This window comes from Zingiber officinale, chromosome 7A (genome assembly GCF_018446385.1).
Source record: "Zingiber officinale cultivar Zhangliang chromosome 7A, Zo_v1.1, whole genome shotgun sequence".
NCBI lineage: Eukaryota > Viridiplantae > Streptophyta > Magnoliopsida > Zingiberales > Zingiberaceae > Zingiber > Zingiber officinale.
In genome coordinates, this window is record NC_055998.1 from 90,431,443 (window position 1) to 90,503,531 (window position 72,089).

Below are 72,089 nucleotides of genomic sequence, written 5' to 3' on the forward strand. Positions count from 1 at the left end.
GCATTTGTTTTTGGTTATTATACTTACTTGTATTGGTGCCAAATAAACTAAGTATAATAGCGTCCTTGAGTAGAAGGTTCTTACCTATATCAATTGGTTAGTTGAACCAATAGTGAGATGATATAGGGAACACTACTCTTAATCATTCCTAGTCGAGTATTAACATTCAGGGACAATGTTAATGCAATAAGACTAGCATGTAGGTCAACTCGATGACTTGATCTCACAAGTCATGGATATAGAGATATCAAGTTGACACATGGGTATGCATTGGAGAATATATACTGAATGACCCACCATGAGAAAGTATCATGGATCGTTATATGAGTGTCATATACTTTCTCATGTGACTATTAGTATGACTACTAGTCCTTAGACCTGAAGTCACCATGGTTCACTACATAAGGAATTATGTACTTTGGTTTCGTCAAACGTCACCTGTAATTGGGTGGACTATAAAGGCGATTACTGAGTATGTAACGAATTATGCAGAGGGATGTGAGTGATGTAAATGGGATCTATCCCTCCAATATGACGGGAGAGACATCGATATTCTTGATAGAGTGAGACCACGAAGTGCATGGTCATGCCCAAATGAGTCAATATGAGATATTGAGCTCATTTGATTTAGTGAGTCTACTTGGAGATCAAGATTTAGATTGGTCAGAGGATGACACGGTCTATGCCTCACATTGATCAATCTAGATGTTTAGGATAGAAAGACACTTGTCATATATTGTGAGGAGTCACAATTAGTAGTCACAAGGTGATGTCGGATCTCAACATTCTTGTAACATTGGGTAGTAATTATGTGTTGCTAGATACCGCTCATTACTTATGCTCCTAAATGAGTTAGGGGCATTGTCAACGTTACAAGAACCTATAGGGTCATACACTAAGGACAATTAGATGGAGATTAGGTTCATATGATGAACCAAGAGGATTAGATTCATGTGATGAATCAAATTAGATTAAGAGTAATCCTAATTGGGCTAATTGAGTTGGACTCAAGTTGATTCATGTGTTCAATTAGTCTAATTTAGATTATGACTCATTGAATCAATTTAATTAAATGAATTAGATTCATTATATTAAATTGGCTTGAATTAAATGGTTGGATTAGATCAACCATGAGAGAGATTAAGTCAAGTTTGACTTGACTTGAGAGGAAAAGGAAGAGTCAAGTTTGACTTGACTTTATGTCACATCATTTGTGACTTGGCATTAAGTGGCCAATGATGATGTGCCACATCATCATGTTTAGCACATATGTGTGCCACATCATGGAGGTTACAAACCCCATTTCCATTTAATGTGGCCGGCCACATTAATTGTAAAGGAGTTACAATTATGGTCGACCACTCAAAATGAAAGGGAATGAATTTTTCATTCAATGGTATTCATTCTATCTTCTTCCTCCTAGAGCTCTCTCTTCTTGCTCTCCCTCTCCTCCTCTTTCCGTGACTGATCAAGGGTGCTAGCACACCTTTGTTTAATTTTTCTCCACCCATTTGTTCGTGTGGATACTTCTAGAGGATCGTACGCTTGACGATCTCGAGATCCGACACTTCCTTGGACGAGCGGGATTCGTAAATGGCACGCATCAAGGGTAATTCCTTATCCTAGTTTAGAACTAGCATAAAACTCGTACTCGTAATGTTTTTCGAAAGTTTTTACTTCGCACGGATCTAGTGGCTGGGGGTTTCGGGGTTTCCACGACGCGAAAAAGAGATTTTCACAGCCCGAAAAACCCAACAGTGGTATCAGAGCCAGGTTCGAAGTCTTGTACGAGTTTATTTTGTATTTTTATGAAAAATAGCAGATCTATAATATTCTGTAAATTTTCTAATTTTATAGTTTTTGTGGATAATTTTCTTGTAGAAGCGAAGCACAAGTGTTTCGACACTTGTAGGCTTCGACTACCGAGAAGATTTTTTCGAAATGGCAAGGTTTCAACCCAAATCTTTTGGGACAGTGAGCTAAGGCACTGTAGGATCGCTAAGGAACACTCACGATGGTTAGATCGCTGGTAGGGGCGCTGCCCTTGGCCCCGTAAGGGGATTCGTTCCGCGATTGCACCCGAAAACCGCTAAACAGGACCGCCGGGAATTTTTACTCGTAAAAATTATAAAAAATAGTATTAAAATTACAGAAAATTATGGAAATTATATAATTTAGAATTATGTATAATTTGTGATGGTCATGGCCCAAAAAGACCCAATCTGATTGGATTTGTGTTGTAATTCATATTACGGCCTGCGCGTCGTCATTTGTGTTGTGTGTGCTGTATATTTGATATGCGACCTGCGCGTCATGCCTTTCTCCATTTATTCTTGTTGTAAATTAGTTTAGACTCGAATGTAACTCGAGTTTCAAAATTATAATATACAAAATTGGAGCCGTGGAAGGTCCACTCGAGACGGAGTTACGAGGAGGGCGCGAGCAACACAAGGTGGTCAGAGGGAGGAGCTTGAGAAGCTGTTGACCCTAGGTTGACCATCCGATCTTCTCATTGGCTTGAGAAGATTGTAGTAGGGCCATGACTAATCACAAATAATTTAATTAATTACTTGTGTGTATGTGATGCATGATTAGTAATTAATTAGTGCCTAACGATTAGATTAGATCTAAATCGTGTACAAGATGCACCCTCTCGATTAGATTAGATCTCAATCGCATCAACTCTAATGCCTACCGTGCCGTGATACCTATCACTACCTCGATCACATGTGTTGTTGAATCTGCCAAAGCAGAGCAACACATATTATCTTGGTAGGGTACGGAGGGACAATCTTGGTCTCGCTTATCAACGCATGGGCGAGTACAAACTCAAATAGATTGAGTATTCCTAGTTAACTCGGTTGGATCGAGTACAACTATAGGCATTCTTCCAATGGTTGGAAAGATAGGACATAAATCACATTTATATTAATTCTTGGGCGTATTAGCCAAAGCTAACTCAAGTTTTAATATAACTGCGGATAATGATCCTATGAACAAGAGTTGCATAGAGATGTAATTGGTAAATCGTTACCTACCGATCATACTAAATCTTGGGTGTATTAGCCAAAGCTAACTCAAGGGTTAGTATGATGTGGATCTTGTCCCACGTGAATTATAGAATTCAGCGGGAGCATTATTTAGTTAAAGGCCTAATGATTTAAAAGAATATGATATTTATTTTCTGCATTTTTCTATTGTAGATAACCATGACGTCGAATACAAACTCTTTCTCCTTGCATTCTGTTCTTGAGAAGGACAAGCTCAACGGAGCAAATTTCCTGGACTGGTACAGGAACTTGAGAATAGTTCTCACCCAAGAATGTAAACTGTACATTCTAGAGCAACCCATTCCGGAGGCTCCTCCTGCCAATGCCACGCGAGCAGACAAAGATGCTTACAAGAAGCATCAAGATGACGCATTAGATGTGTCATGTCTAATGCTTGCGACCATGAACTCTGAGCTTCAGAAGTAACATGAGTTGATGGGCACTTACGATATGGTTGATCATCTTCGTCAACTGTATCAAGGACAAGCGAGGCATGAGAGATTTGAGATCTCAAGGGCACTATTTCAGTGCAAGATGTCATATGGGGCTCCCGTAGGCCCATATGTACTCAAAATGATTGGGTACATAGAAAACCTACAGAGGTTGGGATTCCCGCTTGGCCAAGAGCTGACCACTGACCTGATCTTGCAATCCTTGCTAGATAGCTATAGTCAATTCGTTCTAAACTACAATATGAACGAAATTGACAAGCCACTTCCCGAGCTGCTTAGCATGTTAAGAACTGCTGAGCTAAACCTTAAGAAGGCTAAGCCCCACTCTGTTCTGATGGTTTAGAAACACAAGGGCAAGGGCAAGCCCAAAGGCAAAGGAAAGTCCCAAGCCAAGGGAAAAGGCAAGGCATTGAAGCCTAAAGGAGTGGTCGCCAAGGATGCTACCTGCTTCCACTGCGGTCAGACCGGGCACTGGAAGAGGAACTGCAAGATGTACCTGGAAGATCTTAAGAAGAAGCGAAGTGAGACTTCCACTTCAGGTATATATGTTATAGAAGTCAATCTATCTATTTCGTCATCATGGGTATTAGATACCGGATGTGCTTCTGACATTTGTGTAGGCGCTGAGAAATAGCAGGGCATTGGCGAAGGGTGAGGTGGACCTACGAGTAGGCAATGGAGCACGGGTTGCTGATGTTGCTGTAGGAACTTATCATCTATCTATGCCCTCTGGGCTTGTATTAGAATTAGATGAATGTTGTTATGTGCCTGCTTTAACTAAGAACATAATTTTAGTTTCTTGTTTGGACAAGAAAGGTTTCTCTTTTATAATTAAGGACAAATGTTGTTCTGTTTATTTAAAAGATATGTTCAATTGTAGTGCACCTCTGATGAACGGACTCTACATTCTAGACCTTGAAAGCCCTATCTATAACATAAATACCAAGAGGTTCAAGTCAAATGACATGAACCAAACCTATCTCTGGCACTGTCGCTTAGGTCATATAAATGACAAGCGTTTATCCCAGCTCCATAAGGATGGTTTGCTAGACTCATTTGATTTTGAATCTTATGAGACGTGGGAGTCATGCCTTCTAGGCAAGATGACCAAGACTCCTTTTAGTGGACATAGCGAAAGAGCGACTGATTTGTTAGGACTTATACATAGTGATGTATGTGGCCCTTTCAATGTCGCTGCTAGAGGCAGTTATAGGTACTTCATCACATTTACTGATGACTTCAGTAGATATGGTTATGTGTACTTGATGACACATAAGTCAGAATCCTTTGAAAAGTTCAAAGAATTCAAGAATGAAGTACAAAACCAGCTTGACAAGAGTATTAAGATACTTTGATCAGATCGAGGTGGAGAATACCTTAGCCATGAATTTCGTGACTATCTAGCTGAGTGTGGGATTCTATCCCAACTCACTCCTCCTGGAACACCACAGTGGAATGGTGTATCCGAAAGGAGGAATCATACCCTATTAGATATGGTACGGTCTATGATGAGTCACATAGATCTTCCTATATTTCTTTGGGGCTATGCTCTAGACACGACAGCTTTTATACTCAACCGAGTTCCATCCAAGGCCGTAATAAAGACACCATATAGGATATGGACTGGGAGAGATGCCCAGGTGTCTTTTATGAGGATTTGGGGTTGTGAGGCTTACGTTAGACGTCAAGTCTCAAACAAATTAGGACTCAAATCCGACAAGTGCTACTTTATTGGATATCCCAAGGAAACTAAGGGATATTACTTCTATATTCCCAATCAGCACAAGGTAGTTGTGGCAAAGACTGGGGTCTTTCTAGAAATGGACTTTGTTTCTAGAAAGACTAGTAGGAGTACATTCGATCTTGAAGAAGTTCAAGATGCGGACCATAGCACTGAAGCCTCGATGGAAGTTGAACTGGAACCACAAAGTGTTGTGGATGATGTTGTTCCACAAAGAGTTGAGGAACAACAACCAGTTCAAGTAGACATACCTCTTCGCAGGTCTGATAGGGTACATCGTCAGCCTGAGAGATACTCATTTCTCTTGTCTGACCATGATGACGTTGTGCTCATAGAGGATGAGCCTACCACCTATCAGGAAGCTATGACGAGACCAAATTCCGAGAAATGGCTAGAGGCCATGAGATCCGAGATGGAATCCATGTACACCAACCAAGTTTGGACTTTGGTTGATCCACCTGAAGGGGTAAAACCCCTTGGGTGTAAGTGGGTCTTTAAGAGAAAGACTGACATGGATGAACTTATCTATAAGGGTCGCTTGGTAGTTAAAGGATTCAAGCAGATTCATGGTATTAACTATGATGAAACCTTTTCTCCAGTAGCGATGTTTAAGTTCATTCAGATCATGCTTGCTATTGCAGCATACCATGACTATGAGATATGGCAGATGGATGTCAAAACCGCGTTTCTGAATGAAAACCTGCTTGAGGATGTGTACATGACACAACCTGAGGATTTTGTAGATCCACAGCATACTAGTAGAGTATGCAAGCTGCATAGGTCCATTTATGGACTAAAGCAAGCTTCTCGGAGCTAGAATCTTCGATTCGATGATGTAATCAAACAGTTTGGTTTCATCAAGAACGAAGATGAGCCTTTTGTCTACAAGAAGGTTGTAGGGGATATAGTTGTCTTCCTCATATTGTATGTGGATGACATACTACTCATTGGGAAAGACATCCCTTTGCTTCAGTCTGTCAGGACCTGGCTAGGGAGTTGATTCTCAATGAAGGACTTAGGTGAAGCATCTCACATTATTGGCATACAGATCTATAGAGATAGATCTAAGAGATTGCTTAGCCTAAGTCAGAGTACATATATTGACAAGGTACTCCTTCGGTTTGTTATGCAGAACTCTAAGAAGGGATTTCAGTCGATGTCACATGGCGTGAGTCTTTCGAAGACTCAAGGTCCCTCTTCTAGAGAGGAGAGAGACCGCATGGATCAGATCCCTTATGCCTCAGCCATAGGATCTATCATGTACGCCATGCTATGTACTCGACCTGATGTCTCGTATGCTTTGAGCATGACGAGCAGATACCAGTCAGATCCAGGTGAAAGTCATTGGATAGCGGTCAAGAATATTATTAAGTACTTAAGAAGGACTAAAGAATATTTCTTGATATATGGAGGCAATGATGAGCTAGCTGTAAAGGGTTACAGTGATGCCAGCTTCCAGACCGATCAGGATGATTATCGATCGCAGTCAGGGTTCATGTTTTGCATTAATGGTGGTGCTGTGAGCTGGAAGATTTCGAAGCAGGACACAGTCGCTGATTCTACGACAGAAGTCGAGTACATTGCTGCATTAGAGGCAGCAAAGGAGGCAGTTTGGATCTGTAAATTCATCACTGAACTTGGGGTGGTTCCTAGTATCGCTGACCCTATTGAGCTCTATTGTGACAACAAAGGAGCTATAGCACAGGCTAAGGAACCTCGCTCACACCAGCGGACCAAACACATACTACGGCGCTTCCATCTCATTCGAGAGATTATCGAGAGAGGAGATGTGAAGATTTGCAGAGTACCTACAGAGGCTAACATCGCAGATCCCTTGACCAAGGCTTTGGCACAGAGGAAGCATGATGGTCACACTAGGTCATTGGGGCTTAGAGCCTACACTGATTGGCACTAGTGCTAGTGGGAGATTGTTAGTTAGAGCCCTAGAGCCAATCATTTGATGATTGTATTATGGACTTGTTGTATCATATTCTTATATAAATAAAGGTATTTGTTTTTGGTTATTATACTTACTTGTATTGGTGCCAAATAAACTGAGTATAATAGCGTTCTTAAGTAGAAGGTTCTTACCTATATCAATCGGTTAGTTGAACCGATAGTGAGATGATATAGGAATACTACTCTTAATCATTCCTAGTCGAGTATTAGCATTCAGGGACTATGTTAATGCAATAAGACTAGCATGTAGGTCAACTCGATGACTTGATCTCACAAGTCATGGATATAGAGATATCAAGTTGACACATGGGTATGCATTGGAGAATGTATACTGAATGACCCGCCATGAGAAAGTATCATGGATCGTTATATGAGTGTCATATACTTTCTCATGTGACTATTAGTATGACTACTAGTCCTTAGACCTGAAGTCATCATGGTTCCCTACATAAGGAGTTATGTAATTTGGTTTCGTCAAACGTCACCCGTAACTGGGTGGACTATAAAGGCGATTACTGAGTATGTAACGAATTATGCAGAGGGATGTGAGTGATGTAAATGGGATCTATCCCTCCTATATGACGGGAGAGACATCGATATTCTTGATAGAGTGAGACTACGAAGTGCATGGCCATGCCCAAATGAGTCAATATGAGATATTGAGCTCATTTGATTTAGTGAGTCTATTTGTAGATCAAGATTTAGATTGGTTAGAGGATGACACGGTCTATGCCTCACATTGATCAATCTAGATGTCTAGGATAGAAGGACACTTGTCATATATTGTGAGGAGTCACAATTAGTAGTCACAAGGTGATGTTGTATCTCAACATTCTTGTAACATTGGGTAGTAATGATGTGTTGCTAGATACCACTCATTACTTATGCTCCTAAATGAGTTAGGGGCATTGCCAATGTTACAAGAACCTATAGGGTCACACACTAAGGACAATTAGATGGAGATTATGTTCATATGATGAACCAAGAGGATTAGATTCATGTGATGAATCAAATTGAATTAAGAGTAATCCTAATTGGGTTAATTGAGTTGGACTCAAGTTGATTCATGTGTTCAATGAATCTAATTTAGATTATGACTCATTGAATCAATTTAATTAAATGAATTAGATTCATTATATTAAATTGGCTTGAATTAAATGGTTGGATTAGATCAACCATGAGAGAGATTAAGTCAAGTTTGACTTGACTTGAGAGGAAGAGGAAGAGTCAAGTTTGACTTGACTTTATGCCACATCATTTGTGACTTGGCATTAAGTGGCCAATGATGATGTGCCACATCATCATGTTTAGCACATGTGTGTGCCACATCATGGAGGTTACAAACCCCATTTCCATTTAATGTGGCCGGCCACATTAATTGTAAAGGAGTTACAATTGTGGCCGACCACTCAAAATGAAAGGGAATGAATTTTTCATTCAATGGTATTCATTCTATCTTCTTCCTCCTAGAGCTCTCTCTTCTTGCTCTCCCTCTCCTCCTCTTGCCATGACTGATCAAGGGTGCTAACACACCTTTGTTTAGTTTTACTCCACCCATTTGTTCGTGTGGATACTTCTAGAGGATCGTACGCTTGACAATCTCGAGATCCGGCATTTCCTTGGACGAGCGGGATTCGTAAAGGGCACGCATCAAGGGTAATTCCTTCTCCTAGTTTAGAACTAGCATAAAATTCGTACTCGTAATGTTTTTTGAAAGTTTTTACTTCGCACAGATCCGGTGGCTGGGGGTTTCGGGGTTTCCGCGACGCGAAAAAGCGGTTTTCGCGGCCCGAAAAACCCAACAAAATTTCCTTTCAAACTTAATGTGGCCAGCCACCTCTCAATCATCCAAGCAAGGAAAGTTTTAAACACAAAATTAAAACTTCCTTATTTGTTTCCGAAAATTTTTAAAATAAAAATTTCTCTATTAATTTTCCCTTCATGGTGGGTTATAAAAAAAATTTTATAAATTAAAATCTCTCTATTAAAACATGTCGATGATTTCCAAAAAGGAAAGTTATCTTTAAAATTAAAAATCATCCTCTTAATCTTCAAATAAGGAAAGATATCAAGTCTTTTCTTAATCATTTGTAGAAACTATAATAGGAAAGATTTAATTTTAAAACTCTCTTTTATATCATCAAGATGGTTACAAAAAAAGAAAGCTTTATAAAAAATTAAAATATTCCTTTTAACTACAAATAAGGAAAGATATCAAACCTTTCACTTAATCTTTTGTAGAAAGCTATAAAAGAAAAGATTTAAAATTTAAACTCTCTTTTTAAACCATGGTATCCACATAAGAAAATATTTTAAATAAAATCCCTTTTATTCTTTACATGGCCGGCGACACCAAGCTTGGGCTCCAAGCTAGGGTCGGCCACCTATACTTGGCTCAACCTATGGCTTGGCCGACCCAAGCTTGGACTCCAAGCTTGCTTGGCCGGCCACCTAATGGTTGGGTAAGAAGGTGGGTATAACACTTTATAAATAAGAGGCTACGATAGGGACCGAGAGGAGGAATTGATTTTGGTCTCTTGATGAAATTAAGCTTCCCGTGTTCGCCCCGAACACCCAACTTAATTTCATCAATAATAATTCATACCACTAAAGAATTATTATTGAACTACCGCACCAATCCCAAATTACATTTTGGGCTTGTTCTTATTATGAGTGTGTTAATCTCCCTGTGTTTAAGATGTCAGATGTCCACTAATTAATTGAGTTACTGATAACTCACTTTAATTAATATCTTAGTCCAAGAGTAGTACCACTCAACCTTATTGTCGTGTCGGACTAAGTTCACCTGCAGGGTTTAGCATGACAATCCTTATGAGTTTTTCTTGGGGACATTATCAACCTAGATTTCTAGGACACAGTTTCCTTTTATAATCAACAACACACACTATAAGTAATATCATTTCCCAACTTATCGGACCTATTGATTTATCGAGCTAAATCTCACCCTTTGATAAGTCAAAGAAATAAATACTAAATATATGTGCTTGTTATTATATTAGGATTAAGAGCACACACTTCCATAATAACTAAGGTCTTGTTCTTTTATTAAATCAGTATAAAAAGAACTTACCTAAATGATCCTACTCAATACACTCAGAGTGTACTAGTGTAATTTTAAAATTAAGATAAACTAATACCAAATTACACTACGACTATTTCAATGGTTTGTTCCTATCCATCTTAGTCGTGAGCTACTGTTTATAATTTATAAAGAACCGATAACATGATCTTCTATGTGTGACACCACACACCATACTATCTACAATATAAATTAATTGAACAACTACACTTAGCATATAAATGTAGACATTTGACAAATGTAATTCTTTATTTCAAAATAAAATGTTTACAAAAGGCTAAACTTTTAGTATACACTCTAACAAAAGGTAGGTCTGGCTTCCCAAGCCCGCAGGAGTGGTTGAGCAGGAGGCTGGGGTACTCTTCTCTCTGGCTTATTTATGGGAGGAGGTTTATCTGTCTTTCTTCACGCTGCCTGCGCTTCCTCCATGTTGATGTAAATGGCCGCCTTCTCCAGCATCTCATCAAAATTCTTTACAGGATTTCTGATGAGATCCCTAAAGAAGTCTCCTTCTGTCAACCCATGACAGAAGGCGCTCATGAGTATCTCTGATGTGGCCAAGGGAACGCCCTGAGCCACTTGATTGAAGTGCTTGATATAGCTCCTTAACGGCTCGGAGGGCCCTTGCTTGAGAGCAAACAAGCAGTGGTCCATCTTTTGATACTTCCTGCTGTTGGCGAAGTGGCGCAGGAATGCGATATTAAAATCGGAGAAGCAGGTGATGGATCCATGTGGCAGTCCATCGAACCACTTCTGGGTAGAGCCCTATAAGGTATTCAGGAATACCCGACATTTGACGGTGTTGCTATATTGATGTAGCAGAGCCGCGTTCTTGAACTTGTGGAGGTGGTCTTCAGGATCTTTACTGCCATCATATTCCCCGATAGTAGAGGGTTGGTACCCTTTGGGTAACCTTTCCTCCAATATTTTGGAAGAGAAGGGCACTTTCTCCTCCGGCTCTACACGACGTTCTTCTCGAGGGACGATAGACTTCCCTCTCTTCGAATCTTTAGGCAAAAAACTTTTAGCCACAGAAACTTGGGGCTGCTCCTTGCGGCTATAGCATCCAGGGTATGGCTGATAGTAACCCTGGCCCAGCACTCTATAGAAGGCTGGAGGAAATTCCATGGGTTGTTTTCTTTTAGAACCTCGATCCGAGGCGTGAGCCGATTCTTTAGAAACCTCAGGTAACTTTCACGGTCTGGAAGCGGTAGTTTGTTGCTTTTCAGAGGTCGCCCGCTTGTTGGCCTCTTTGAAGAGTTCGTACTCTCCCACTGTCATGGTTACGTTGATTTGTCCAGAATCCTCCATCTTTACGTTCCGGAGCAGGTAGTTGTGTTCCCACAGACGGCGCCAAATTTGATCTCGTCTGGAAGCTGAGTCGGATAGAGGTTGGTCGCGCTGTCACTGGTGTTGATGGAAAGTCGTGGAAGCGCCTGTTTGATCTGGCATCTACCGGAAAGGTTCTCATGAGCGGGTGACGGGCGGTGATGACGAGGATGACGACGTGAGGGTTCTGCGCACACTCAGACAAGATGCCTCTACGTTAGAGACCAAGGACTAGGGAAAAAGTCCCCGGGTCAGGTCCTCCGACGCTTAAGTCAGGTACTTTTTCCCAGAAGAACAGTGAAAGGACGAAAAGTAAAAGACGAGTGCGAAATAACGAGTGAGCGTACCTACGTAGAGACAAAGCCTCCCTTTTTATATGGCAGTGGATGCTTCTGGAGTCTGACGAGTGTCAGGGAATGTCGGGTGTCAGGATTTGTCTGCCAGTGAATGTCATGTGGCATCTTTCTATAGGTCTGAGGAAGGATCAAGAGGCAACGAGCCACAGACCGTTAGCATATTCCCTAACAGGTGGTGATTATTCTCTGACGGGTTGTTACGATTCTCTGGCTTGATTGTCGTGTAGTGCCTGTCCGCTCTGGTCTGTTAACCTTAGACTGAGTCTCGTACTTGTAAATCCTGACCTGTAGGCCCAGACCTGCATTCACTGGCGTAATTCCCAGCTTGTGTTTGTTGTCCTGGAAATCCAGATCTATACGTCCCACCTTGCATTTGCTATTCGATCTATCTCAGTAGATCCAGACCTGCGCCTACCGCCCTGCTGGATTTGTACGTCCCGCCCTACATTTGTTATTTGGTCTATCTCCATAGATCCAGACCTGCACCTACCGCCTACCAATCGAGGTCTTTGCTTATTGTTCCTTAAATCTCATTCGTATGCACGACCCTGTTCCATATCTTACCCCGATATGTAAGCCTTTATCCATATATCCTGACCCGTACTTCTCTAGTCCGTGTATCCTGTTATGCATATCTTGTCCTGTAGATCGCGGCCTGCAAGCCCTATTCCACATCTCAATCGGTATGTCTTTGGTTTGTGTATCCTGCGCCGCAAGTCTATAAATCCTGCCCTATAATCCTTGGTTTGCATATCCCAACCTGTACGCTTTGGTTTGTGTATCCTGCGCCGCAAGTCTGTAAATCTTGCCCTGTAATCCTTGGTTTGCATATCCCGACCTGTATGCTTTGGTTTGTGTATCCTGCGCCGCAAGTTTATAAATCCTGCCCTGTAATCCTTGGTTTGCATATCCTGACCTGTACGCTTTGGTCCGGCTATCCTGTTCCGCAAGTCTATAAATCTTGCCCTGTAATCCTTGGTTTTTATATCCCGACCTGTACGCTTTAGTCAGACCTGACCACGGTTTGGAACCGACGGTTCTACGGTTCAGAATCGCAGGTTCGACGGTTCCAAACAGGTCGACCCTTAACCTTAACCGCTCAAGACGGTTACGGTTCACGGTTCGAAATCGCCAGTTCACGGTTCAGAACCACCGGTTCACGGTTCATCACGGTTCGCCACAGTTCAAGATTATTATGTTAAAAAATTAAAAATTAAATATTAAATATTACAAATTACAAATTACAAATTATAAATTAGAAATTAAAATTTATTGGAAAAAAGGGCTTGCACTTATTTAAGTTGCCTACGTATCCCTTTAAGGGAATCAAAGCCCACGTAGTTCTTTTACATTTTTATCCTTTTACATTTTCACTCACTTCCATTTCCTGTTCCTATTGTATTTGTTCCTTCAGTATCAAAATCTTCAACTTTGTCATCTGAAAGTTGCATCCCTTGGATTCTTTTCTCCGCTCTAGTCCAATCGTCTAGTAATGCTTGGGCTTCTAATGAGTCGGGAGATAAAGTTGATCGTCGTTCATCTAATATGTTGCCGCCGACACTGAACATCTACTCCACAACAATAGTTGACACTGGATAAGCTAATATTTCTTTAGCGATCACGGAAAGGACAGGAAAGCTTTGAGCCTTCTGTAACCACCACTTTAAGATATCGAAATTTTCGCTATCTGCTTCATTAAAATCAAAAGAAGTCGTAAAATAATTCTCAAGTTCCTGTGTGGAACTTATGGATCCTCGTGGACGTTTTATCCGTTCTTTTAATAAGAGTTGTGCTTTTGTAAGTTTTAAATTACTACTGGTAGTTTGTTGTATTTCGGAAATATTAGTTTGTGTTCCATATTTTGCATAATATTGATTATAAATATCATATAAATAAATTCTAACATTATATATAATATTAACTGGATCACGGGAAGAAGAATCTTTAATTGTAATTAAAGCGTCACAATATAAAGTTAACATTTCTTGTAAAACTTCTAATTTAAATCTAGGATCTAAAGCGAATGCAATTAAATAAATTTCAGGAATTAAATAAAAATATTTTTCCCATTTAGTTTTTATAGCTAAGATGCAAGGAGATAAAGATTCATTATTAATATGTTCATTTAAAACTAATACTATATTAGAAAAATTTTCTAAAATTAATTGAGCAGTGAGATAATAAACACAGAAAGTTGTTCGATTGCATCATTAAATACTTTTAAAATTTCAGAAATACTACTACAAATATTTCATTGGTGTGAAAATAAATATATATTAGTATTAGTATTTTGTGCAAAAAATGAACATAATAATTCTTTATGTTGAAATGAATCTTGTAATAATTGGTATGTTGAATTCCAACATCTTGGTACATTACGTGGAAATTTTTTAGGTTTCATTCCATTAATTTTACAAAACCTATCCCATTATTTCATTATAGATGGATGAGACCATAAATAAGAAATTACAATTCTAATTGGTTTAATATAACTTAATAAAATTTTTAAACCATCTTGAACACATAAATTTAAAACATGGCATACACAACGAATATGAAAAAATAAACCGTCAATAATAGGTTGACAAACAAATTTTAGATCATCTATACAAGAGGTATTGGAACTAGCATTATCTAATGATATTAAAAATATTTTATGAGTTAAACCATATTCTTCTAAAATTAAACATAATAATTGTGTGATATTATGAGCAATGTGATTCATCAAAAACTCTATAAGTTAATAATCTTTTTTGGAGGTTCCAAGAGTTATCGATCTAATGGCAAGTCACACCCATATACGAATGTGTTTGCCAATGATCACTCCAAATATCAGAACATAAAGAAACTTTATTATCTAATTTACTAAATTCATCAATTAAATTCTTTTTTCCTTGTTTTACTAATTTTTTTAATTATACGAGTAAGTGTAGTCCTAGGAACACGTTTAGCACATGGATTAAGAGATTCTTTACAAAAATCTTCAAATGTGCATTTAGATCCAAAACTAAAAGAAAGATGTTCTACGGAAACAAATTTAGCTAATGATTATCTTAATTTATTATCCGAATATAAAAATAAACCGGAATCGGTACTATTGCTAGTTGAATAAAATCTTGATAATTGTGTTTGAGAACGGTTGAGTCCATATTCCGTCGGGTGCTTCGTTTCTACATGTCGTTTCAATGGCCCATAGCCGCCGCCGTCTTGGAATTTGTAGGAAGCATTGCAGTGCTTACATTTTGCATGCATTTCTCCCGACGGAAGAGTGACTTTCTCAAAATGTTTAGTGAAAATAGAAGACTTTAGAGGAGAAAGTTCCCGAACCTTAGAAGTAATTGCATCGGTACTTTCTTGTGTTTCGGGTGTCGGATTCGGAAGATGCTCGATCTCATCATCGGTGGATTGAATATTGGGGTCTTCCTCCCGCGGATTTATTATTTGCTTTCCCTTCCGAGCTCGAGATGATGCACCTCCGCGACCTCCTTCCATTGTAATTGAAAATTGGAAACGAAAGCGTGTAGAGATTAGAGAATACGAAAATGAGATTAAGAGTAGAGAAGATGTGTGTAAAAAATGATGAAATGAGATCTCTATTTATAGAGTTTTGATAGTAACAGACACTAAATCATAGTCATTGATCAAAAAACGGTCAAATGATCCTAACTGTTAAAAAAAATACCCAAAAAAACTCTCCCAACAGCTACGAACCACCGGTTAACCGGCGGTTCCAATGGCTATGAACCGCCGGTTAACCGACGGTTCAAGCCTTTTAAGGGAAAAAAAAATTTACGGCTAAATCGCCGGTTCAACCCGCCGGTTAAGCGGCAGTTCACCGATTTTACAGCGAATGAACCGAAACTGGCCCAGCAACTTGCCGGGCCGATTCCGGTTCGAACCGGCGAACCGGGTTAACGGGCAACCGACCCGTTGACCCGGTTACGGGTTCGGGCTAGACCCGGGCCGGGTCCGGGCCATACCTGGCTCAGGGTCGAGTCTAGCTTTGGTCCGGCTCTCCTGTTCCGCAAGTCTATAATTCCTGACCTGTAACCCTTGGCTTCTGAGTTCCTACTCGACACGTAGGCCTAACTCTGGAATGCCACTTGTGCCCGACCAGGACCATCCTATAACCTGGCCCTTTGAACTCTACGTAGGCGGGATTTTTGACCACCACGTAGACTTGACTTCTGACAGCTAGCCACATGATCTTGACTTTTGCATGTATCGTGGGCTTGACTTCTGACCGTCCCATGGGCTTGACTTCTAACCGTCTCGTTGGTTTGATTTCCGACCACGTCCATTATCTGACCTCATTATCATGCATCGTATCGGGAGTGAAAATAAATTTTCTTTAAAATAAAAACTGCATACAAAGTTTAAATTAAATTGAAAACTTCATGCAAAATTTCCCGTGCACTAATGTCTAATGCAAAATTTTTATAAGACATCACTTCTAGAAATTGGATATTTGATTATAAAAAGAAAAGATAATCAGGGCACTCCTTTTTTAAAAAAAAAAACTTGAAAAACGACACTCTATCCTAATATTTTTATTAAAGATACTTTGCTTTTAATTTAATATTTAAAATTAATTTAATTAAAAAAATTATATATATATATATATATATATATATATATATATATATATATATATATATATATATATATATAACACTTTTATATTTAAAAAATTCTTTAAAGAAATCATTAATTAGTTGACATTTGGATTAATACTTTATTTTTAAAAATAATTTTGGAATATTAAAATAAAAGTATTTTCTAAATAACAAGTTAGATGGTGCGCTTTTAATATTTTTTTAAAAAAAATATTAATGATGGTGAAAGTCCTACTAAAATAATATAATTATCCTAAGTATAATATTCATATTATTATCTCCTACCTACCATATGTATTAAATCCTAAATTGGTCAGATAATTTAATATATTTAACAATATTTATGTTGATATTAGTAGTATAAAATTATAACTGTTACCATTTAAATGGTAAGAACTATAATTTTATAGTTACTATAATACAAATTTAATAATATTGATGTTACAATTGCTACAATATTGCAGCAGTCAATGATTTTATAATTGCCACATGATTTTATAATTGTTACCACGTAGATTTATGTTGTTCAATAATATTTATATTATAAAAGATAATATTCATATTATAGTAATTACGGATTTTAACTATAATAATTACTACAATTCACATTTATCATATTAATACAACTAGTGATAGGATTGATTCAAGATTAATATATATATATCTGTAAGAGATAAGAATACCGAATAATGTATTAAAGAAGAGTTATGTTATTTTAAAGGGACAAATGGAGGTGGATTAAAAATTTAAAAAAAAAATGCATGATTCCTATAAAATAAGAGACCTTTGATTTTTTTACCCTTTTTACTTTTTTATCCAATAGATTACTATAATTTTCATTGAAGGCGGATTTAAAGAAAATTGCATAAATATATAAAAAAAGGGTAACTAGTAGGTGACACTGAAGGCTATAATATTTGAGAACTTTCAAGCATGTGATACCCAAAGAACCGGTATTAGTGCACTCAATGCAAACAAATTTAGATCCCCTTTGTCCATTTGCTCTACAACTTTTTAGTAAAAAGAGCGAATATATATTCATATTTATCAAAACAAATATCTAGGCCGGTTCAACCGGTCGATTAATCGATTTATCAATTTATCGGTTCCGGTTAATTCCGATTTATCATGATTTATGTAAAATCAGTTAACCGACCGGTATTCTTACCGATTCTACCGATTCCGGTTGAATCGGTTCCGGTTGGTTAACCGGTTCCAACCGAAAACCGGTAAAGATTATTGGGCTTGGGTAAGTGGGCTTAGTCGGCTTGTGCGGCTTTAACTAAAGCCCAATTAAAACTTCTTAGAAAAAAATCCCACGTTGAGCGACCGCAGAAGCTAGACTTACTGGCGTTAATCGATCAGGTTGAATGCCACTCTGCTGCATCTCATTGAATAGATTAAGACATTAAGTGCAGAGTTAGCATCACCAGTTTGCTCATAGCAAGAAATGATAGAATTCCAGGTCACCAAATCTCTATCTACCATTCCCTTAAATACCTTCTGTGCTTCTTCCAAATGACCCAACTTCGCATACATGTCAATTAACGCATTAGACACAAACAAATCTGAATCCATACCGTGTTTGATGTAGTAAACGTGAATGCAAAGACCCAATAAAGGATTCTGCAGGGGTGTGCAAATTGGCAGAATGCTCATCACAGTGACCTTATCCATGGGCAACCCGAGCATCATCATCCGCTCAAACAATTCGGTGATCGCTGCCATCCTACCATTCTGACAAAGGCCGGAGAGCATCACATTCTAGCAACCCAAGTCTTTTATCTTCATTTCGTCGAACACCTTCCCGGCGTTGTCCGTGAACCCGAGCCTGGAGTACATATGGACGAAGGACACGGAGACGAAAACGTTACACACAAAGCCAAGCTTGCAGGCCAGGGAATGAATCTGCTTCCCCCACTCCAAGTCCCAGCAGGCTTTGATGGTGACAGGGTAGGTGAAGGAATCGCCGAATCGGGGTGGGAGGAAGGGGAAGGAGAGAGGATGAGACAGCGGAATCACACGAGGGCATCTTTGAGGAAGCCATGGTGGGAGTAGCATGCGATCATGGAGTTCCAGGTGATGGAGGTCTTGACGGGGGCGTGGCGGAAGGTGAGGACGGCGGAGGGGAGGTCGCCGAGGCGGGAGTAAAGGTTGAGAAGCTTGGTGACGAGGAAGGCGTCGCGGGCACGTCCGGAGACGAGGAGGAGGGTGTGGAGACTGGAGAGGTCGAGCGAGGCGAAGTGTGGCGCAGGAGACGAGGTGGCCGCTAAAGTCCACCATCTCGCCGGGGTCGCGTCATCCATGGACCGAACGGGGAAGAGGGTAGTGGGAGCGATTCAAAACCGTCGATGATGAATGAATGGAGTTCACCGAAGTCTTGCATTATGAGTCGCGCGATAGCTTGTTAGTCGGTTTCGGTTTACCGGTTAAATCGATAAAAAAATTCCAAACCAAAAATTGACCAGTAAACCGGTTAAAACCGGTTAACCGGAACAGGTTAAAACCGGTTAACCGGAACAGGTTAAAACCGGTTAACCGGTAAACTGGAACCGGTAAGCTACCGGTTTCGGTCTAATTTTCGGTTTCCCGATTTTTTTGCACAGCCCTACAAGTATCCTAGTTTCTAAATTATCAAAAAGAGCATAAAAAATAGTGATATTTCCTTCCTATCCCTCCCGCCAACCTCCTAAATTTCCTTCCCCTCCAACGTCATTTTCCAATGCATGCAAACCATAATTTAAGATTTATAAATCAAAAGCCGCTCATTTTGGTTCGGATGCATGTCACCTCATCATAGGTCTCACTTTAACTCTCTCTTTCGTCTTCATGTTCTTATATTGACAACTTTAACACGAATCTCTTCCTACTTTCCTATATCTCCCCCTGCATTTATGCGGTAGATTGCAATATAGTAAGCAGAGAGCTTGTGTTTTGTTGTAAGGCATTAAAGAGACATTAAAGAGTGTTATTTCGAAGGATTACTGCATTGAAGAAAATCGGCGTGGAAGGTCAAATTTCAAGCAAGACTACATTTGGTAGAAAAAGAGAGATACAGTTTAGTTATGTACGTATATTATTTCCTGAAAATTGTTCTGTAATATCAAGAAAGACTAGCATGTTATTCTTTAATCAAATCCATAAAGGTTTGACACCATAAATACCTTCACCTCGCTCAACCATTCCTATTATTATAAATTGTAATTTTGTTGATATCCAAAAACCTTAGTAGGTCCATCAGTGGTTTTCGGACAAAATCTATTGATGGACATAGAAAGGTCAGATTGCACCCAAATTAATTCCTGTGATTTTTTCATGCACTAAGAACTCCAACAGCGCCGTCTATTGTTGATTTAGATCTCTTCGAAGCTAATATAATGTTACGATAAATTTCATCCATAACATGGGCTTGATATTTTCCATATCAGACCCAACGTGGGCTTGATATTTTCTGTATCAGACCCACAGTGGGTCTGATATGGGAAAATATATTAGACCCTTTTTAATCGGCTCGCTCAACCCTTCTTAATGATTTCTATTTTCCTAAAATCCAAATACCAATGATTCTTACATTGTAACTTTGCTAACTTAGTTTGGAATTGATTTTTCAGAGATGATCATATTGCTGAAGAAATTCTCTCTGAAATATGGAATATGCTTGATGCAAATTTTGTTGTGGAACAACTAGCTAATACTCAATCTACTTCTGAGTATACTGGTGTAGGTAACACAAATATAAATACAAGCAATTTGACCTTTGATTTAAATGAAGAAGGAAGTCACCTAGAAGATGAGGTTCCAAATCCTGGTACGACACTTGTCAAATACTTTGATTCTACTTGGTGTGAGGTGGAAGAGCATCATATTCATATTTCAAAGGAATTACAATGCAATATAGATAGACAAGAGTTTTTAGCTAATGATATGTAGATTAAATAATATGAATTTCCCTCAGAGCAATATAGTGACTTAGAGGAGGAGTTCCTAATTGTTGATGATCCATATATTTTAAATTCTCGATTGCTGCAAAAGCCTATTGGAGAGGCAAGAGATGTGGATGAATTTTATGTTGGACATATTTTCCCTTCTCGACAAGAGTTCAAGAATGCACTTGTGAAGCATGTCATGAATAAGAATATGAGATATAACCTAGTTGAAATCTGGATAAATAAAGTGAAAGCAGTCTTCTTTAACCAACCATGTACATGGAGAGTGGTTGGGCGGGGTGATTTTTAGTTTAGTGTTATAAAATATGTAAAGGAACACCAATGTAGCACCGTAAGGGAAAGTGTTGATCATCAAGCCTGCTCTTCCCCATTTGTAGCATCTTTTATTGAAGAGCAATTTGTTTCTAACAAACAATACTAACTATGATTATATCTGATATAAAAGGTAAGTTTAGCATGACCATATTGATAGCCTGGGAGAAAGTGATGATAAAGGTGTTTAGAGATTATGATTAAGTATATAGAGATCTTCCACTATATCTGCGTGAGTTAAGAGTCAGGGATACTGAAACTTATGTGGCACTACATAGGAATGGTAACAATCAGTTCCAGCGATGTTTTTGGGCTTTTAGCTCATGTTGAGGAGTATTCAGGTTTTATCTATGCAAATTGATTGGAATTGATCCCACACATCTAAGAGGTAAGTATCCGGGTGTGTCGTTGATGGCTACATCAATAGATGGTAATGGGAATGCCCTCTCAGTTACCTTTAGAATCACTGAAGTTGAATGTGCATCTGTATGGGAGTGGTTTTTGGATCATACAAAGATATTTTTAGTTGTTGATGCACAGTCAATGAGCATAGTATCAGATAGACATCGTAGCATTATATCAGCAGTTAGGAACGTCTATTCGATCGCCCATCATGCTTTTTATTGCTACCACATGTCTTGCAACATGGTAAAGATACTGGCAGTAGGTCATTTTTAGGCTTGTTTTGGGCAGCAGCATGCGCAAACACAACACTCCAGTATGATCGCAAAATGCATTCCATATTTGAAAAACATCCAGATGCCCATAAGTGACTTCAGAACATTGACCCTAAAAGATGGGCTAATGCATGGTTTAGTGGGAGAAGGTACATAATGCTAACCACTAACTGTGTAGAGAGTTTAAATGCTTTGTTTAAGTATACATGTGAACTTCCCATAAACATGTTAATTGATAATACCAGAAGAAAAATAGCTCAATGGTTCTATAATCGAAGGGAAGAAGGCTCGAAATGGAAGGGTGATTTGACACCTAATGCTATTATAGAAATGGATTCAAGGAGAGAGAAAGCTAAACCATATAGAGTCCATCCCTACTCTCAATCTGAAATGGAAGTAGAGACCCGGGGTGCTTCATACATTGTTGATTTGGAAAGAAAATATTACAACTATGGAGAATTTCAAAATTCTGGATTGCCTTGGTCACATGCTATTACTGCAATCATTTATCAGAACATGGATACACTCCCGTATTGTGAGCATTATTTTCATTCGCAAAATTAGAAGGCCACTAACATGGATTGTATTTATCTTGGTCGAAGCAAAGAATTTTGGCCTTATGGTGTAAACAGTTTTATAGTTCTATGTCCCCATTGCCTTGTACAACCTGGTAGGTGAAAGAAGGCACGGATTGAGTCGAAACATAACGGGAAGGTAAAAATCAAATGTAGCCACTACAAACAACTTGGTCACAATCGAAGGACTTGTAGAATGTCGTCAGCCCCTGCTAATAGACTTACTGGTATATGTATGCAGAAATATTTTGTAAGCAAGAATATTATGGTTAATTTATATATTTTGTATGAAGGCAGAATGGATCCATATCTTTTGTATGTAGGCGATCCGGGAAAATATTGTATGTAGTACATCCATAGATTTTTTTTTTACTTGTATATGTTTTCATGAATTTGAAGAAAAATAGTTGTGTTGAGTTTTGTAAATTTTATATCTCTAATATGAGAATTGTAAATTGTCTAGATATTTCAAAGTGGGTGCTTGTAAATTGGGTTTCATCTGTAAGTTCTGACTAAATTACGATAAGTTGAATTGGGTTTTCATCTATATTTTCCCAACGATGGGCCTGATATTTTCCATATCAGGGCCAACTTGGGCTTGATATATTTCTATATCAGGCCCACTGTAATTCCTAGTGTGAGAATTGTATAGGTGAATAATAGATAGGGTTGTAAATTGAGTTTCAACTTTAAGTTACGACATAAAAATGAAGAATATAATATCATTATGCTTATAAGTTAAAACTTGAAAGTGTGCAGTGTTCATTGAATTCCAGCAAGTGCACTATTCTGATCCAAATGACATGACACAATAACTTCAATGGCAGTGGTTAGAACCTAGGTTTGATGTCATATCTACCTTCCCCTCAATTAACCCCTCCCATTCATTGATAGTTTGGTGAAATTAGACCTTTCTAGATCTATCAGTGGTTTTTGGTCAAAATCCACTGATGGACCTAGAGAGGTCAGATTGCACTCAAATCAATTCTTTTGGCTTTTGCATGCATCAAGGACTCCAACGATATCATCTATTGTTGATTTTGATATCTCTGGAGATGATCTAATCTTACGATAATTTTTAGCCAGAGCGTGTGCTTGATATATTTCCATATCAGGCCCACTGATGGGCCTGATATTTTCCATATCAGACCCAACAGTGGGCATGATATTTTCCATATCAGACCCAACAGTGGGCATGATATTTTCTATATCAGACCTAACTTGGGCCTGATATATTTCCATATCAGGCCCACTGTGATTCCTGGTGTGAGAATTGTATAGGTGAATAACATATAGGGTTGTAAATTGAGTTTCAACTCTAAGTTACGACATAAAAATGAAGAATCTCGTTGTGCTTGTAAGTTAAAACTCAAAAATGTGAAGTGTTCATTGAATTCCAACCAGTGCACTATTCCATGTCAAATGACATGACATAATAACTTCAACGATAGTGGTTAGAACCTAGGTTTGACACTAAATCTAACTCTTCCTCACTCAACCCTTCCCATTCATTGATAGTTTAGTGAAATGAGACCTCTCTAGGTCCATTAGTGGATTTTGGTCAAAACCCACTGATAGACCTATAGAGCCCACTGATAGACCTAGAGAGGTTAGATTGCACCCAAATCAATTATTGTGACATTCGCATGCATCAAGGACTCCAATGGTGTCGTCTATTGTTGATTTTGTTCTCTCTAAAGGTGATCTAATCTTTCGATAATTTTTAGCCAGAGCGTGGGCTTGATATATTTTCATATTAGGCCCAATGGTGGGCCTGATATTTTTCATATCAGACCCAACGATGGGCCTGATATTTTTCTATATCAGGCCCACTGTGATTCCTGGTGTGAGAATTATATAGGTGAATAACAGATAGGATTGTAAATTGAGTGTCAACTCTAAGTTACTACATAAAAATGAAGAATCTCATTGTGCTTGTAAGTTAAAACTCGAAAGTGTGCAGTGTTCACTAAATTCCAGCCAGTGCACAGTTCTGTGCCAAATGGAACAACACAATAACTTCAATGACAATGGCTAGAACCTAGGTTTGACACCATATCTACCTTCTCCTCACTCAACTCTTCCCATTCATTGATAATTTGGTGAAATCAGACCTCTCTAGGTCCATGAGTGGGTTTTGGTCAAAAACCACTGATGGACCTAGAGAGGTCAAATTGCACCCAAATCAATTCTTGTGGCTTTCGCATGCATTATGGACTCTAACGATGCCATCTATTGTTGATTTTGATCTCTCTGGAGGCGATCTAATCTTACGATAATTTTTAGCCAGTGCGTGAGTCTAATATATTTCTATATCAAACCCATCGATGGGCCTGACATTTTCGATATTAGGCCCAACGGGTGTCCTAATATTTTAAATATCAAGCCCAACTTGGGCCTGATATATTTCTATATCAGGCCCACTATGATTTTGGTGTGAGAATTGTATAGGTGAATAACAAATAGGGTTGTAAATTGAGTTTTAACTTTAAGTTACGACATAAAAATGAAGAATCTCATTGTGCTTGTAAGTTAAAACTCAAAAATGTGTAGTGTTCATTGAATTCCAGCTAGTGCACTGTTCCGTGCCAAATGGCATAACACAATAACTTCAATGATAGTAGTTAAAACCTAAGTTTGACACCATATCCATCTTCTCCTCACTCTACCCTTCCCATTGATTTATAATTTAGAGAAATTAGACCTCTCTAGGTCCATCAATGAGTTTTGGTCAAATCCCACGATGGACTTAGAGAGGTCAGATTGCACCCAAATTAATTCATGTGGCTTTCGCATGCATCAAGTACTCTAACGGTGCCATCTATTGTTGATTTTGATCTCTTTGGAGGTGATCTAATCTTATGATAAATTTTAGCTAGAGAGTGGGTCGGATATATTTTCATATCAGGCCCAAAGGTGGACCTGATATTTTCCATATTAGGCGTAATGGCGGGCTTTATATTTTCTATATCAGGCACAACTTGGGCCTAATATATATCTATATCAGGCCCATTATGACTCATGGTGTGAGAATTGTATAGGTGAATAATAGATAGGTTTGTAAATTGAGTTTCAACTTTAAGTTGAGACATAAAAATGAAGAATCTCATTGTGCTTGTAAGTTAAAACTCGAAGTGTGTAGTGGTCATTGAATTCTAGTCAGTGCACTATTTCGTGCCAAATGACACGACACAATAACTTCAATGATAGTGGTTAGAAACTAGGTTTGACACCATATCTATCTTCTCCTCACTCAACCCTTCCCATTCATTGATAGTTTGGTGAAATCAGACCTTTCTAGGTCTATCAATGGGGTTTGGTCAAAATCCACTAAAGGACCTAGAGAGGCTAGATAGCACCCAAATCAATTCCTGTGACTTTCGCATACATCAAGGACTCCAATGGTGTCGTCTATTGTTGATTTTGATCTCTCTAGAGGCGATCTAATCTTACGATAATTTTTAGTTGGAGCATGGGCCTGATATATTTCCATATTAGGCCCATCGATGGGCTTGATATTTTCCATATCTCATGCCCAACGGTGGGCCTAATATTTTCCATATAAGGCCCAACTTGGACTTGATATATTTCCATATTATGCCCACTGTGATTCTTGGTGTGAGAATTGTATAGGTCGATAACAGATAGGGTTGTAAATTTAGTTTCATCTCTAAGTTATGACATAAAAATGAAGAATCTCATTGTGATTGTAAGTTAAAACTCAAAAGTGTGCAGTGTTCTTTGAGGTGGCGTTTGATTTAAAGGTTTGGGAATGAGGGAATGAATTCATCCTAAACCTTGTATTTGGTTGATGAGAATGAAATCAAGATTTTAGAATGAAACCCAGAAACTTAGGTATGGATGAAACCCACCTCTTCCCTTGGATTTTAATGGAATATGAATAAGAATTAAGTTTTGGATGAAAATACCCTTAGTATATTTGTTCAATTTTTCTTTCATTTCTCTCTCTCCTTGTTCTCTCTCATCATACTTTCTCTCTCCTCATTTTATCATCATAATTTCTCTCTTAACATACTTTCTCTCTCCTCATTCTCTCTCATCACACATTCTCTACCATTTTCTCTTTGTATTCTCTCTCATTATTTTCTCTTTATTCATTCTCTCCTCATTTTTTCATCATACTTTCTCTTTCCTCAATCTCTCTTACCATACTCTCTCTCCATATTTTATCTCATCACAATTTCTCTCTCTTTATTCTCTTCCATCATACTCCCTCTTCTCATTCTCTCTCATCACACATTCTCTATCATTTTCTCTCTGTATTCTCTCTCATCACATACTCTCTCATTATTTTCTCTCTATTCATTCTCTTCTCATTTTTTTATCATACTTTCTCTCTCCTCAATCTCTCTTACCATACTCTCTCTCCATATTTTCTCTCATCACACTTTCTCTCTCTTCATTCTCTTCCATCACACTCTCTCTCCTAATTTTCTCTCTTCACACTTTCTCTCTCTTCATTTGTTCCATCACATTTTCTCTCATCACACTTTCTCATCATACTTTCTCTCCTCAATCTCTCAATTTCTCTCATCACACTTTTTCTCTCGTCATTTTTTCCCATCACTCTTTCTCTCTCAACATACTTTCTCTCTCATCATACTTTTTTCTCTTCTCAATCTTTCCTATCACACTCTCTCTCCTCATTTTCTCTCATCACACTTTCCCTCTCTTTATTTTTTCCCATAACACTTTCTCTCTCATCATTCTCTCTCATTATATGTTTTTCTCACATTCAACTTTCTCTTTCGTCTAATTTTTTCTCTTATTTTCCTCTAAGGGTAAAAAAAGAAATTTAGGTTCATTTCGATAGAAAATATTCAACTAACCAAACATTATTTTTAAGAATGATACTCAAGCTCATATCCATTCCCATTCCACAATATTATGATACACATTCTCATTCCGATTCCTAGGAGAGAACCAAATGCTACCTAAATTCCAGCCAGTGCATTGTTCCGTGCCTAATGGCACGACACAATAACTTCAATGACAGTGGTTAGAACCTAGGTTTGACACCATATCTATTTTCTACTCACTCAACCATTCCCATTTACTGATAGTTTGGTGAAATCAGAGTTCTCTAGGTCCATCAATGAATTTTGGTCAAAACCCACTAATGGACCTAGAGAGGTCAGATTACACCCAAATAAATTACCGTGGATTTCGTATGCATTAAGGACTCCAACGATGCTGTCTATTGTTAATTTTGATCACTTTGGAGGCGATCTAATCTTACGGTAATTTTTAGCCAAAGCGGGGGCTTGATATATTTCCTTATCAGACCCACCGGTGGGCTTGAAATTTTCCATATCAAGCCTAACTTGGGCTTGATATATATCTATATCAGGCCCACTGTGATTCCTGGTGTGAGCATTGTATAAGTGAATAACATATAGGGTTGTAAATTAAGTTTCAACTCTAAGTTACGACATAAAACTAAAGAATCTCATTGTGTTAGTAAGTTAAAACTCGAAAGTGTGCAGTGTTTATTAAATTCCAGCTAGTTCACTATTCAGTGATGTTACGCTTCCGCAAGTGCACGGATACGTCGTCAGTAATAAAAGATTATCAATCCCACGAGGACTGGTTATAAGCACTAGCGATTATTCACGTAGAATTAGCTAAACTACTGTTGGTTGTAAGTTAACTATTTCTTAGGAAGAAAGGAAATGGGGAAGTAGATGTGAGAACTAGCAAAAGAGAGAAAGGTTAACTTGGCTTGGGAAGAGTTCTGGGAGATCAGTTTTATTGTGGTGGAACCAAATATATCATGTTCTATCTTTTCCTCATTGTCAATTAACATGCATTCGCTGGAAGTTAAAGCTACTATCCTTAAGCACTAAACAGAGAAGATCCCTGTGAAATCCTGTTACGGTTAATCCCTGACACTAGGGTGCCTCGGTAGATCACAAGAATACAAATCTAATTGGTATCATTAGGAATAGAGATAGTGGTTTGGTTTGGGGTCTTACATCCTTGTGGAGAAATTGCCTCTTCTTTCAAGGGAGTATCCTAGATGTCCATGAACGGGTTACCCCTGTCACTAGGGCCCCTCGGGTATACGATCTAAGATCCTCTCTTTACGAAATTAGCAATTCCTACACAATCAACTAATATGACAAGGTAATCTCAGCAACAAGTCTCATGCAAATCAAATAGAAACAAGGCAAGCAAAATCATCCAATGAGTAAAGGCATAAACATGAGTCTTACATCAAACCATATCCACAACTACTCCCTGATCCTAGAACAAAGGATCTACTCCATAGACGTAGGAGAAAAACCCAAAGACATAATATAAGTAAGCATACAATCCTCAAACAAGAAGAGAGAAAGAGAAGAGATGCTTATCCAATTTTGTCAAGTAATCTTCGAATCCAATCCTTTGCTTCTGGAGTTGATGCGGTGATGAAGGTGATCTCAGATCGTTGAATGGAGGTCCGGGATAGCGTGGAACGACACCAAGGTAAATCTCTTCTGATGACTCGCCTCCACCCTGTGGAGAAGAGTTAAAATCCTTTATATAGTCTAGGGCACGGGCGTCACACGACCCGTGCCACGGCCGTGCGAGATCTGCACAACCAAGCTCTTCTTCTCTTCAGGTTAAGTGGCATGGCCATGCCACATCTGCATGACCGTGTCTTGCTTTGGCTCAGGCTACACTTCACGGCCATGTGAGGTTCACACGATCGCATGGATCTTAGTTGCTAGTTGTGAGGCACGGCCTTGCACGACCGTGCTCTGCTTTCTCTCGGGGAATGTCCACACGGTCATACAGGGTTGCACGAGCGTGCTCTTCTCTCTGTCTGGAATGGCCACACGGTTGTGCAGGGTTGCACGACCATGCTCTGCTTTGCTCCGGTGCATCGACAATCGCCGTTTTCGCTCCAAAAGTTGTCCCTGTCAACATAAAACCAAACAAAGAATAGATCTCTGACAAAAGAGTAATAAATACTAAATAAACGATAAGAGAGATGATTGTGCAAAGAATATATACAAATAAAGAAAGTGAATGTGCGTTAAAACATACATAAACGATCATAATATCTACGCACATCACACCCTTAGACTTGAACCTTTGCTGTCCTCAAGCAAAACATTGCAATCTATGTTCATGAGTTCTTATAGTGTATCATAATTCCTAGTGTACTCGCCTAATTCTATCAACTAGTTTCATTGATAAGCATGATTGTGGAGTAACCTAAGTATGACCTAAGCATAAGTTCTTTATGCTCGGTGCAATAAGTAACTCAAACTCTTCAAGTTTCAATTTTCTGTCCTAGTCAAGTCATCATACAATTGAGTTCATAATGTTCTCGGTGATAGGCACTTACTTGCCACACACTTGGTTCATTTTCCTTAAATTACAAAAGGTCTTAAAGGATACTACTCGGAATCAAGAGAAACATAACATTTATTTCCCCAATAATATAACTCGGTCTCAAAGGGGTAAATTGTTAGTTTCCACTCATGACAACTATTTTTTATCCCTTATTCAACTCTTATTATTATTATTATCATTATTATTATTATTATTATTTTTGGTGTTATAGAGGTGTAGTACTAATCACAAATGCCAGATGCATATGTTGGGATTTAGATTTTTTCAAATGAACTTCCATGATTCGAGGTCATCAGTAACCAAAATATAACTAAGGAATCCCAATGGGAACAAAAGTATTAAGCAAATTGGATGAATCATAACTATTTCAAAATATTTCTACTATTCAAGCTTAAGTACTTAAGTGAAATGAAAGTAAGATCCTTAAGGTTAGGCCAAGACTTATACTAAACTCCGTACAATACTTAGCTTATTTTATGCTACTAAAGATAGAGAAAGGAGGTACACCAAGCATACTAACACTATCTCTACAACACATGAACTAAGAAATTACACGTGTTAGTCATTTTGCTATTGGACAAGTCAGCAGAGGAAGTAGAAGGTTTGATGTTCTCAAATATACCTCAAAATTTCAAAATAAAAACGATGAAAAACTACAAGTAGAAAAAGGAAGTGCAAATGAGATGTAAGAAATATGAAATTAAAAAAAAAATAAAAATGAAATACAAGTAGATAAAGAAAACTAAATAAATTTGCAGAAAGAAAAGAAAAGGACTCGACTTGACTTAGGTTGTGCAAACACAACACCCCTCCAGACTTAGACTTATCATTGTCCTGATGAAATCAATACAGTGGCGGGGGAGGGGGATAATGGGGTCCTCGATGTATGGCAAAGGGAAATCTAGGCATACTAGGGAGATGACCAATGTGCTGATGATATTGGTAAAGAGCGTCTACTTGTTGTCTAGTAATATCCATATCATCCATGAAATTCCTCATTCTTTCCTGGTCAACCTCATAATCTTGAACGAATCCTGTCATCTGACTATGAAAATCTCTAGTAAACTAAAAATGATCTTGTACCTCCCTAAACTGGTCATCAGACAACTTGAAATGACCCTCTAACAATTGTTGATGGGTATTGTGCTTCTCATGAAGCAAGTCTAAGGAGGCACGGAAATCAGAAAAATCAAATCTAGAAGATCCCGTACCATAGGCAAAGGAGTGCATAGTAAGTTTCGGATGTCCGGAAGGTTGCGGGAACCCTGATGATGAGGGCTCTTGGTGGTATTCGATGTCTCCTATAAGGGGGGAAACAAACTCAGGGTCTGAATCGGTGATCACCCAGTTCGTAGGGTTGCGAACTGAAGTGCGCTCGGGGACAAGGAAGGGGTAATGGGAAACCATCATTCCTAGGGAAAGCAAACTCATTCTCATCCTGACAAATCATCTTCATTGCAAGACAAGAATCGATGTTGATCTTGTCATTACCATGAACGACCTCTATCCTATCAAGCTCACAACCTAGATTTATTGCTATTTGGGTTATTAAACTGCCAAACATTATCATTCCCGAAGAGGCTTTAGTTGCTCTCAGCAAGTTCTATAGAAAATGAAATCCAAAATCAAAGTCTACTTTATTTAGCATCACCCAAAGAGAATAAAGTTCCACTTTCCTAACGACCCCATCACTCTCACCTCTACCAAAGATTGATTTGCTTATCACACGATGAAGGTATCTAAAGGTAGGGTTTTGCATGCGGGATGCCTTAGCTCTAGAGGACTCATAGGGGTTCTTTGATCCAGTAATTGACGTCCAAAATTCATTCCAGTTAATAGCACTATCAAATCCACAGGCTCCACCAGTAGGTAAACCAAAATAAATATTAAAATCACTAAATGTCCATCGAATTTCTTTGTTCATCAACCTAAAAGATATGACCCCTATGTAGTCATCCTCAGAAGAAAATTTAACATCAATTGAGCTAAAAAATTCAAGGACTAGGCGGGGGTAAGTCGGTAAATGTGTGTACATAATGTCATTCCAATTTAATGAGCTAATCATCCAATTCACATCATCCCTAATTCCTAACATATCCATGGTAGTGAGATCCATATATCTAGTGCACACAATTTTTCTAGCGACCAGAATATCATATTTAGCTTTATGTTCATGAATTCTAAAAATAATATTAAATTTGTTTTCGTTACCTTCGTCGTGTGCCACCCTTTTCCCTTTGCCTTTGGAAGAAGAAGCCTTTCCTTTGCCTTTGTCCCCTCTTGGTGCATCTCCTTCGCCAGATCCACCGTTTCCTCGTCGGAGTCTCTTCAAGATTTGAGACATGATGTGCAAGGTGAACTTGAGGAACTTCTTGTGGGTGGAGATGGATCTTGAGGATGGAGGAGGGGAAAGAAAAAGAATAGGGAAATTGTTCCTCTCTTTCCGGATTTGGGGCTTGAAGAAATCCTAGATCTAGATGTAGATCTTAGTAAAGATTAGTTTTAGGTGTAGGAATTAGAGGTTGATGAGGTGTAGTGGGGAGGAAAAAGCTTTTGGGAGAGAAAGAGATGAGAATAGGGCTTTTTAGGGAAGTTGACAATGCACATGGGTAAGGCACGACCGTGTCTTAAAGACACGGCTTGGTAGCTTGGGTCACCGCACGACCGTACCGGTTGACACGACCCCTTCTTTCTCCTCTCGGTCGAGATCGCACGGCCGTGCCGGATCTGCATGGCCCATGCCCTCTTCCCCTCTGGTGACTTCACACGGCCATGCCAGTTGGCACGGTCGTGCATTATTCTTTCTCTACATTGGCCACACGACCGTGCAGGGTTGCACGGCCAGTGGCATTTCTTCCTCTGTTAGCTTCACACGACCATGTGGGGTCACACGGCTAACTCTATTACATGCGTAGTGTCTCGCCCTTCACCTTTTTGACTCCTCTGACACTCCCACGCCCATGAAACGATCACGGCTAGCTTGTGGAGGTTATGCACATCCTACAAACAAAGATCCGACAATAAAAAAAATACTTCATTGAACTAACAAAAAAAATAAAATGACAAATTGATAATGAATTAAAACGAAAACCCTTGAGTTGCCTCCCAAGAAGCGCTTATTTTAGGTCTTTAGATCGACCCCATATCAGTTAGCGTGGACTAAACCCATGGAAGCACGACTCTCCTCCTAGGGTTAATGCTCCAGTCTGCTCCTTTAGTTTTGCTCGCGCAGGACAGATGTACTTCTCTTTTCTTGTTGGAGGTGACCTCTCTTAGAAACTGCGTTCCTCAGCTTTGTGTATATTTGTCTTTCTAGAATTTCCCTAAGAAGAGGAGATGTAGTTAGGAGAATAAGATAAATTGAATTCTAATCTTTCTTTACTGATCTCCAAGGATAACTTGTGATTTTTCATATTAATGAGGGCTCCAGCGGTGGTGAGGAATGGTCTTCCAAGGATAATTGTGATCTTGGGATCCTCCTCCATATCTAGGACAATAAAATCTATGGGAATGATGCATCTGCCTACCTCTACTGGCACGTCTTCCACTATACCCATTGGGTATCTACATGAATGGTCAGCCAATTGTAGTGTTATGGTAGTAAGTTTGATGTTCTGGAGTCCTAGCTTCTTACATAACGAGTATGGAAGTAGGCTGACACATGCTCCTAAGTCGTAGAAAGCCTTTTTATGAGCTAAGAGCCAATTTTACACGGTATAGAAAAACTTCCCGGATCCTGGAGCTTTGGGGGAATGTCTGCCATGAGTAGAGTGCTGCACTTCTCTATCAATGCTACAATCTCGAAGTCGCCCTTCTACCTTCTGTTAGATAGAATACCTTTTAAAAATTTGGCGAACTTCGGCATTTGGTGCAATGCATCTATAAGAGGTACTTCAATACAGATTTCTTTAATCTTCTTAAGGAATTGGTGGAACTCTTCATCCTTTTGGGATGTAATTAGTTTCTGAGGGAAAGGAATTGTCTGAATTTGTGGGGGAAGTGGAAGAGTCCCTTCAACCTTCTTGGTGATCTCCTCCCTACCTTTGTTCTGGACCAAATTGTTGGGACCGAAAAGTAGCAAGAGGGGGGGGGGGTGAATAGCTCTTCGCGCTCTTCGTGTGCTCTTCGTTGCTTGTTTCTTCAAGGATGTGCAGCGGAAATACAAGAAACAAACCACACAACGCTAACAAGGTTGATTTACTTGGTATCCACCTCACAAGAGGTGACTAGTCCAAGGATCCACACCTACTCACGCACCCTCCACTAATAAAACCCTCCTTTTCGGTAACTACCGAAGGCGGAGAAGCCCTACAAGTTCAAACTACAAGAAGAAGGGGAAAGGATACAAAATACAAGCACAAAGCTTACAATGAGTACAAGAAAACCCTAACCCTAGCTTTCTTCCTCTTGCAATAGATCCGCCTCTTGACTTGGAAGAACCTCCAAGAACTTCAAGAACTGGCGCGGAGAGCTCTGTGGAGTCGCTGGTGAAGATCTGAGCCCTGTCGTGGAAGCAATTTCCGAAGGAGATGAACGCCTGTGGCTTAAATCGACGCCAACGGTCGAATCCCGATCGATTGGAATACTCCCAATCGATCGGGGAGGCTTTGGATCGATCCACGGATCGATCCAGAGTGCCTCTGTGCTATGGAAAAATGCCTGGATCGATCCACGGATCGATCCAGCGCTTATCGCGCGAAGCAGCAGCGTCCCAATCGATCCACTAATCGATTAGGACCTCTGGATCGATCCACTGATCGATCCAGAGGCTCTCTGTTCGCTGGGAAAGGCCTGGATTGATCCACTGATCGATTCAGAGGCTTTCTGTTTATTGGGGAAAAGCTTGGATCGATCCACTGATCAATCCAGCTCCTGGATCGATCCACTGATCGATCCAGCTCTTGGTTTTTGCCCAAAACCAAGTCCCAAGCCTCTCAAACCAACATTCGGTCAATCTTGACCTGTTGGTACATCATGCCTAGCATCTGGTCACTCCCTTGACCTGCCAGGTCTCCCCACCAAGTGTTCGGTCAATCCCTTTGACCCACTTGGACTTTTCTCTTCGTGCCAAGTATCCGGTCACTCTCTTGACCTACTTGGACTTCCACCAGATGTCTGGTCAACCTTGACCCATCTGGATTTCCTCATGCCAAGTATCCAGTCAATCCTTTGACCTACTTGGACTTCCCAACACCAGATGTCCGATCATCCTTGATCCATCTGGATTTTCCCTGTGCCTGGCTTCACTCACCCGGACTTTCTTCTGCCTGGCTTCACTCACCAGGTCTTTCACCTAACTTCACTCACTAGGATTTTCACCTGGCTTCACTCACCAGGATTTTCTTCTGCCTGGCTTCACTCACCAGGACTTTCTTCTGCCTGGCTTCACTCACCAGGTCTTTCACCTACCTTCACTCACTATGATTTTCACCTGGCTTCACTCACCAGGATTTTCTTCTGCCTGGCTTCACTCACCAGGACTTTCTTCTGCCTAGCTTCCCAATTAGGACTTCCCAGTCAAGTATCCGGTCATCCTTAACCTACTTGACTCTTCTTCAATCAACCTTGTATTGTCAAACATCGAAACCCAAACCAAGATTCAAGCTTGGTCAGCTAGGTCAACCTTGACTTGAGGGATGTTGCACCAACAATCTCCCCCTTTTTGATGTTTGACAATACCAACACTATCACTTACAATACCACATGTAAGTTAGGCTAATCCCATAGTCTAAACCTTCTTCATGCCACTAGGTAATGAATACATAAGTTAAGCCCTTCATTTTCCCCCTAAAAGGGCAAACTCCCTCTAGGTAATGAAAGCCTAACTTACTCCCTTTCATTCTCCCCCTATTAGCACACATCAAACCATGCCCCATTTCTGGGCACACATCAAACCATGCCCCATTTTTGGGCACACATCAACAAATTCACTTGTTGAAAACTCTTCCCCTGAAGAGTTGCTCATCATTGTTCACAACTTCACTCGTTGTGATCAACACGATAATGAAGGTCCCATACCCTTCATTATCCTTAACCCTACATTCTCCCCCAATGTAGGCAAATGCCCATCCTTGAGCATTATCCACTTGAAACCACTTGAACAATGAGGATATCCACTCCCCATTTAAGTTCAAACGCTTAACCTTGAGCATGTTCTTAACGGAAGGTTAACCATCTTCCAAGGTTCATGAAAAATAATTTTCATGTCTTTAAAGAGTCCCTCCCCCTAAAGACATGGTGGTAACTTCTGTCATTGCACCAACAATGACTTGGAATCCCTAAAACTTTAGGAAACCCAATTTTAGAAGTTCTGAGGTTCAAATATTCAAAATTTGAAACAAACCTCAACCTAAACTTCAACTTAGCCTTCCTTAACCAATCCATCCTTGTTTTTCTACACGAGAACACCCTTTTTATGTATACAAATGTATTTTTAGGGGTTTGGAATGGTTACCTAGACTAAAATAGGTTCAAAGATGCTGAAATCAGACATTCCCAGCCAAAATCAGCATCTTCGATCGATTAGAGTTGGGTTCCAATCGATTTAACCCTGCTGAATCGATCCACTGATCGATTCAGTCTTCTTGGATCGATCGGCTGATCGATCCAGCGAGCTTCTGCTTGCGAGAATTGCCTTCTCAATCGATCGGCTGATCGATTGAGGCACTCCAATAGATCCACTGATCGATTGAAGGCCTGAAATTGCTGAAATTCAATTTCAGCCAATTTCAGAAACCCCTAGAAAATTCTACAAAATTCCAAAAATCGTAAAAATTTGTGAAGACATTATTTAGGGTATAATTTATCATGGAAAAATAGTTTCTATGAAAATACATCATATTTTCAAAGATTGACACAAACTTGAGAACTTGCAAAAACTTTAGTGTTTTCTTCAAGTTTGTGTCTAACTATTCAATGGTGATTACTATCAAAAGATAGCCTTCACCAAGGTTTTCCAAAATTATTTTAAAAAAATTTTCAAAACCAATATCCCACCATATTCCTTGGGCTTAATGCACATTACTTGTACATTAGCTTTCCCAATGATGGGAAAACACATAACTATATGTTTTGATGAACTTAAAACTCAAAAGAATGCACTAAATCAACATTTTGAGTTTTGTTCATCATCCTAACATCTCACTTGTATCTAATGTGCACTAAAACACATACAAATCATCTTATTGATCTTTGTGAGATATAAAGTTTGGTTTTGCCCTAATCTAGGGATCATGCATATCTATCTAGGTATTTTTGTGGATATTGAACATCCACTTAGGATGTTACTTGTTAATACCACTTGTTGACAACACTTGTTGAAAACACTTGTTGATAAATGCCATTTGTCCTTGCTTTTAAGGAATTAAACATAATGCATGATAATGTTATGGCATACATCAAAATGAAATAGCTTTCAAAAGAAAGATTCCTATAATTACATGATGTATGTATGACATGACATGGTATTTTTGTATTTTTCATAATAAGTCATGAATGAAAAATATAAAACTAAATATGGTGTTATGGCATGTGATGGGCAAACATAACATGGCAAGGTTTAGAATAAATAAAATTGCCTAGATTACCTATCTAAGTATCCTTAATCTTAGCTAACTTAAAAATTAAACCTAGATTGCCCAAAAGTGCTTCAAGAAAATGCCAAAACCTATATTGGCATTTCTAATTCTCTTGATTAATTTTTTCCAATTGAAATTAAGTGTATTCCTCAAATATTGGCAAATTTCATTTTTTCACAAGGGTAGCACTTTAAATTAAGGCTTAGATTGACCTTAAATTTCCTAAGAACATACCAAAATCCCAACTTGGCAGTTCCTATGATTCTCCCAATTTGTGTCACTTAAAATATCATCCAATTTATCAAATTGTGACACATTTTACTCTTCCCAACAGTAAACATAAATCCATTTCATTTTCAAAGGTTAATAATAACCTTGAAAATGCTCCTTGAGTGTCAATTTCTTCAAAGTTGGGTTAACCACCCTTCTTCTTAGAGTTGACACTCTCTAACCCTTCTATGGGGTAGAGAAGATGCTCCTAGGAACCCAAAACCTATTGGCGCTCCTTGGATGCTCTAGGTATTCACTAGGGATAACTTCCCTAGATACCTTCCTAGTGACCTTGTTTGGCTTCTTAGAAGCCTTGGTCACTTTTTCTAGGTCAACTCTAGGGATGACCTCCCTTGTGACCTTGTTAGTGACTTTCTTAGACTTCTTAGAAGTCTTAGTCACATTTGTTGTTGCAAAGATACTTCTAGGGATGACTTCCCTTGTATCCTTGACTTGACTTCTAGACTTAGGATTGGTTCCATAGCTATATGGAACCCTATGGTAAGTAGGTACATCCTTTTTGATTTTAGGTTTGTATCCCAAACCTCTATGGCCCTTGGATGACCCTTGTTGTCCTAAACTTAGATTTTGCTCATTTTGCCCTTTAAGGATATTTTCCATCCTTTTTAGGGTCTTTTCTAGTTTGTCAAGTCTTGACCTCTAGACTTGATTTTCTATCATTAAATCCTTAGATTTTGATTTTTCATTACACCCATGAGCATTTTTGTTTCTAGGCTTATAACTATGGTTCTTAGTGTGATTGCCTAGATTTTTATCTATCTTCCTAATCCTAGGTGTGGTAGTCTTAGCATGATAAGCTACATGATTTTCTTTAATTTTATCATGCCTCCTATTTTCATGGTAAATAGCATTAAAATGATATAAACTTGAATTAGCATGCTTTTTATCATTATGCAAGCGAATAGGCTCAATGAAAGTTACCTTTCTTTTTACCTTAGAGGCTCCTCCTTGAATTGAGCTTCCTCCTTGAGCCTTGACCATCTTCTTCCCCTTGGGGCATTGACTTCGGTAATGCCCCTTTTGATTGCAAGAGAAGCATATAATATGCTCCTTGCTCTTCTTTGTATTGGGGATGGTCTCCTTGGGCTTCACCTTGCCCTTTTGTGCCACTTGGCCCTTCTTCTTGGCCAATTTAGGGCATTTACTTTTGTAATGCCCATGTTCCCTACATTCAAAGCATATGATATGATTTTTATCATTAATTGAAATGTTTATACCTTTGCTTGTAGGGGTGGCATCTTCTCCTTTTGATCCGGAGGTAGAAGCTTCCTCTTGATCCGAAGATATTCCTCCATTCGATTTTTCTTGACTTGCGGAGGTGGAAGCTTCTTCATCCTCATCTTCTCTTGACCCGGATGTGGAGGATTCTTCTTGCTCTTGATCCGGTGTCAATGAAGATTGCTCCCCCTCAATCCTAGAGGTGGAGGCTTCACCTTCTTCTTCATCCTCTTGTACATAAAACAAGGAATATGCTCCTTCCTTGCTCTTTTGATTGCACTCCTTTGAGGATGAAGCTTCTTGGACTTCCTCTTCTTCGGAAGTTGAGCATCTCTCAACTTCGGAGTCCTCCTATTGATCTTGCTCCAATGAGTCGCCCTCTTTGGATTCCTCTTGATTCGGTACAGTGGAGGGTTCTTCATGGATTGTTGCCAATTTGCTCCAAAGCTCCTTGGCATCGTTGAATTCTCCGATTTGAGCCAAAATGTGGCTAGGCAATAAGTTGACCAAAAGCTTGGTCACTTTATCATTTGCCTCGCTCCTTTGAATTTGCTCCAAGCTCCATTTGCTTTTCTTGAGAAGCTTGCCCTTGGAGTTTGTTGGAGCTTTGAAGCCTTCCATTAGAGCAAACCATTGCTCTATCTCCAACATAAGAAAATTTTCGATTCTTGATTTCCAAGAATCGAAGCTTGTGGATGTGTACGGTCGAGCCACCCTTGTGTCAAATCCAAGTCCATCTTGGAATTGCATCTTGAAGTTGAGCTTCTTGAAATCTTTGACTTTTGATGAATTTGCTTCAACTTCTTCACCATCTAGCTTTGCTTGTTTTGTTTGCCCCTTCCGACGATGATTCCGGTGAAGAGCGACCTCGCTCTGATACCACTTGTTGGGACCAAAAAGTAGCTAGAGGGGGGGGGGGTGAATAGCCCTTCGCGCTCTTCGTGTGCTCTTCGTTGCTTGTTTCTTCAAGGATGTGCAGCGGAAATACAAGAAATAAACCACACAACGCTAACAAGGTTGGTTTACTTGGTATCCACCTCACAAGAGGTGACTAGTCCAAGGATCCACACCTACTCACGCACCCTCCACTAATAAAACCCTCCTTTTCGGTAACTACCGAAGGCGGAGAAGCCCTACAAGTTCACACGACAAGAAGAAGGGGAAAGGATACAAAATACAAGCACAAAGCTTACAATGAGTACGAGAAAACCCTAATCCTAGCTTTCTTCCTCTTGCAATAGATCCACCTCTTGACTTGGAAGAACCTCCAAGAACTTCAAGAACTGGCGTGGAGAGCTCTGTGGAGTCGCTGGTGAAGATCTGAGCCCTGTCGTGGAAGCAATTTCCGAAGGAGATGAACACCTGCGGCTTAAATCGACACCAACGGTCGAATCCCGATCGATTGGAATGCTCCCAATCGATCGGGGAGGCTTTGGATCGATCCACGGATCGATCCAAAGCGCCTCTGTGCTTTGGAAAAACGCATGGATTGATCCACGGATCGATCCAGCGCTTATCGCGCGAAGCAGCAGCGTCCCAATCGATCCACTGATCGATTGGGACCTCTGGATCGATCCACTAATCGATCCAGAGGCTCTCTGTTCGCTGGGAAAGGCCTGGATCGATCCACTGATCGATCCAGAGGTTTTCTGTTTACTAGGGAAATGCCTGGATCAATCCATTGATCAATCCAGCTCCTGGATCGATCCACTGATCGATCCAGCTCTTGGTTTTTGCCCATAACCAAGTCCCAAGCCTCTCAAACCAACATTCGGTCAACCTTGACCTGTTGGTACATCATGCCTAGCATCTGGTCACTCCCTTGACCTGCCAGGTCTCCCCACCAAGTGTTCGGTCAATCCCTTTGACCCACTTGGACTTTTCTCTTCGTGCCAAGTATCCGGTCACTCCCTTGACCTACTTGGACTTCCACCAAATGTCTGGTCAACCTTAACCCATCTGGATTTCCTCATACCAAGTATCCAGTCAATCCTTTGACCTACTTGGACTTCCCAACACCAGATGTCCGATCATCCTTGATCCATCTGGATTTTCCCTATGCCTGGCTTCACTCACCAGGACTTTCTTCTGCCTGGCTTCACTCACCAGGTCTTTCACCTAGCTTCACTCACTAGGATTTTCACATGGCTTCACTCACCAGGATTTTCTTCTGCCTGGCTTCACTCACCAGGACTTTCTTCTGCCTGGCTTCACTCACCAGGTCTTTCACCTAGCTTCACTCACTAGGATTTTCACCTGGCTTCACTCACCAGGATTTTCTTCTGCCTGGCTTCACTCACCAGGACTTTCTTCTGCTTAGCTTCCCAGTTAGGACTTCCCAGTCAAGTATCCGGTCATCCTTGACCTACTTGACTCTTCTTCAATCAACCTTGTATTGTCAAACATCGAAACCCAAACCAAGATTCAAGCTTGGTCAGCTAGGTCAACCTTGACCTGAGGGATGTTGCACCAACAATCTCCCCTTTTTGATGTTTGACAATACCAACACTATCACTTACAATACCACATGTAAGTTAGGCTAATCCCATAGCCTAAACCTTCTTCATGCCACTAGGTAATGAATACATAAGTTAAGCCCTTCATTTTCCCCCTAAGAGGGCAAACTCCCTCTAGGTAATGAAAGCCTAACTTACTCCCTTTCATTCTCCCCCTATTGGCTCACATCAAACCATGCCCCATTTCTGGGCACACATCAAACCATGCCCCATTTTTGGGCACACATCAACAAATTCACTTGTTGAAAACTCTTCCCCTGAAGAGTTGCTCATCATTGTTCACAACTTCACTCGTTGTGATCAACACGATAATGAAGGTCCCATACCCTTCATTATCCTTAACCCTACATTCTCCCCCAATGTAGGCAAATGCCCATCCTTGAGCATTATCCACTTGAAACCACTTGAACAATGAGGATATCCACTTCCCATTTAAGTTCAAACCTTCAACCTTGAGCATGTTCTTAATGGAAGGTTAACCATCTTCCAAGGTTCATGAAAAATAATTTTCATGTCTTTAAAGAGTCCCTCCCCCTAAAGACATGGTGGTAACTTCTGTCATTGCACCAACAATGACTTGGAATCCCTAAAACTTTAGGAAACCCAATTTTAGAAGTTCTGAGGTTCAAATATTCAAAATTTGAAACAAACCTCAACCTAAACTTCAACTTAGCTTTCCTTAACCAATCCATCCTTGTTTTTCTACACGAAAACACCCTTTTTATGTATACAAATGTATTTTCAGGGGTTTGGAATGGTTACTAGACTAAAATAGGTTCAAAGATGCTGAAATCAGACATTCCCAGTCAAAATCAGCATCTTCGATCGATTAGAGTTGGGTTCCAATCGATTTAACCCTGCTGAATCGATCCACTGATCGATTCAGTCTTCTTGGATCGATCGACTGATCGATCCAGCGAGCTTCTGCTCACGGGAATTGCCTTCTCAATCGATCGACTGATCGATTGAGGCACTCCAATCGATCCACTGATCGATTGGTCCTTGATCTTGATTGCCCCAGTAAGAAAATTTTGGGTGGTTCCTCCACCTAGGGTTGTATGTGTTGGAGTAGGGATTATTTTACTTTTGGTTATAACTGACTATTGCATCGCATTACTCGAGTTGGTTCATTTGTGATTGTATTGGTCCTAGGGGCAAGTATCTTGAGCATAATCCAAACTTCCGCAAGTTTCACAAACACACACTATTTCATTGACTGTGTTGTTCCCCATGGTCTCAAGCTTCGTGGTTAGAGCATCCAACTTTGCAGACATGAGCATGACTGCATCTACGTCGAATTTTCCTGATGCCTTTATTGGATTCCCAGAGAAAGAACCTCCAGATCTTTCAATTGCCCACCGATGGTGGTTTTGTGTCACATTTTCTATTATCTCTTCAGCTTCATCAAGGCTCTTGTTCATTAACGCCCCTCCTATTGCAGAATCAAGGGACACCTTCGTGTGGTAGTTGATTCCATTGTAGAACATGTGTAGCACCAACCACTTCTCGAGGCCATGATGGGGGCACTGTCTCAGCATACTCTTGAATCTATCCCATGCTTTGAATAGTGATTATGAGTCTATCTGTTTGAAGCTTGCAATTAAATTCCTCATGTGTGCATTTTTACTTGACGAGTAAAATTTGTCCAAAAATTTCTACTCACACTGATCCCAAGATGTTATGATGTTTCTTGGTAGAGAATTAAGTCACTGCTTGGCTCTATCTTTTAGGGGAAATTCAAAACAAAGTAACCATACTATTTCTGGAGGGATACCATTTACTTTCATAGTACTGCAGATCTCATAGAAAAGCTCCAAGTGATGATTTGGATCGTCATGCGGTCCTCCAAATTCATTTTACTAGACCATTTGGATCACTGTAGGCTTGATTTCAAAATTGTTGGCTTTAATTGGTGGTCGAGTGATGCTAGACCGAAGCCCTCGTGCATAAGTTGCTGCATAATCCTTCAAAAATTTGTCAGCCATTTCAGAAGTTTCTTATTCTACTTGGAGTTTCTGCAAGTTTCTTCTCCTCAGGAAAGTTCTATCAATTTTTGGATCGAATGACGGAAGTTCTCTTGAAAGATTAGCTCTTCACAAGCAAGAATAAGATATTGAATAATCCAAGTGTAAATAAAGAGTTAAAATATATTTTCTCTCTTTTTTTTAAAATTTTTTTTTGTTTTAATAAAAATGCAGAAAGTAAAGTGAAATAAAGAAAAATAAAGTCTAGTATAATCCAATATGATTTTCACTAATATTATAGACGCAGTCCTCGACAACGGTGCCAAAAACTTGTTACGCTTCCGCAAGTGCACGGATGCATCGTCAGTAATAAAAGATTATCAATCCCACGAGGACTGGTTATAAGCACTTGTAACAACCACCCTTCTTACTACTATTACTCTCTAAGGGTGATCGTTACTTAACTATTGATTCTACTTAACCGATATGATCGAAACCACGAAGAGTCCTTACCGAAAAATTTCGACAGAGTCTCCCCCCTGTATCGGTGACCATAAACTGAGATACATACATAGTATACATCAGCCACAAGCGGCTGGAATATATATCAAACACTCACGCAGTTAAATAAGTGACAAACATCAAAATATCTACCTATTAAACGGAACTCATCTCCATGCAATCTAAAACAAAAATAATCTCAAATGATATGAACTTAAAATACAACTTCAAATGTTTACTAATTACTAAAATGCGAAAACTTAAAAATGCCCAAGTCTCTCCCATAGTCCTGGCATCACACATCCATCCGCACCTCCTTGTCGCCTTCCTTTATCTGCAGTAAGAGGAAATGCAAACTATAAGAGAATGCTTAGTAAGCGCTATCTAACTCACAAAAACTCGAATATACATGTATACAAGAAGAAACTAGAAACTTTGTGCTTTAAAAAAAACATATATAGCTACTCATGTTAATCTTATAGCAATAAAGATACTCATGCTCAACGAATAGTAAAGAACTAGAAATAAGAATCTATACTGCTCATGCTGCTCATGCTAGAATCAATAGCAAATGGAATAGAACTAAGAACTCAATACTGCTCATGCTCAAAATAGCAAAGAAAAGCCTAACAAGAAAGGAAAGACTAAACAACAAAGGAAAGTCTAAACAGCATAGGGAAGTCTAAATAGCATGCTAGAAATAAGACTAATCATGCTCAATAAACTAATAAGGAAAACAAATAAAACTAATACTGAATGCTTAGAATTCTAAAGAACTAAACTTACTGATTCTAAGCATCTTTGAATCTTGTTTCATTTGTTCCCAAAACTTATACTTTAATACTTCAAAATAATAATACACTTCTTCTTCGGCCCAGGCATAGTACCATCTTATGCGCGCTCCCTGATAGAGACTTTGGTAGCTAGTCACCAGTCCTACGAGGGTAAAGACCTTGGTCTTACCAGGGCCAAGAACTTGGAATTGGTCACCTGGATTTGTTTAACAACAACCTTGGAAGTCAAATACTAGCCTCTTCAAATTAAAATATCTTAATTACTTTTTCTTTAAATGTCTTGACATTTTAACAAGCACCTTATATGCCCAAATTCCTAAAGTCTTAATTTTGGGATCTACTTAAGGCCTTGGCATTTTTTTTCTTTTCTTTATCTTTCTTATACTTTTCTTAAACTCAAAATACTGTTAGGTTATTTTTTCCATATGCATCTGTAAGTGAAATCAACTAGATAACACATAATCATGCATATTTAAGGGAAATCTAAAGCCTTGTTCTACAATGTTATCCATAAACTATCTATTAGCAAATCTGCACTACTAAAGAAACTAAATACTTAAAGCAAATCTACACTATAAAGCTTAACAAAATTCTGTACTGCAATGCTTAACAGAAATCTGCATTGCAATGTTAAATAAAAATCTGCACATTAATGCTTAATAAAATCTGCACTACAAGGAGATCTAAACTGCACTAAAATTCTGCATTACGAGATTTCAACTGCATTAAAATTCTGCACTTCAAGGAGATCGAAACTGCACTAAAATTCTTAATTGGCAATTATAAACCTAGAATTTCAGATTCTAGTAACTGGCTGAGACCAAATGGAATCCTTGATATTGACACATCCAAGTACTTTAATTCTGAACATCAATTATGCCATTAAACTTATGGTCAGAAAGGAATTCTCAGTATAAAATCTATATTGTTCAACATATAAATCTCTTTTCTTATCTTCTAAACTAAACTTTTACTCTGAACTTACTACTTGCATATCTAAATTACTCACATACTTCTCACCTGTTAAATTCATTTCATCAATTCAAATCATCTTTAGTCTTAATACATGATACTCACCAAAACAACATATTACATACGCTCATATTCACTCTTTCATCCACACTTCTGCACTAAAGAGATTACACTACCTACTTCATCATAAAATAAACCAAAATCACTGTCGGATCAACCTCCAATTAGCCTAATAAACCAATGCTTAATCCAAGCCATTCTATGTTCATTGCCTAATAGCAGAACAAAGGGAAACTAAAAGCTTAAAGAAAAATCTAACTATATACTTGGAATAAAAGGCAGTTCGTTGCATAGATATATATATAAACTAAAACTAAAAATCTACATCTGAAATGTTTTCATGAAATCTGAAACTAACATGCTAAACTTAAAACTATAACTGCAGGTTAAAGGATCACTAACAAAGAATCTAGTAGCATGTTAAACAATTGATAACAAAAGGGTCTAATTAAGCCATAGGGAACCAACAAAGCACTCCCAAAGGTAAAGCTATTCATGCCTTTTGCATAACATGACTCAAAACTCAAAACTCCTGTTCAGTGCCACTGTAAGAAATCAAAAAGGAACCGAGAAGGCTACATACTCAAACAACTATACCCTTCCATGTTAAAATCCCAAACCTACTAATCTGGATTAGGTTTTCATGGCAACAAACTCCAAACAAACCGAACCACTAATCTTCCTCCCTTAACTGATCAGTGCCACGCAAGGAAACCAAACAAAAACAGATCAAAACTACACTTATCTGTCCAGAATCCAGGTAATAGTAGAGGGAACTAGAGCAGCTTCGATCAAAACCGATTCAGGAATTGTAATTATTTGGTATTAAATTCTAAAACCAGCACTTGCTTACCTTTAATAAAGCATAGGAGTACCAAACCGAACACCCATTCATTCTACCTATCCAACAAAAACCCAACAGAACCGAAGCCACACAAGAAACAACACTGTATTAAACTTTATTACCAATCCACGAACTCAGTTATTGAAAGAATTCAGAAGACCACAACCCATCCTACTGCCTTGATAGTCCTCATAACAGAATCCAAACAACCCAAGGAAAAAACTTCCATTGAAGTGGCGTCATCACACATCAAACCCATCCACAAGACACAACATTCTCAAGTGAATCCTGTGGTCAACATATAAGTTCTCAAAACCATACTTATGCTAGGAACAAACCGATTCAAGTTAAATCCACCAAGCATCCATAACTACTCTATGACACAGAGCATCAACGGATTGATTCTACACCATCCCAATCTGTTCAACACTTCTAAGTGTTAAGACCAACAAAAGCATCTTGGATCAAGGCTTGAACTCTACTACAATGTGTCTGAAATCTTCATGAACCAAACAGGCAGCAAACAAATCAAGCCACACCTATCTGTACAGAATCCAGGAACACAAAAAAAACTAAATCCCTAGCAGCATAAATTCGGCTCAAACTCAATCCGAAATAAAGGAACATGCTGTGGATGGTAAGGAGTGAAACAAATTCTGAAACTTCAAAGAAAACACTGAATCGACTCGGAACTACTCTTACCGTAGGTGAGTAACAACTTACCCTTCGTGTTTTTGGACTTACAACCGAAGAAGGAAGACTTCTAGGGTTCGGGTCTCTTGAAATCGTGGCCTCTCTTCGTGCTCACGGGTCCTTCTTGACGAGAGGAGCTCGAATCCGAGAAGAGCTCGCGGAAATCCCCTTCGACCGGCTGTCGGAGATGAAGCTAGGGCTTCATTTTCCTTCGCTCGGGCAGAATCAGCGCACGCACGAAGAGGAAGAATGGAGAAAGAATTAGGTCACGGGTAATCACAATCGAGCCCTAAGTTCTCTTCTTATAACCTTAATATTCTGTTAACTACTATTGCTTATACATATTTCACTTCCCTTCTTATTAATAACATCCGCGTGAACACTTGGTTAACCGCGCCTTGCTTAAGGCTTGGATCTGGTTAGGGTTGAGGGTTCGAGTCTCGGCTGCATCCCTTCTTATTCCAATTTATTTCCTGTTATTAACTAACCACTGCTTAAATAAAATTTTCTCCTTCTTTAATCAACAATGCTCGCTGGAACACTTGGTTGGCTGCGTTCTGCTTAAGGCTCGGCTCGTGGGTTCAAATCTCGACTTGAACATTTGTTTTTGTCGAAACTTCCTTCGTTTAGTAAAAATACTAAACGACCTCCAAAAATTACATAAAAATACTCTAAAAATTTCTAAAAATCTCTAGAATATTTCTAAAGCATTTATAAATATTTTTAACCACTATTAGAAGTCTAAATGAGGAAATTTGGGTCGTTACAATCCCCCATACCTTATAAAAGGTTCGTCCTCGAACTTAGAATAATTCCGGATATTTCTATCTCAAACTGTCCTCACGCTCCTAAGTGACTTCCTCGTGCTTCTGGTTCTAAATGACTTTTACTAATGGTACTATTTGTTCCTTAGTCTCTTGACTTCTCGGTCCTCTATCATTCATATCGCATCGTACCCATTAGTGGTCCTTAGAAGGCCTATTATAAAGTCTCTGGAGACCATAGGTGCATTAGTCACACCAAATGGCATGACTAAAAATTCGTAGTGTCCATATCTGGTCCTGGAAATTGTTCTGGATGTATCACTTCCTTTCACTTCCAACTGATGGTACCCAAAGCACAGGTCTGTTTTAGAGAACACAATTGCCCTCTTTAGTGTTGGTGCAACCTTAGGTCAAGGTTGACCTGGTTGACCCGACTCGAGTTGACCTGACTCGAGTTGTATTTTGATGTTTGACAAGAACAAAAGAGTTGTATTTTGATGGGAGATTGTTGGTGCAACCTTAGGTCAAGGTTGACCTGGTTGACCTGGTTGACCTGACTCGAATTGACCTGACTCAAGTTGTATCTTGATGTTTGACAAGAACAGAAACTTGGGAGGTTGTGGGTGCAACCCTTGGTCAAGGTTGACCTGGTTGACCCGAGGTGAGTTGACCTGACTCGGAAAAGTCCAAGCAGGGAGCTTGGCACGGGAAAAGTCCAAGTAGGGAGCTTGGCACGGGAAAAGTCCAAGCAGGGAGCTTGGCACGGGAGAAAGTTCAAGTATAGAGACTTGGCACGGAGAAGTCCAAGTATGGGAACTTGGCAAGTGGAAGTCGGAGAGGGCTCGGTAGCTCGTTCTCCGGACTAGGTCAGAGAGGGCTCGGGAGCTCATTCTCTGGACTGGATGGAAGTCGGAGAGGGCTCGATAGCTCGTTCTCCGAACTGTGGTCAGAGAGGGCTCGGTAACTCGTTCTCTGGACCGGATGTGGAAAGTCCTGGTGAGTGAAGCCAGGCAGACGGAAAAGTCCTGGTGAGTGAAGCCAGGCAGATTGAAAGTCCTGGTGAGTGAAGCCAGGCAGTTGGAGAAAGTCCTGGTGAGTGAAGCCAGGCAGTGGAAAAGTCCTGGTGAGTGAACCCAAGCAGTTGGAAAAGTCCTGGTAAGTGAAGCCAGGCAGTTCGGAAAGTCCTGGTGAGTGAAGCCAGGCAGTTGGAAAAGTCCTGGTGAGTGAAGCCAGGCAGTTGGGAAGTCCTGGTGAGTGAAGCCGCGCAAGGAAAAATCCAGATGGATCAAGGGTGATCGGACATCTGGTGTTGAGAAGGTTAAGTAGGTCAAGGGAGTGACCGGATACTTGACACGAAGAGAAAAGTCCAAGTGGGTCAAAGGGATTGACCGGACACTTGGTGGGGAGTCTTAGCAGGTCAAGATAGTGACCGGATGCTAAGCATGATGTACCAATAGGTCAAGGTTGACCAGATATTGGTTTGGACTTGGTTTGGGCAAAAACTAAGACCTGGATCGGTCTGTTGACCGATCCAGTGATACTATGGTTTCTTGATCGGTCTGGAGACCGATCAGAAAGCGATCAGTGCCTCTGTGAGCTTACTGATCAGTCTGGGGACCGATCAGCATGAAGCCTGATCGATCCTCGGGACTGATCAGGGCACGCACAGAGAGTTGCGCAAACTCTCTGTGAAGTGTGCTGATTGGTCTGGGGAACGATCAGCATAGGTCCTGATCGGTCCCCAAGACCGATCAGAGAAGGTCTGGACCGATCAGGAGTGTGCCTGATCGGTCCAGGTCCTAGCCGTTGTGACACAACGGCTAGTCTTCTGTCTTCTGTTCTTCGCAGGTGCAGTGCAGGTTGAGTGCGGGATATAAAAGGAGTTCAAGGGCTTCTACAGAAATCTCTCTCTTCTTCCTTCTTGCTTCTGCAAGTTCTTCCTGGTTCCTTCTGCGAGCGCTTTGCTGAGCTCTCACTGCCGAAGCTTCGGGTGAGCTTCCTGCTGGTTTTCTAGCTGAGCTTGGATCTGAGAAGTTGCTGCTTCATCAGGATTCTAGTCGACAACGAGAAGGCAAGCAAAGGGTTTTACATTTCGATTGTTCTTGTTTGCTTTCTCTACTGTTGTACTCCTTCTTGCTGTTGTAAGTTTCTGTGGCGAGGTTTCTCCACCCAGAAGGAGTGTTCTTATTAGCCGGTTTTCCGGGGGCTCATCCACCAACGGATTGATAGGCTTCGTCCACCTTACGGACACGCCGAGGAGTAGGAGTATCATCTCCGAACCTCGTTACATCTTCGTGTTGAGGTTTGCTTCTCCTTTATCGTTTCTATTGTTTATTTCCGCTGCACTAACCCTAATCGTAGGAAGAAACGAAAGAATTTGGGGTCGGCTATTCACACCCCCCTCTCTAGCCGCGATCATCGATCCTAACAAGTGGTATCAGAGCGAGGTCGCTCTTCATTGGATCAACACCCGGGGGAGCACAAGCTAGAGATGGATCAACTCGGAGAAGACATCACCATTCCACCTTTCTATGACCGCGACGACTTCGCGTATTGGAAGGTAAAAATGAGGTATTTTCTTATGACTAACCTTGAAAATTGGAGTTGTGTTCAATTAGGTTTCAAGCCTCCAATGGATAAGGAAGGAAAACCACTCGAGAAGAAGAAGTGGACAAGGGAACAAATCCACCATTCCACAATCAACGATGAGGTAATGAAAGTATTTGAATTCTCATTACCTAATGACATTCTATGTAAGATAGGTGGATACAACAATGCCAAGGAGTTGTGGAACAACTTGGCTAAGTTCCATGAGGGGAACTCCACTTCAAGCCATGAAGAGGAGTCAAGTGAGCCAAGGAGCTCATTTCATGGAGGAATGGATTTAGAAGTTGAGGGCCACTCAACATCTAAAGAAGAATAGGAGGAGAGTTCTTCTTCAAGAATGGAGCAAGAGGAAGAAGCTTCTACCTCCGGAAGGGATGAAGAAGAAAGTCTTCATCCATCCTCAACCCTAGGTAACTCAAGCATTTCAATTTCAAATAAATTACACATAATGTACTTTGAGTGTAGGGAGTATGGACATTACAAGAATAAATGTCCAAAGAGGGTTAGAAAGACTCCACCGGCGCCAAAGGTCAAGGAAGCCGGAGTCCCAACACGCAAGGGCAAGGAGCACGTGGTGTGCTTCCAATGCAAGCGAAGGGGACACTATAGGAGCCAATGTCCGAGGGGGAGACAACCTCACAAGGACAAGAGGACGAGCACATCGATAGGGGGATCTAAGGCAAACCCTAAGGTAATCTCTAAGGCACATTATTGCAATAATAATAAGACACATGCTAGTAGCCTTATTGCTATTGTTAATAATGGTAAGCATGATAACATTAGAAATCGATACACATGCTTAGGTGCCAAACATGTGAGCCTAGATAAGGATAACACTTGGAAAGCCAACCCTAGAATTAACCCATCTAAGGCTAAGGAAAACCTAGGTAGGAATCCCAAATCAACTAGACACATGCCTAGGAATACCTCAAAGAAAAATGAAAAATTAAAAATTGAGGTATTAGAGAAGGAGAATCAAGTCTTGAGGTCAAGACTTGATACTTTGGAAAAGGCTCTTAAGAACTTGGAGAAGTCATCTCTAGGGAAGGGTCAAAAACCAATGTCCAAGGACAAGAAAGGTTTGGGTCACAAACCTAAGTCCCAAATGGTCAAGCCCACTTATCACAATGTTCCATTCGATTATGGAACAAAATCTAGGGCTAGAAAGACCATCACCAAGGTCACAAGGGGAGTCACCCCTAAAGTTGATCTTGATGAGTCCCAAATGACCAAGGCTTCAAAGCCTAGGAGGGTCATTAGGAGGGTTGCTAGGGAAGTCATCCCTAGTGAATATTTAGTGAACCCAATGAGCTCCAATAGGTATTGGGTTCCTAGGAGCGTGATTCCATCACGCTAGATGGATTAGAGTATGCTAACCTTATTTGGATAGATAGTTAATCTATTCATAGCAAAAGGTGGCATTTGAGGAATTTTCAAGGGGTAATCAAGCCTTGAAAATGAAATTAACAATTATTCCTAAGGAGATTAGAATGTGCCAATCAAATTTGAGGAGTTTTCTAAAGTCAATCTAATTGGCACATAATTAACCAAAAATCTTTGGTATATGATTTTAGGTCTATTACACTTAAGAATATAGAACCTATGGCAAAATGATCAAAATTATCAAAAATGGCAACTAAGGCTAGAATTAGGTATTTTCTATACCTCTATGTGCTATTTGCCATGTATTGTTTGCCATATGCCATGTCATGACATGATATTTATTTTATGATCATTTAAAATGTCATGATAATGCTTAGGTTGTTTAAATGTCATGCTTTATTTAAGTTTCATACTTTATGCCATGACATCATGACACTGGCACATGTTATTATGTATGATATCATTTTATGCCATGTCATCTTCTCTTGCATTTATAATCAATGAAATTGATTTAAGGTTAAAAATACAATTTGATATGGAGATCAAATTGATGTTTAGAAAATGCATGAGACCTTAGCCTAAGATAACCTAAACCCATATCTCACATCAAAATTGACTTGGATGTGTTTGATACACCTTAGATGTGTGTGAGATATTAGGATTGTGAGTTAGGATCAAGGTGCATAGTTCTTGTACCTAGATGAGCCTAATTCAAAATTGGGGATCATAGGGAAAGCTTGTGTACAAGTCATGTACATTTAGCCCTAAGATTGTGGTCCCAAATTAAAGGGTTTAAAATCATTTTAAAATTGATTTGAAAAACCTTGATGAAGCTTTTCTAGTGATAGCTCTCATCATTGAGCAAAGTGATACAAAGATGAGTTAACTTTGAGCTATTTCAAAGACTTTTGAACTTTGTATCAAGATTTGAAAAGGGAAGTTATTTTCATAGAAAACTATTTTTCCTTGATAGTATATGTTATGAGGAATGTATCCTCAAAATTTCACAATTTTTGGAATTTTCTGTGATTTTCTAGAGGTTTCTAAATTTCGGGAGAAGAAATCAGAAATCAGAGTTGTGGACCGATCAGAGGGGATTCTGATCGGTCCAGGGGTGCCTGGATCGGTCACCGTGACCGATCCAGGGAATCCCTGATCGGTCACCATGACCGATCCAGGGAATCCCTGATCGGTCTGGTGACCGATCAGGGCGTGCCAAGTTGCTGAAATTCGACTGGTTGTCTGAAATTTCAGCTCGGGAATTTGTGTTTTAGAGTTCTAAAGGTTTGAAACTCTCCTAGACATTGTTGGTGCAATGGTCAAGGGGGAGTTGACCTTTAAGGGGAGCTTTACCTATTAGTCAAGGGGGAGTTGACTTTTAGGGGGAGTTTTTACTCCTAAAAGACTTAAGTGATATGGGATTATCACTAAGTTAATTGTTGACTCTAGTGTCAAGGGAGAAATTAAGGGTTTCAATGAAAGGTATGGGACTTTTATTAGGAAGAAACTCTTGACCTTAATTCACTCCTTTTGATGTGTGTCAAAAAAGGGAAGAATGTCTAGAGAATGTTCAAGGAAGAACATTGGAGTTAGTGGGAGAGTTTGTTGATCACGACGAGTGAAGTTGTGAACAACGATAACTTACTCTTCAGGGGGAGAGTTTGTTGATGTGTGCCAATAGGGGGAGAATGAAGGGTTTAAGTTAGGCCTTCATTATCTAAGAAGGAGGTTGCCTTCTTAGAAGGAGAATGTAAGGTTGTAACTTATGTTTCATTACCTAGTGGCATGAGGAAAGTTGAGGCTATTGGATTAGCCTAACTTAAAGGTATTGTCAAACATCAAAAAGGGGGAGATTGTTGGTGCAACCTTAGGTCAAGGTTGACCTGGTTGACCCAACTCGAGTTGACCTGACTCGAGTTGTATTTTGATGTTTGATAAGAACAAAAGAGTTGTATTTTGATGGGAGATTGTTGGTGCAACCTTAGGTCAAGGTTGACCTGGTTGACCTGACTCCAATTGACCTGACTCAAGTTGTATCTTGATGTTTGACAAGAACAGAAACTTGGGAGGTTGTGGGTGCAACCCTTGGTCAAGGTTGACCTGGTTGACCCGAGGTGAGTTGACCTGACTCGGAAAAGTCCAAGCAGGGAGCTTGGCACGGGAAAAGTCCAAGCAGGGAGCTTGGCACGGGAAAAGTCTAAGCAGGGAGTTTGGCACGGGAGAAAGTCCAAGTATGGAGACTTGGCACGGAGAAGTCCAAGTATGGGAACTTGGCAAGTGGAAGTCGGAGAGGGCTCGGTAGCTCGTTCTCCGGACTAGGTCAGAGAGGGCTCGGGAGCTCGTTCTCTGGACTGGATGGAAGTCGGAGAGGGCTCGATAGCTCGTTCTTCGAACTGTGGTCAGAGAGGGCTCGGTAGCTCGTTCTCTGGACCGGATGTGGAAAGTCCTGGTGAGTGAAGCCAGGCAGACGGAAAAGTCCTGGTGAGTGAAGCCAGGCAGATTGAAAGTCCTGGTGAGTGAAGCCAGGCAGTTGGAGAAAGTCCTGGTGAGTGAAGCCAGGCAGTGGGAAAGTCCTGGTGAGTGAACCCAGGCAGTTGGAAAAGTCCTGGTAAGTGAAGCCAGGTAGTTCGGAAAGTCCTGGTGAGTGAAGCCAGGCAGTTGGAAAAGTCCTGGTGAGTGAAGCCGGGCAAGGAAAAATCCAGATGGATCAAGGGTGATCGGACATCTGGTGTTGAGAAGGTCAAGTAGGTCAAGGGAGTGACCGGATACTTGACACGAAGAGAAAAGTCCAAGTGGGTCAAAGGGATTCACCGGACACTTGGTGGGGAGTCTTAGCAGGTCAAGGGAGTGACCGGATGCTACGCATGATGTACCAATAGGTCAAGGTTGACCGGATATTGGTTTGGACTTGGTTTGGGCAAAAACCAAGACCTGGATCGGTCTGGTGACCGATCCAGTGATACTGTGGTTTCTTGATCGGTCTGGAGACCGATCAGAAAGCGATCAGTGCCTCTGTGAGCTTACTGATCGGTCTGGGGACCGATCAGCATGAAGCCTGATCGGTCCCCGGGACCGATCAGGGCACGCACAGAGAGTTGCGCAAACTCTCTGTGAAGTGTGCTGATCGGTCTGGGGACCGATCAGCATAGGTCCTGATCGGTCCCCAAGACCGATCAGAGAAGGTCTGGACCGATCAGGAGTGTGCCTGATCGGTCCAGGTCCTAGCCGTTGTGACACAACGGCTAGTCTTCTGTCTTCTGTTCTTCGCAGGTGCAGTGCAGGTTGAGTGCAGGATATAAATGGAGTTCAAGGGCTTCTACAGAAATCTCTCTCTTCTTCCTTCTTGCTTCTGCAAGTTCTTCCTGGTTCCTTCTGTGAGCGCTTTGCTGAGCTCTCACTGCCGAAGCTTCGGGTGAGCTTCCTGCTGGTTTTCTAGCTGAGCTTGGATCCGAGAAGTTGCTGCTTCATCAGGATTCCAGTCGACAACGAGAAGGCAAGCAAAGGGTTTTACATTTCGATTGTTCTTGTTTGCTTTCTCTACTGTTGTACTCCTTCTTGCTGTTGTAAGTTTCTGTGGCGAGGTTTCTCCACCCAGAAGGAGTGTTCTTATTAGCCGGTTTTCCGGGGACTCATCCACCGACGGATTGATAGGCTTCGTCCACCTTACGGACACGCCGAGGAGTAGGAGTATCATCTCCGAACCTCGTTACATCTTCGTGTTGAGGTTTGCTTCTCCTTTATCGTTTCTATTGTTTATTTCCGCTGCACTAACACTAATCGTAGGAAGAAACGAAAGAATTTGAGGTCGGCTATTCACACCCCCCTCTCTAGCCGCGATCATCGATCCTAACATTTAGCTGAGCAAATAGATCATCTATTCTGGAAACAGGGTACTTGTCCTTAACTGTTACTTTGCTCAGCGCTCTAAAATCTATGCACATCCGCATCGATCCGTCTTTCTCCTTACGAACAACTCTGGAGCTCCCCGGGGTGAATGACTAGGGCGGATGAAACCCTTGTCAAGTAGCTCCTGAAATTATTCTTGTAACTCTTTTAGCTCTGCTAGAGAAATTCGGTACGGAGCTTTTGAAATTGGGCTGATGTCAGGAACCAATTCAATTTCAAACTCCACTTCTCTGTTGGGAGGTAGTTCAGGTAACTCTTCTGGAAACACTTCTGGATACTCACAGACTACCCGAACGTTTTCCTGCTTGGGTCTTTCTTGTTCTTCTGTGCTCGGTCCTCAATACGAACGTACGGAGACGTTCTCTTCTTAACATCTAGTTATGTAGGGAAAAAGGCTTGATATCTTCTCTATCCTTTCTAAACATACTTATGTATATGAATATAAGAGAAACAAAACTTCTATCTTACTAAAGCGCATATAAGAAATTACTCCATACTGTAAATAATAAAGAAAGTATAAAAGGAAAACTTAAATACTTTCTTACTTGAAGATGGCAAAGATGGTGCTGATGTGTGATGCTGGAGAATGGAGACTGCTCTGATACCAACTGTAACAACCACCCTTCTTACTACTATTACTCTCTAAGGGTGACCATTACTTAACTACTGACTCTACTTAACCGGTATGATCGAAACCACGAAGAGTCCTTATCGAAAAATTTCGGAAGAGTCTCCCCTGTACCGGTGACCATAAACTGAGATACATACATAGTATACATCAGCCACAGGCGGCAGGAATATATATCAAACACTCACGCAGTTAAATAAGTGACAAACATCAAAATATCTACCTATTAAACGGAACTCACCTCCATGCAATCTAAAACAAAAATAATCTCAAATGACATGAACTTAAAATACAACTTCAAATGTTTACTAATTACTAAAATGTGGAAACTTAAAAATGCCCAAGTCTCTCCCATAGTCCTGGCATCACACATCCATCCGCACCTCCTTGTCGCCTTCCTTTATCTGCAGTAAGAGGAAATGCAAACTATAAGCGAATGCTTAGTAAGCGTTATCTAACTCACAAAAACTCGAATATGCATGTATACAAGAAGAAACTAGAAACTGTATGCTTTAAAAAAAACATATATAGTTACTCATGTTAATCTAATAGCAATAAAGATTACTCATGCTCAACTAATAGCAAAGAACTAGAAATAAGAATCTATACTGCTCATGCTGCTCATGCTAGAATCAATAGCAAATGGAATAGAACTAAGAACTCAATACTGCTCATGCTCGAAATAGCAAAGAAAAGCCTAACAATAAAGGAAAGACTAAACAACAAAGGAAAGTCTAAACAGCATAGGGAAGTCTAAACAGCATGCTAGAAATAAGACTAATCATGCTCAATAAACTAATAAGGGAAACAAATAAAACTAATACTGAATGTTTAGAATTCTAAAGAACTAAACTTACTGATTCTAAGCATCTTTGAAGCTTGTTTCATTTGTTCCAAAAACTTATACTTTAATACTTCAAAATAATAATAAACTTCTTCTTGGGCACAGGAGTAGTACCATCTTATGCGCGCTCCCTAATAGAGACTGTGGTAGCTAGTCACCAGTCCTACGAGGGTAAAAACCTTGGTCTTACCAGGGCTAAGAACTTGGAATTGGTCACCTGGATTGGTTTAACGACAACCTTGGAAGTCGGGACTAGCCTCTTCAAAGTAAAATATCTTAATTACTTTTTCTTTAAATGTCTTGACATTTTAAAAAGCACCTTATGTGCCAAAATCCCTAAAGTCTTGATTTTGGGATCTACTTAAGGCCTTGGCATTTTTCTTTCTTTTCTTTATCTTTCTTATACTGTTCTTAAACTCAAAATACTGTTAGGGTATTTTTCCATATGCATCTGTAAGTGAAATCAACTAGGTAATACACAATCATGCATATTTAAGGGAAATCTAAAGTCTTGTTCTACAATGCTATCCATAAACTATCTATTAGCAAATCTGCACTACTAAAGAAACTAAATACTTAAAGCAAATCTACACTACAATGCTTAACAAAATTCTATACTGCAATGCTTAACAGAAATCTGCATCGCAATGTTAAATAAAAATCTGCACATTAATGCTTAATAAAATCTGCACTACAAGGAGATCTAAACTGCACTAAAATTCTGCACTACAAGGAGATTTCTACTGCATTAAAATTATGCACTTCAAGGAGATCTAAACTGCACTAAAATTCTCACTTGGCAATTATAAACCTAGAATTTCAGATTCTAGTAACCGGCTGAGACCAAATGGAATCCTTGATATTGACACATCCAAGTACTTTAATTCTGAACATCAATAATGCCATTAAACATATGGTCAGAAAGGAATTCTCAGTATAAAATCTATATTGATCAACATATAAATCTCTTTTCTCATCTTCTAAACTAAACTTCTACTTTGAACTTACTACTTGCATATCTAAATTACTCACATACTTCTCACCTGTTAAATTCATTTCATCAATTCAAATCATCTTTAGTCTTAATACATGATACTCACCAAAACAACATATTACATATGCTCATCTTCACTCTTTCATCCACACTTCTGCACTAAAGAGATTACACTACCTACTTCATCATAAAATAAACCAAAATCACTGCCGAATCAACCTTCAATTAGCCTAATAAACCAATGCTTAATCCAAGCCATTCTATGTTCATTGCCTAATAGCAGAACAAAGGGAAACTAAAAGCTTAAAGAAAAATCTAAATATATACTTGGAATAAAAGGCAGTTCGTTCCATAGATATATATATAAACTAAAACTGAAAATCTACATCTGAAATGTTTTCATGAAATCTGAACTAACATGCTAAACATAAAACTATAACTACAGGTTAAAGGATCACTAACAAAGAATCTAGTAGCATGTTAAACAATTGATAACAAAAGGGTCTAATTAAGCCACAGGGAACCAACAAAGCACTCCCAAAGGTAAAGCTATTCATGCCTTTTGCATAACACGACTCAAAACTCAAAACTCCTGTTCAGTGCCACTGTAAGAAAACAAAAAGGAATCGAGAAGGCTACATACTCAAACAACTATACCCTTCCATGTTAAAATCCCAAACCTACTAATCTGGATTAGGTTTTCATGGCAACAAACTCCAAACAAACCGAACCACTACTCTTCCTCCCTTAACTGATCAGTGCCACACAAGGAAACCAAACAAAAACAGATCAAAACTACACTTATCTGTCCAGAATCCAGGTAATAGTAGAGGGAATTAGAGCAGCTTCGATCAAAATAGATTCAGGAATTGTAATTATTTGGAATTAAATTCTAAAACCAGCACTTGCTTACCTTTAATGAAGCATAGGAGTACCAAACCGAACACCCACTCATTCTACCTATCCAACAAAAACCCAACAGAACCGAAGCCACACAAGAAACAACACTACATTAAACTTTATTACCAATCCACGAACTCAGTTATTGAAAGAATTCAGAAGACCACAACCCATCCTACTGCCTTGATAGTCCTCATAACAGAATCCAAACAACCCAAGGAGCAAAACTTCCATTGAAGTGGCGTCATCACACATCAAACCCATCCACAAGACACAACATTCTCAAGTGAATCCCGTGGTCAACAGATAAGTTCTCAAAACCATAGTTATGCCAGGAACAAACCGATTCAAGTTAAATCCACCAAGCATCCATAACTACTCTATGACACAGAGCATCAATGGATTGATTCTACACCATCGCAATATGTTCAACACTTCTAAGTGTTAAGACCAACAAAAGCATCTTGGATCAAGGCTTGAACTCTACTACAATGTGTCTGAAATCTTCATGAACCAAATAGGCAGCAAACAAATCAAGCCACACCTATCTGTACAGAATCCAAGAACACAAAAAAAAACTAAATCCCTAGCATCATAAATTCGGCTCAAACTCAATCCGAAATAAAGGAACATGTTGTGGATGGTAAGGAGTGAAATCAAATTCCGAAACTTCAAAGAAAACACTGAATCGACTCGGAACTACTCTTACCGCAGGTGAGTAGCAACTTACCCTTCGTGTTCTTGGACTTACAACCGAAGAAGGAAGACTTCTAGGGTTCGGGTCTCTTGAAATCGTGGCCTCTCTTCGTGCTCACGGGTCCTTCTTGACGAGAGGAGCTCGAATCCGAGAAGAACTCGCGAAATCCCCTTCGACCGGTCACCGGAGACGACGCTAGGGCTTCGTTTTCCTTCGCTCGGGCAGAATCGGTGCACGCACGAAGAGGAAGAAGGGAGAAAGAATTAGGTCGCGGGTAATCACAATCAAGCCCTAAGTTCTCTTCTTATAACCTTAATATTCTGTTAACTATTATTGCTTATATATATTTCGCTTCCCTTCTTATTAATAACATCCGCGTGAGCACTTGGTTAACCGCACCTTGCTTAAGGCTTGGATCTGGTTAGGGCTGCGGGTTCGAGTCTCGGCTGCATCCCTTCTTATTCCAATTTATTTCCTGTTATTAACTAACCAATGCTTAAATAAATTTTTCTCCTTCTTTAATCAGCAATGCTCGCTGGAACACTTGGTTGGCTGTGTTCTACTTAAGGTTCGGCTCGTGGGTTCAAATCTCGACTTGAACATTTGTTTTTGTCGAAACTTCCTTCGTTTAGTAAAAATACCAAACGACCTCCAAAAATTACATAAAAATACTCTAAAAATTTATAAAAATCTCTAGAATATTCCTAAAGTATTTCTAAATATTTTTAACCACTATTAGAACTCTAAATGAGGAAATTTGGGTCGTTACAACACTAGCGATTGTTCACGTAGAATTAGCTAAACTACTGTTGGTTGTAAGTTAACTACTTCTTAGGAAGAAAGGAAATGGGGAAGTAGATGTGAGAACTAGAAAAAGAGAGAAAGGTTAACTTGGCTTGGGAAGAGTTCTAGGAGTTTGGTTTTGTTGTAGTGGAACTTGATGTATCGTGTTCTATCTTTTCCTTATTGTCAATCAACATGCCACTACAAGAAAATCCTCATTCAACAACACTCAAACGACAATGGTTTTATACCAAATTTTTGTTTTTTTGCCTTTTAGCAACGGTTTTAACAAAAATCGTTGTCTTTTAGCAATTTTTTTGACCTACAACAACGGTTTTTAAAAATCGTTGTATATTTGGGGCTACGACAACGGTTTTTAAAGGCTACGACAACAGTTTTTGAAAACTGTTGTCTATGTACGTTTTTTTTGGGGGTTACGACAACGGTTTTTAAAAACCGTTGTCTATTAAGTTTTGTTGAATACCATTGTTTTCCCTTCATGATTTTTTACCGCCGAGTTTTTCTTTCCCTCTCCTCGAAATTTTTTGCCACCGATTCTGCAACTTTACCTTCTCGATCCCTAAGTAATTTCATCCAACCTACTATCTCTTCATCTACTTCGCGTTTTTCTTTCTTGATCTCTTCTCAATCCCACCTCCCTGCCATCAAAATCCCCCCAACTTCCTCGACGAGATCTTCTTCATCCTGTAAGAGGAAGACGGAATGAATCTGCGCTTCTTTTGTTGTCTCCTCTTCTTCATCCTGGAAGAGGATGCGAAGGGCTTAAGGTGTCTCAGATCTCAGCGGCGACTCCTCTCCTTGCTTGTGCTCTGTCCCTCTTCGCCAAAACCTCTTCCCTCCTCGTTGGTCTTCTTCCTCGTCCGAAGGTGCGTGCTACTTCAGTTCAAACAGGTGCATGCTGCTTGTAGTTGAACTCTTCGGTTCGAGCTTTCTTGGGCTAATTCTATTTTGTGGGTTTGAAGGTTCCTCCTTTTTTGGGCATTCTGTTGTTTTTGTAAGTAAGTTTTGGCTTTGTTTAGGTTTATGTAAGTTTTATTCTTTTGTGGAAACTTGTAGATTGTGATATTTGCTATTGTACAGAACTAGTTGTGTGCTTTTTTTCCCGATTCGGAAGAATGCGAAAACTTTAAAATGGAACGTTGTTTAGTTTCTTGGATAAACTTGTTTTGCCTTTTTTTTCTCAGCATTAATATCATGTATCTTTAGTATCGGAACATGTACATAAATCGATAGAGGATCCAGCTAGTTCTAGTCGGAGATCGCTTCCCAGTTCTACTGGAAGGAGAAGTGGAATCCGGAGGTCTAGACCGAAAATATTGTTGTGAGGAAGGGAACCATCAAATTCGAGGTGAGTTGTCTTACACTTAATCTTGTTTGGTGGACAATGATGAATATTCTGTGTTCTTTGTTTCTTCTTTTGGAGTTCAATTGTTGCCGTAAATGTGATATTTGTTAGAGAATGTCAGCATCCTTGTGAAGAGTTTGAGTGTTTTGCTTACTGAAGGAGTGAAACTGTTACAAATGGATAAGAGAACCTGCCAATGTTTTTAAAATCTCATTGTTCAAATAGTTGAGACTTTCATAGGCTATATTTTGTTGCTGATTGATGTCTTAATTTTTAATAACTTTTATTCTTGTAGTTGTTGCCTTCTGATTGGGTTACTTATATTCAATTAGAGGCAAACTTTTGTTCCTAGCTATATAAATGTCATTTTTGTTGCATTCTTCAGGTTATGATCAGGCTCTCAAAGACTGGAATGATTACTCCACGTATGTGAATCAATTATTACTCCACCTATTAAGGTTTGTATTGGCATTCCGACGATGACCTAGTTCTCATGTCTCTTCTATATTAATGTTGTAGATCGTCTTGTGTGAAGTAGAACTCGATGAGCCTTCTTCCTGGCTAAAAGATCTGGAGATAGCATATCTTTAAATGATATAACTTTTTTTTTAAATTAAACGAGGGGGAAATTTAGGTAGTGATTTACTGTGGATTATGGAATTTATGGGTTTAGGGAAACTAGATTTTGGAACTGCTTCTGGTTGGGAGTTTATGGCAATTCTTGTTTAATCATTCCATGAGGCTGTTGTCTCATGTCTTCTTCTTCCTCTTCGTCGAACAATTTAGACTACTAAATTTTATTCACCAGGAGCATGGTGATAGTTAGTAATCGGGATGCATTTCTAGAAGAAGTTATGAAAATTATGCCTAATATTCTTTAAATATAATTTGATTATTCTCTAGTATGAAAATAGATGAGCTCATTCTTCTTACTCTGTTGTTGTTTAAAGTGATAATGGTTGCTTGCAGTTTACTTGGATTCAGAATGAAATAGATTAAGCTGTTGATTTATTTGTCAAGTAGTTATTTCATGCTTGAATCCTTTACTACATTTAGTATGAGAAATGATGAATCTGTGCTAATGCCCTGTAGTAGGCAAAGTGGTGAGTCCTTAGTTTTGTAGTAACAACTATTCTTAACTATCTAATTGTCTGTGAAGTTGCATTTGCTTTCATTTTTCAAATTTGACTGAACAGTTGCTTTCCTTGTAAAAGACGTATTAGCGTACTTTTTGTTGTATATATTTTTCTAGTCAAAGAAAAGAGGACTTTCTTTGGAGGAGAAGCGTGAGCAGATTCTCCAAATCTTTTATGAGTCCCAAGACTTCTTCCTTGTAAGCTTTCTAGTTCATAAGTCAATATTAATCCTAGATCTCAATCATTGTGTTGTTTGATACATTACTTTTTGGTACAATATTGATAAATTTGGTCCATGGAGTAGGCTCATGTACTAAATGAATATTTATCTACTAGTTTTTAAGCAGACAATCAGTTCTACTTTTCATTCAGATAGTGTTATTTTTATTATTTGAGTAGTTACACCAGTTATTACGTTGTTTTTACTAATAGTGTTGTTAGAGGTAGCATTGATGCACTAAAACTTATGGTATTAAATATTCTGTTAAATGTCATTTGTAAATCTATGCAATCCTTCTTACAAGTTACAACTAATATGAATAGTAATGATACACTCACGAGTGAAATGTCAAGGATGCATACCAACTGGACTGGAACAAGGTGATTAAGAATTTGTTCTTTATTTTTATTTTCTAGGTTATTGAATGCCTATATATAATATACCTATTGAGGCAACTTGTTTTAGCTTGCTTGTTTCATTCTTCATATTGTGTCTACTAAGATTATTTTTTCACTGTTTGTTGTTGCTAGGCTAGAAGAGCTTTGAAAATTCGAGAGTGAAGACAACTCATACAAATCAAGAATTTAAAATCATTGGGATAAGTGGCAAGCCTTGCAAAGATGAAACCTAACTAGTTGAGGGGATAATGACCTTGTTTGGATATTTTTATCTTCTAATATATGTTTATATTTTGCAGGTTTTATTGACAAAGTTTCCTAGCGTGCCACCAACGATCCAAGTAATATCAAATGTTGTCCATGATTTGACAATTACAAGTAATATTCACTCAACAATCTATATTTCTTTATCTATTTTTTTCATAATTAATTAAATGCATTAGTTGAACTATGGTGAACTTTTGGAATTGGCTTATCTATGTTGATCATGTTTCTTCATTCATTTGGTAGTTTGATATCAACCAGATGACACGATCTGGCGGATTTAGCTTAGGAGGAACTTTTCAATCTAGCCTTCAGCAACATCAACTACATACTACCACAACCCATAGTGGTGAGCTGCCTTTTGCCACTGGAAACAATCAAGACCTACGTTCACATGGCTCTGATTTCTTTCCTTCTCATGGTAATTATCATTCACAGGTACCTTGCCCTGGCTACAATTCTTTAGATAGTTTAATCTTTATTAATGCTATGGATTAAATGGTTTTGCCCTCAACTTTATACAGATTCAAAACAGTGGAGACCCTAGTATTGGGTTGAGATCGTTGAACTCTCCTACACCACCTCTGGTATGAGTATGTATGAGCAACTGATTCAGCAATATCAATAACCACAAAGTCTTTCTCAACTTCGACTGTCTGATGTTTGCCAGTCATATAGAGATCAAAATGTAAAGTCCACTCGGGTAACAATTACCGCCTGGTCCATTTGGCATGCTTGGATTATTGAGTGTTATTAATATGAATGATCCAGATCAACATCTCTTTCATTGGGAATTGATTTAACAATAGTAGGACTGAGCTTAAGCTCGATAGATAGTCTTTATAAAACATTTGGTTCTCCATGGTCTGATGAGCTTGCCAAGGGGGAGCTTGAGTACTACAGTCCAACATGTTATTATGCCAAAACACCACCACCTCTACATGTAAGCTTTTATGTTGTGGTTTTATTTGCTGATATGAATGGGGTACTTGAAGAGTATATGATTTATCAAATCTGTTATTGTGGTTGTAGCAACTACATTTCTCCAAATTTTAGCTATCAACCCTATTTTACGTCTTTTACAGGTATTATATTCTTCCCTTTTATTTTTGGTGCTTTGCTCACATACTTTGCTTCACAAAAATCCAGAATGTTGGAAAAGGTTGACATGGAAGAATCAGCAAGTGAGAAAGAGGAGTCCAATGAAATTCTACAAGTTGAAGATTTTGATGGGGCTTGAGTTGACAATAATTACTTGCAATCCTACATGACATGAACCACCATCACAAGTTTCTAGTCTTTTGACAATTGTTCATTAGTTTGTAAATGAAGTTTATTTGTTTATTTGCATTGGGATAAATTTTATTTGAATATTAGACATGTTTCTTCTTTTGTGATTGTAATATAATTCTTGTATAAGTAACATTTTGAATGATATTGATATGGAAAATATTCTTTCTTTTGTGATTATGATTCTTTATTATATATTTATATTGAAATATAATATATTGGTATTAAAAGATAATAATTTAAAAGACAATGATTTAAACCCATTGTTGTTGTCTATCACCCTCAAAGACAACGGTTAAAAACTGTTGTCGTAGCCCCAAAAACGGTTGTAAATTAGCAGTGTTAATAAAAAATGCTCTAAACAATAACGGTTTTAAACCGTTGTCTTTTCATTCAAAAACAATGATTTAAAACTGTTGCAAAACTGTTGTCTTTTCATTGAAAGACAACGGTTTAAAACTATTGTCGTAGCCCCTACTTTTAACAACACTGCCAATTACAACGGTTTTAAAGGGTCTACGACAACAGTTTTTAACCGTTGTCTTTTAATGTTTTTGTTGTAGTGTGCATTCGCCGAAAGTTAAAGCTACTATCCTTAAGCACTAAACAGAGAAGATCCCTGTGAAATCCTGTTACGATTAACCCCTGTCACTAGGGCGCCTCGGTAGATCACAAGAATACAAATCTAATCGGTATCATTAGGGATTTGGTTTAGTCTCTTACTTCCTTGTGGAGAAGTTGCCTCTCCTTTCAAGGGAGTATCCTAGATGTCCGTGAACGGGTTACCCCTATCACTAGGGCCCCTCAGGTATACGATCTAAGATCCTCTCTTTCCGAAATTAGGAATTCCTACACAATCAACTAATATGACTAGGTAATCTCAGCAACAAGTGTCATGCATATCAAATAGAAACAAGGAAAGCGAAATCATCCAATGAGTAAAGGCATAAACATGAGTCTTACATCAAACCCTATCCACAACTACTCCCTGATCCTAGAACAAAGGATCTACTCCATAGACGTAGGAGAAGAACCCAAAGACATAATATAAGTATGCATACAATCCTCAAACGAGAAGAGAGAAAGAGAAGAGATGCTTATCTAATAACGTCGAGTAATCTTCGGATCCAATCCTTTGCTTCTGGAGTTGATGCGGTGATGAAGGTGATCTAGGATTGTTCAACGGAGGTTCAGGATAGCATGGAACGACACCAAGGTAAATCTCTTCTGACGACTCACCTCCCCCCTGAGGAGAAGAGTTAAAAGCCTTTATATAGGTTAGGGCACGAGCGCCGCACAGCCCAGTACAGAAAGTACCAGACGATCGAACCTAAGTTTTGATTATGGTAAATGGTTCAAAGTTAAGCTGTCTTGTGATATAACAAGCTAAACTAAGTGTACTAGAAAGTCCTAAGTGATCTTAGGAAAAATAAAGTCCTAGCTGTGATTAGGCAAGTAGAAAATCTTAGCTACGGTTAGACAATGAAGTCCTAGTCTGGAGGGTTAGGTGAAGTCTTAGCAGGATCAGAACATCAGGTAAAATCTTAGGATCATAAATTCTAGGTAGAAGTCCTATGGGTTACGGATATCAGGCGGAAGACTAGACGAGTCAGGGATCAGACGTCCAACAGAAAAGACCTAAAGCCTTGGTTGCTGAGCAGAAGTCCAGATGGTTTGAAGGACCGATCTGGTAAAAGATAATCTCTCCTAAGAGGAGTAAGTGAGAATATGTTTCTCGAAGAGGGAACAGTAGGCATCGATCTGACCTAGAGTTTCAGCGAAACTCAAAGTCAGGACCAGACTGTCTGAAGACTATCAAAACATATATTTCATTATATATTATTATCTAGAATAACCTTGTTTTGTAGGAAAATATGTTGAACCCCGTGATAGTTTTGATGTGATCAACCAAGTTGGTTAGGTCCTGCTTTGTGTTTAATCCCTGTGTTTGAGTGTGCAGGAGCTTAGGAGTGCAGGAAGTCGAGCGGAAGACGCAGCTAGCGTGAAGGATGGCACGGGAAGGGAGCCGACGGGCTCGGTGCGTCCGAAGGACGAGAGAGCTGCGGAAGAGTACTCCGGTGGGCGTGAAGAGCGTGCGCGGCGTTCAAGGGATGTTAAGCCGGGACGGAAGGCTGCTCGAGGAGAAGGCCGGAAATTGGGTTCGGGTGAGCCCTATTTCGGTTGGCCGAAATCACTCAAAAGAACGGAGCATCGGAAGCTGAAGAAAGCCAACGCAAAAGAAGCTGAGCTGGATAAAACAACTCATGGCGCCTTCAAGCTGCCTTGAAGGTGCCTTCAGCTTGAAGGCGCCTTCAAGGCTGATGAAGGCGCCTTAAGCATGGTCAAACAGACCGTTTGGCCAGCGGATAAAGTTTTATCCGTTGAACCCTTGGAGGTGCCTTGGACCCCTATTGGAGGCGCCTTGGACCTTCGAGATCAGATTTCCAGAGGCTATTTAAAGGCCCCTGGAGCTAGGAATTTACAACAACTTCTACATTTAACTCTGTAAGCATTTCTTAGCAGTAGTTCTGAGCCATTAGAGTGTAAAAGACTTCTCCGCCTTAAGCAAAGGAGAATTTTCTTAGTGTGCTTTCTTACTGCCCTGGATTAACAACTCTCTTGGTTGTAACTAGGTTAAATTCTGTTTTTGCTTTTATTTCAGCCTTTATTTTATTTACTATTGCTTTAATTGAGTTGAAATCCGAGGAGGGTATAGTTTATTCTTATTTTCAGCAATTCACCCCCCTCTTGCCGGCCTCCGCTGAACCGACAAGTGGTATCAGAGACTGACAACCTTAGAAGGACTAACCGCCGTCTGAAGCACTAAGATCAAGACAATGCCCGGTGCGAACATTCATCCCTCGAAGTTCGACAGAGATTTCGCTACATGGAAGCGAAAAATGAAGGTATTCTTTAAAACAGACTTTGATATTTTAATTACTATGAAATATGGTTTTGCAGCTCTTAAAGACAAAGAAGAAAACACGTGGAGCAAAAAGGAGCAAGCCGATTTCGTCGCCAACGGAAAAGCTGAATTCCACCTCCTCAGCGTTCTGCCACCTCAGGAGGTAAGTCGGATCGGAAGCTACAAGTCAGCGAAAGATCTCTGGGAGAAATTCCTGGAGCTTCACGAAGGTACCTTTGAAGCGAAGCTGGCGCGATGCGACATCCTCCGGACACAACTAACAAACCTCCGGATGAACGACGACGAGAAGGTAGCGCAACTCCAAGCGAGAATCAAGGAGTTGATAACGCAACTAACAAACATTGGAGAAGAAGTAACCAACCGGGATTCCATCCGATACGCGCTCAATGCCTTCCCGAGGACTTCAGAATGGGCGTCCTTAGTAGATTCTTACTACATCTCTAAGGACTTTGAGGTAAGTAGTTTAGAAAACTTGTTTTCAACTTTCGAACTTCATGAGTCTTGACTTGCAGAAAAACCAGTAGAGAAGTCGAACCTCAACGTTGCCCTACGAACTGAAAAGGACGATCCCGACTCCGAAGCGTCAATTGATGAAAATGAAGCTGCGTTAATGGTAAGACGTTTTAATAAGTTTTTAAAATCTAACAAGTTTAGATCGCATAAAAAAGGAAGGGCAGTCCGGTGCTGCAATTGCAACGAAGAAGGGCACATCAAGGATGATTGCCCAAAATTGAAGAGCAAACAGAAGGATAAGGAAAGAAGCAAGAAGCCAGCACGACCCAAGCACAAAAACCTGAAGGCGACATGGGACGACTCTTCATCCTCCGAGTCAAAAGTCGAAGAATTCTCAGGATTAGCTCTACTAGCTAACCATCAGCTAGAAGAAATGTCTAGCTCAGAGATGAGCATCGATGAAGGGGGAGGAACATCAGAAGAAGAAAGCAGCAGTGAAGGGGGAGCGTCACCAGATCAGGTAAGTAAGGTACGCAATCTAACCCCGACGCAATCTTTTAAATTTATTAAAGCTCTTTCTAAAGAATTAGATAAATTAGAAAAAGAAAAGAAAATTTGAAATCAGAAAATGAAAATTTAAAATTAGAAATTGAAAAATTGAAATCTGATGCATGCTTAAAGATAAATGTTTTTCCAAAATCAAAACTTAAAATTTATGGAAAATTAAACTGGTATATAAGGAAGCATCAGGGTCAACTTAGGAAAATTCCTATGAATTACATACCCCCTAATTTTTTGACTAATCCTGTAGGAAGGAACCTTTATTGGGTTCCAAAATCTTTGCTGGTTTAAATTTCTCTTTTAGTTAAAAGCTTACAGTGAGAAAATTAAACATTGAAATTCGTTATGGAAGCTTTGTCTAAGGAAGTAGTTGTTGCTCGAATAACCAAGAAGGCCTAGTGCCTCACCACAACCTAGAAGCTAAAATATTGAAAGAAAATATTTAATTAATTTTCTGAAAAAACATTAAAAACAAGAATTAAATAATGCTTTGAAAGTTTATCAACCATTTTTTTTTCTTTGAAACTCTTCTTGAAAATTCTGACTTAGAATTTTTTTTTGGGAACATTCAAAAAGTTTACTTAGGATTTTTTTTTAATTGACTTAGAAATTATTTTTGGGAAAATTCAGTTTAACTTAGAAATTTTTTGTGTAAAATTCTAAAATTTCATTTTTGCTTAGAAATTTTTTTAAATTCAATTTAACTTAGAATTTTTTTTCTAAAAATGCATTTTTGCTCAGAATATTTCTACCTTAATAATTTGCTTAATATTCTCTTGCTGGTACCCTATTTTTGCTGTGATCAAAGGGGGAGAGAAAGGTACAAGTTTAGGGGGAGTACGGAAAATACGGAAAGTTAAAAAATTAAAAATTTTAATATTTTTTCTAAACTGTGTTGCAATTTCATTTATTGCAAATTTATGCTTAAATATGTTAGTTTAGTAATTTCCTTTAAAATTACTATTTATGTCTATTTTAACCCTAACTTGAACTTGGGTTGATACACATCAAAAAGGGGAAGATTGTTGAACCCCGTGGTAGTTTTGATGTGATCAACCATGTTGGTTAGGTCCTGCTTTGTGTTTAATCCCTGTGTCTGAGTGTGCAGGAGCTTAGGAGCGCAGGAAGTCGAGCGGAAGATGCAGCTAGAGTGAAGGACGACACGGGAAGGGAGCCGACGAGCTCGGTGCGTCCGAAGGACGAGAGAGCTGCGGAAGAGTACTCCGGTGGGCGTGAAGAGCATGCACGACGTTCGAGGGATGTTAAGCCGGGACAGAAGGCTGCTCGAGGAGAAGGCCGAAAATTGGGTTCGGGTGAGTCCTATTTCGGTTGGTCGAAATCACCCAAAAGAACGGAGCATCGGAAGTTGAAGAAAGCCAACGCAAAAGAAGCTGAGCTGGATAAAACAGCTCAAGGCACCTTCAAGCTGCCTTGAAGGCGCCTTCAAGGCTGATGAAGGCACCTTAAGCTTGGTCAAACAGACCGTTTGCGCAGCGGATAAAGTTTTATCTACTTAACCCTTGGAGGTGCTTTGGACCCCTATTATAGGCGCCTTGGACCTTCGAGATCAGATTTTTAGAGGCTATTTAAAGGCCACTGGAGCTAGGAATTCACAACAACTTCTACATTCAACTCTGTAAGCATTTCCTAGCAGTAGTTCTGAGCCATTAGAGTGTAAAAGGCTTCTCCGCCTTCAGCAAAGGAGAATTTTCTTAGTGTGCTTTCTTACTGCCCTGGATTAACAACCCTCTTGGTTGTAACCAGGTTAAATTCTATTTCTTCTTTTATTTCAGCCTTTATTTTATTTACTATTTCTTTAATTGAGTTGAAATCTGAGGAGGGTATAGTTTATTCTTATTTTCAGCAATTCACCCCCCTCTTGTCGGCCTCCGCTGAACCAACAAAATAAAGTGGCAAGACTAGAAAGTCTGGGTGCCCGGGGTCTGGGCGCCCAAACTACCTTCACCGAGCAGCAGCTCGGGCGACCCTCACCCAGCCAAGCACCCTCATGGTCCAGGTGCCCAGAGCTGGCCCGGGCGGCTAGACCGCCAAATTTCATCCGTTTGTTGAGCTGGAGTGCACTTATTGGACAATTCTATGTCACTGTCCAGGCGCCAGAATAGCTTATAAAAGTAGCATTCGACAAGCACCTCAAACATAATATTCCAGGCAACTTTTCCTTCTTCGTGCTACTATCAAAACACTTCGTCGACACTCAAAAGCTGCCCCGACGACCACTGCGCTGAAGATTTAAATTTTTGTGCCACTGGTATTCTTTACTTTTCTAATTACTTAAATCATTTAAAATTGTACTTATACACTTTACGATTGATTAGTAATTTCCCTTCGAAAGCACTCTCACGTGCAGGCCTTAGAGTAGAAGTTGTCATAGGCTTCAAAACAAGTAACTCTTGGCGTGCTTGTATTACTCTTGTTTTCCTTATCCCGCTACTTTCTCTCGACTATTCTTTGATTATTTTAAAACGAACGTGAAAGTTACGAGCGCTAGTCACCCCCTCCCCTCCTCTAGCGCTATGATCCTACATGGTGGACATAGCATAACCCCACGTAATCTTCTATAGTACAGGACATGGGTGACATGACCCTCTAAAATGACAACATGGTATTTTTTTCTACCGAAGTATGGCATCCCATCAATCAACACTTGAAGAGAGATATCAAGTCATTCCTTCAACAGTAATATAAAATGATGCACATCAAGGAGATGTTCATAATAATGCACATCAAATGAACAATCATTTGTCACTTCCAAAAGGTTTAGTTACAAGACTTCGGATAAAGTGTTTCAAGTACTAAATGGACTAATAGAAGAACATTTGGCTGATTATGAAAAAGGTGATACGAACCCCACTAATAAATGTGACGAAACCTAAGACAACAATATATAGAACCCAGGAACTAGAAACCAAGAATTTAATCCTTGATCCGAACCAAGAATTGGAACAAACCATGCCTACGAAGGAAAAGGAAATGTCACACCCAAGGATAATAAGTTTTGATGGATTGAATGTCATGAGAGTAAACTCGATAAGTTTAAAA

General features: G+C 39.6%; 1 protein-coding gene and 1 non-coding gene across 2 annotated transcripts; one reads left to right on the top strand and one right to left on the bottom strand.

Moving 5' to 3' along the window:
* Positions 1-17,956: 17,956 nt before the first annotated feature.
* LOC121999518 (pentatricopeptide repeat-containing protein At4g33990-like) lies at positions 17,957-18,331 on the bottom strand. The gene has a single exon (XM_042554189.1). The coding sequence runs from the start codon at positions 18,329-18,331 to the stop codon at positions 17,957-17,959; it is 375 nt and encodes a 124-aa protein (XP_042410123.1).
* A 24,259-nt stretch (positions 18,332-42,590) lies between these two features.
* On the top strand, positions 42,591-42,698 carry LOC122003220. Its single transcript, XR_006117874.1, has one exon. It is a non-coding gene; the product is annotated as a small nucleolar RNA R71 (small nucleolar RNA).
* The last annotated feature ends 29,391 nt before the right edge of the window (positions 42,699-72,089 follow it).

Excerpts from the sequence above, each read along its gene's own strand:
- LOC121999518 (XM_042554189.1), bottom strand. The coding sequence starts at position 18,331 with ATGGCAGCGATCACCGAATTGTTTGAGCGGATGATGATGCTCGGGTTG.